This window comes from Mytilus edulis, chromosome 3, assembly GCF_963676685.1.
Source record: "Mytilus edulis chromosome 3, xbMytEdul2.2, whole genome shotgun sequence".
In the NCBI taxonomy this organism is placed as follows: Eukaryota; Metazoa; Mollusca; class Bivalvia; order Mytilida; family Mytilidae; genus Mytilus; species Mytilus edulis.
The window spans coordinates 7,405,011-7,477,099 of record NC_092346.1 but is presented as its reverse complement, the minus strand read 5'-3'; the positions used below and the strand labels follow the sequence as shown (position 1 = coordinate 7,477,099).

The 72,089-nt window shown below is 32.4% G+C and overlaps 4 protein-coding genes and 1 long non-coding RNA gene across 5 annotated transcripts; 3 read left to right on the top strand and 2 right to left on the bottom strand.

Moving 5' to 3' along the window:
• Window positions 1–19,100: 19,100 nt before the first annotated feature.
• Window positions 19,101–20,631, bottom strand: LOC139515702 (orexin receptor type 2-like). Its single transcript, XM_071305357.1, has one exon. The coding sequence runs from the start codon at window positions 20,541–20,543 to the stop codon at window positions 19,401–19,403; it is 1,143 nt and encodes a 380-aa protein (XP_071161458.1). The 5' UTR covers window positions 20,544–20,631; the 3' UTR covers window positions 19,101–19,400.
• A 5,573-nt stretch (window positions 20,632–26,204) lies between these two features.
• LOC139515701 (uncharacterized) lies at window positions 26,205–29,222 on the top strand. The gene is made up of 3 exons (XM_071305356.1): window positions 26,205–26,545; window positions 27,301–27,462; window positions 28,684–29,222. Exons 1-3 carry the CDS (start codon window positions 26,368–26,370, stop codon window positions 28,842–28,844), a joined length of 501 nt encoding a protein of 166 aa, XP_071161457.1. The 5' UTR covers window positions 26,205–26,367; the 3' UTR covers window positions 28,845–29,222.
• Window positions 29,223–31,347: 2,125 nt separating this feature from the next.
• LOC139515700 (uncharacterized) lies at window positions 31,348–36,986 on the top strand. Its single transcript, XM_071305355.1, has 3 exons — window positions 31,348–31,612; window positions 34,052–34,228; window positions 36,378–36,986. The coding sequence occupies exons 1-3, from the start codon at window positions 31,432–31,434 to the stop codon at window positions 36,632–36,634; spliced, it is 615 nt and encodes a 204-aa protein (XP_071161456.1). The 5' UTR covers window positions 31,348–31,431; the 3' UTR covers window positions 36,635–36,986.
• A 19,545-nt stretch (window positions 36,987–56,531) lies between these two features.
• On the bottom strand, window positions 56,532–57,315 carry LOC139515699 (uncharacterized). The gene is made up of 2 exons (XR_011662828.1): window positions 57,210–57,315; window positions 56,532–56,810 (listed from the first exon to the last, which is right to left on the bottom strand). It is a non-coding gene; the product is annotated as an uncharacterized lncRNA (long non-coding RNA).
• Window positions 57,316–58,112: 797 nt separating this feature from the next.
• On the top strand, window positions 58,113–67,286 carry LOC139515698 (uncharacterized). Its single transcript, XM_071305353.1, has 3 exons — window positions 58,113–58,418; window positions 66,213–66,371; window positions 66,871–67,286. The coding sequence occupies exons 1-3, from the start codon at window positions 58,235–58,237 to the stop codon at window positions 67,059–67,061; spliced, it is 534 nt and encodes a 177-aa protein (XP_071161454.1). The 5' UTR covers window positions 58,113–58,234; the 3' UTR covers window positions 67,062–67,286.
• Window positions 67,287–72,089: the final 4,803 nt, after the last annotated feature.

Here is a 72,089-nt window from a genome sequence, read left to right as displayed (position 1 = left end):
TGAATTTTTATGCTTAAAAAAGGGGGGATTTTCCAATTTTGGGACAATAACTAACACTTTCACAAAATTTTATGCAACTTTGATAAATTGTTTATATCTATTGACATAAGCTCCCATTTCATTTTTATAAATTTTAGATTTTAAGTTTTCTTAAGTAATGAATTTTTATACTTAAAAAAAGGGGGATTTTATGAAACTTTGGTGAATATATTAATGTAACATTCCTTTTGATTTGTATATATATTTCTAGTTGATCATATAAATTCATTTAAAGCATAAAAGACAAGTTAAAAGAGCAACGGGCGTATCATGCGCTTAAGCGCAGCCCTTTATTTTTTAATGAAACATAAGAGGCGAAATCGCAGTTAGCATGTAATGTTATTTGGACCCCATATGCTTCTTCTGCTTCTTCTGATCATTATAACGATTTTTATATTTCTTATATTGTTTGAATATTATTTTATTCAACTGTAAAAATATCTACGCTGAAAAGAGGTGCGAAAGATACCAGAGGGACAGTCAAACTCGTATATATTATTTTTTATTAACTACACATTAAAATATTATTTAAATGAATTGTAATTTCAAATTAAACTATTTTTCAATATGGAACACGCTGAAAAGAGGTGCGAAAGATACCAGAGTAACAGTCAAACTCATATATATAATGTTTTATTAACAGCACGTTAAGATATTATTTAAATGAATTGTAATTTCAAATTAAACTATTTTTCATTATGGGACCAGGATAAAAGGTGACAGAATATATCTTCAATGCATCTAAATATATCGCATTAGTTTATTTTCTCCACCTGTGTTTGTATACTATTGTAGACTGGTTAATAACGAAGTTATACCAGATGAGTTATTATCTTTGGTGAATTTTATTAACAAAAGAATCGCTAGCATTTTTCTCGATCACTTTTTGCAAAATATGTTCTTTATCTTTTCACGGAAAGCATTATCGAATGCACCATACATAAATGGATTACAAAAATGATTTACCATGTACATCCTACGCAAGGTTAGACAAATATGGAATGCAGTAGGAGGAAGATCATTCCAAAATGCAGGATTATTCGTTTCAATGACTATAAATATACATGTTGGCAAGTAGGCAAGAAATGCAACGATAATAATAGCCATGAACATAAAAGATATTCTAAAAGTCGATTTTCTTGTAGCGGTTTGAGTGAAATGTTTTTCTTGGGGTTCATTAATTCGATTAGAGGTTTCAATGGTAATGTCCGTATCACTTGTTGCTGTCTGGAAATTCACTTGGACTCTGGGAGCATATGTTTGTCCTATTGTTTCCAATGTAGCAACACTAACGTTATCTCTCCCTACTTTTACAACTTTCATCTTTTTCAATTGCTTCATTATTGCTATTGTGATAACGATATATAGCACAGTTATTGTCAGGAGATTGGCAATGGTGACACAAAATCCAACTCCTTGGAAAATCTTAAATCCTTTCAGCTGGTCTGTGGAACCAGGGAGTTGGTTACACTCGTGTCCACTGATATTCCCAGGAGAATGATACCTGCTTTCTACAATTCCATAGTAAAACAACACGGGCATGTACAAAAAAATAGACGCAATGGCGCAAATTAAAACTGACAAACGTTTCCATAGTACGTTCATTTGTGGACCAAAAGGCTTGCCTATTTTCAAGTATCGCTGCACTGCAATGACATTCAAAAGAAAAAGTGAAGTACACGTTGTAACGTAACTTGAATATAAAAGCAGTTTACAGGCTCCATGTCCGGGAAATATGACTGGCTTCGTGTTTCGAGTCCGGTTTATTGCTCCTGTCACTATTAAAGCGGTCGTATCGATCCATGCCAGTGGCACTATAAAGTACCTTCCATCTGTGTTTTTATTCAAACCAAATTGATATACAAGTATGACAGCTATATTTCCTGCTAATCCGATTGAAAGGTAAATAGCCAAAACTATGGTGTTCGGTAAAAGATACTGTGCTCTTAGTTCATTCCAATACAATAGAAAAGCTCGGTGTTTGATATCTTCAAAGGCAACATCATAATTTGTGCTAGTATTCATATTCCCGTACGAAATGTTTGGGTATAAGATGAGTTGGATATGAAATTAATGGGCGTATGAACTCATCAAGCTAACTATAATATGTCAGTCTTTCTCGAAAACCAAACTTACTTGTTACATTAATCTCAATTAATTGTTCTTGTAAGTGAAAATACTTGTTGTTTTCAATTGTAACAAACTCAAACTTGAAGATCGACACGGGACATATATAGAACACGAGGAAATTATAATTCCTTCTTTATATTTTTATATTGTGTTTTTGAGTTCCGAGAACTGTAAAATTTACCTCTTTTATGAATTAAATCTCGGAAAAAGTAATTCTAAAATTTATAAAAATTGAAAGGCAGATGATATCAATAGATATAAACAATTCACAAATGTCTCATGAAAAACGTATCCCCTTATTTAACCTGTGTACAAGGTGAAGTAACCATGTAACCGCAAGTTTCCAAAATATTCTATAGAAACCCCAAATAAAAAAAATAAAGGTGCTATGAAATATCCAAGACATATGTTAATGACACAGAACTGTTTTACTACAATAAAATGTAGGATAAATTTCATACAACTGTCAAATTCAAGGGAATATTTTGTTCGACCTATTTTCGTATACAACCGGATGTGACGTACCATGATTTGGTGGTATTACACCTACAGAAGACTTTAATGATTAATAAACAGAATTTGACTTTTTTCCTTTGTAATTCTGGTTTAATCAAATCTTGTATAACGAAAGACCACATCTACAGCGGTCTTGGACAAATCAGAACCAAGCCGCATCATGATGGAATATAGTGTGGACCAATAAATGATCAAATATTTATCTCATCTTGAATATGATACAAAAGATGATTTTAGAAAGATAAATACCACTAATAGACCTCTTTGTCTTCTTTATAAGGTCTCTTTTGGTCCTTTTATACCTCTCATTTCCTCAAAATCAAATTTCCAGGCAAAGTAATAAAAATAATGGGGCAACTTTCACTCATTTATGACAGAAATGTTATAAAAATTGAGTAATTGAAGTATTCAAGCAGAATGAATAATCCATATAAAAGGAGGTTAAAATAAGTTCTTACGTTAAAAAATAATTTTCCCCGCGTTCCAGAGAGGAACATAAAAGGCTTTTCTTTTAGTGAATAATTTCTTGTTACAGCATTACAAATTATTTAATTTACTGATAACTATATATTTATTTAAGAATTTCTTTGGAAAATTTTCTATCATAGCAGAATATAAGAAATCAGGAGAAAAAGCTCCCAAAACACTAAGTATGGCTTGTTGTGTCAACTGAATATTCATGGTAGAGTCCTATTCCAATTTTCTCATAAAATGTGTTTTGGAACTCAATCAAATCAGAATATTTCATTTTTTATAATACTTCACTTAAGAATAAAAAAAATATTACTACGAATTTGATTAATTACCTTTTGTAGTTGTTACTTTATCAGATGGTACAACAATCATACAAAAAAATCAATTCGTGTTGGCCCCAGATGACTTTAAAAATGTAGATATCATTGAAAAAGCTCCAAATTATCTCCCTTTGGTGCAAAAATGCCATTTTTGGGGCATTTAAATTGAAATATCTTTTTTAACTCATCGGTGACCTATATTTTTTATTATAATTTTTAAATAAGCTGTACTTAAACAAAACTATTATAAAATTTGAGCAATTTCTGTAATAAAGTTCTTATTTTATTTTGATATTACCTCTATTTCTCCTATAGTTCAACAGAAAAGAAGTACCTTTACAAAAGTGTATGATGCTTCTTTCGAAGGCAGATTGTGAGAGTAAATGAACGGTCACACATTTTTTTTATTACATTTTTCTATTATGTATAAGATAAAGTTCATTTATAGAAAAATATAGCGACATCCTATATTAATTAAAATATTTGATTTAGACCCTCGATCCCCTAAAATAGTAAGAAATTTTAACACATACGAGGTCAAGGATGCATGTACAGCGTCCCATAAAGCCATTGTACAACAATTTTCAAGTTTCATACAACATTTTGGAAGCAAACTTTACAAAAGAGGGTTGAAAGATACCAGAGGGACAGTCCAACTCATGAATCGAAAATAAATGAGACAAACAATAGTACACATGACACAACATAGAAAACTGAAAAATAAGCAACACGAACCCAACCTAAAACTAGGGGCGAAATCAGGTGCTCCGGAAGGGTACGCAGATCCTGCATGTGACACCCGTCGTGTTGCTCGTGTTATAACAAATCCGGTAAATAGTCTAATTCGGTAGGTCACATTCATAAAAGGGATGGGGATTGTAGTTACGACGTATGGAACATATCCAATATTATTTGTGAAACGGTTATTCCATAGCGGTCAACCAACTCGTGATGGCGTCCGTAAAATTTACGAAGGAATGATCTCAACTTCACCATTTGTAACTCTTGGTTTAATACTTCCTTGTGAGCAGCTACCCTCTATCAAGAACATCATGATAGGAAATGCAAGCACGGGAATATCGTATCAATTGGAAAATATGTACCCCGTATGCAGGTGCTGCTCGAATGTTGCTACTTAGAAATGGAAAGTTCACAATTGGAAAGCTGAAATCATCTCTTTTGTCGTAAAGTTTTGTTTTCAACCAACCCTCATTGTCAATTTCTAGATGTAAGTCAAAATATGAGGCAGACTTTAACAGTATCTGTTGTATCCTTTATCTCTAGTTCGATAGGATAAATGCGTTCAACATAGTCACCAAATTTTGAATTATTTAGTGAAAGAACATCATCTAAATAGCGGAAAATACAAACAACTGAGACTGGCAATTTTGTAACGTGAAATAATTGACTTTGAATAGAAGCCAGTTGAAAGTGTGAATTTACAGCTACTATTTGAATATCAATTTTAAAGTTCAACTATTTTATTCATTACTTGGGAATGTAATATTATTTTTCGATGATAACCCTTTTGCAAATCCCAATTTCTACAAACCGGATGACTTATGCAGGAAAATTGGTACCGTTAATATTATTAAGTTTATGCACCAAGTTTGCTTTATAATCTGGACTTCTGGATGTATTTATTTTATTTATCATATCTTTTATTTTGTTTCCTGTTTGGAAGCTTTCATATTCTCAACTTCCCGTTATTGAAGCTGTCTTTTCGTATGGAAGATGTTGTATAGATAAATTTAAAGTTCAATTTCCATGTGCGGTGAAACATGTGGCATGCAATTAATTTGGGACCTTATATAAAGAGTTATTTTGGTCTCATAAAACATTTCAAATTTTACGGATTTGCTTATTTTACTTAAATCAATTCAAACATTCTACATGGAAATTTGGTTTTGCCGAAGAATATCTTAATTTTGAAGTTTTACGAATACCTGAACACTTTCAAAATAACCAATTTATATAAAACTTTATGTGGATATAAAAAAAATCCAGAATTAAATTGTTGTACACGAGATGTGAGTTAAGTCTACAAAAAAGCATCAGTGACGCTCGAATGAAAAAAGTTAAAAGGCAAAATAAATTTCAAAGTTAAGGACTCTATTCCTTGGGTAGACAATCAGTAAATAAAAAAGGGGGGATAACTGTTATTTGAGATTAATTCAACCTTTAACTGTTATCAGAATTTTTGCATTTTTTGTTAACTGTTTTGGGTAAAAACGAGGTGTTGTTAACATGTTTACGGACCCCTATTCCCCCTTTTTTTCTAGAAAGTATACGCACTGATACTCAGGAAAATAATACTCATTTGCGTCTTCGCATTTGTTATTCTAATAGTTTAATTCGAATGTCAAACTACCTACATCAAATGTTTTGACTCCAGATTCATCGACATTTTAGCCGGAATTTTTGAGAACGCAAACCGATAGTGTGCGTTTGAAATGTGAATGAATCAAGACGTGTAGGATAGTTGGTCAACAAAGTGATACAATTTCCAAAGCCGTACCATAGATGCTATATGGTTGAACCATTAAAACAAACAAAAATAGAATTAAAATTTAATAATACAGTCGGAAACCAGGTTGAAATAGAACAAAAGAATCGAAGCTCTCTATTAGAGAAGGCGATAAATGTTTACTGTATTGTTTACTATAGTGACAAATTTTTAAAAAGTTAATAGAAACAAACAAAACTGCAATTTTCTTCTCAATTACGAGGTGTTTTATTTCAAAAACACCATTTGCATAAGTTTTCAATTTATCTAGTACATAGTTAAGCAGAACAATTAGATATCAAGTCGACGACATGGGTCTCTTTCAAGTTGGATGACAAAAATGCATAACCTCCGATTTTTTTGAAAAAATTACCACGGACGGAAAAGATATCAATCTATTAGTTCAGTAATTTTCGTGTCTGCCCTTCCATTATGTGACTGAAGAAAAAATTCCAAAAAATAGGTAACAATTGTATCGAAAAGAGAAAATCGAGTGCACCTTTTTATGTTAGGGCGTGTTTGAGTTGAGTATTTTGTCTTGATATCGTTCAAAGTAAGAATATTTCATACATCGTCTCGCTTCAGATTCTATCATTTTTATATATTAAAGCTATAGGTTGACTTTATAACACACAAAAATAACAGTACTATAAGATGAAATATATGGGTCAAGTGAAATACCTATCTAATGAGTCACAAAAACAGGGAAGGTGTGTTCGAATAGCTATTTTTTTACTGAAAGTACTTGACGACAGTCTTACAAGTTGGATGATGAAAATGCATATCTTCGAAAAAAAATTTGTGTGTGATAACTAGGGTTTATAGTCTTCAACCACTAAAAAAAATCTAGTCTGCCCTTCCACGAAATATTTAATTAGATTTTTTTTAAATGTTTATGATTTTTCGAAAATTCCACCTAACAACCGATCAGACAATAGTTTTAGGTTGAATCAATGCAGACAAGATCATTAACTGATGCTCATTAGGTAGTTGATACATTTGTCTTTTAAAATATAACTGACATATAAGGATCGTATTTGGTGCAATGTGGATAAATTTATCGGTTTCCAAGAGCAAAATTGGTAGCGCGTCATCGCTACAATGGCTTCCATTTTAACGATTGTGAAAATGAACTGGCGTAATGGGGAGATAATTTTGACGAAGTAGGATCCTGACTGAATAAACATGTTCCTGATAGTATTTTTTTTCTTAAAATTTTTATATAATATCAACATGATCAATGAACACAAGTGTCAAGTATTTACGGACGGATAATTTTTTTTATCGAAGGAACCTATTTTAAATTCTAACATTTCACTATGTATTACTATATAAGATATAAGCAAAGACTTATAAATCCATACTCAAACAGTATAAGATAATTAACAGTATGATAGTAATTAATTTTGTTATGATTATTGTAAATTGTGATTACGGTTTTTTGTGAGCTGTAAGGATTTTTAAAAAATCATGCTTTGTGAATCGAAAACACACAAGTATTTTTATTCACGACCGTTTAATTTAAATATTCAATTAATTTATCCTACTTTTCGTTTAATGGATATATTATAATACAAAAAAAAATAGATAACAATTACTTATAAACCCTTACTTAAACCTGGAACTAGTATCCTGACATAATATAATAGTCCCAGTATAAACGGTAAGAAATAATTAACGTACAAATATAATGATTATTGTTTATAAACATTTTTTTGTAGGTTGGAAGGATGTACTCAGATTTAATTACTATGTTTGATGTATCACCAGCCCAGTAGTCAGCACTTTTTTGTGCTGACATGAATTATCATTGATATGGTTATATTTATAAATTAACTGTTCACAAAATTTAGAATTTTTGAAATACTAAGGCTTTTCTACCTTAGGCATAGATTACCTTCGCTGGATTTGGCAAAACTTTTAGGAATTTTGGTCCTCAATGCTCTTCAACTTCTTACTTTATTTGGCCTTTTTAACTTTTTTGGATTCGAGCGTCACTGATGAGTCTTTTGTAGACGAAACGCGCGTCTGGCGTATATCCAAAATTTAGTCCTGGGTATCTATGACGAGTTTATTTGTATTGCAACTCTAAATATTCTGACTTTAATCTACAGAAAAATAAATACAGTATATTTGTATATTATATAAAATTGAGAATGGAAATGGGGAATGTGTCAAAGAGACGACAACCCGACCAAATAAAAAACAAAAAACAACAGCAGAGGGTCACCAACAGGTCTTCAATGTAGCGAGAAATTCCCGCACCCGGAGGCGTCCTTCAGCTGGCCCCTAAACAAATATATACTAGTCCAGTGATAATGAACGCCATACTAATTTCCAAATTGTACACAAGAAACTAAAATTAAAATAATACAAGACTAACAAAGGCCAGAGGATCCTGACTTGGGACAGGCGCAAAAATGCGGCGGGGTTAAACATGTTTGTGAGATCTCAACCTTCCCCCTATACCTCTAACCAATGTAGAAAAGTAAACGCATAACAATACGCACATAAAAATTCAGTTCAAGAGAAGTCCGAGACTGATGTCAGAAGATGTAACCAAAGAAAATAAACAAAATGACAATAATACATAAATAACAACAGACTACTAGCAGTTAACTGACATGCCAGCTCCAGACTTCAATTAAACTGACTGAAAGATTATGATTTCATCATATGAACATCAGGCACAATCCTTCCCGTTAATGGTTTAGTATCATACCATCATAACATATATGAGAAGAACATAACCCGTGTCATGCCAACAACTGTTTTTAGAATAAATGTGTTTAGTTCCGATGCAAAGACCTGATCAGTGACTCAATATCAACGCCAAAATATGCAATCTTTAATGACTTGATAACTGTATCGTAATTATATCCCTTATTAATAAGTCTATTCAAAGGTTTTGTAAGTTTCTGAGGTGAATACTGACACCTTTGTGCTTTATAAAGAATATTTCCATAAAAAATTGGATGTGAAATACCTGAACGTATTAGAAGTCTGCATGTTGAGCTATATTTACGAATGATGTCTTTATACCGATGATAAAATTTAGTAAATGTTTTGACTAGTTTGTGATATCAAAAACCCTGGTGTAATAATTTTTCAGTAATACATAAATTTCTCTCGTTAAAATCTAAAACATTGTTACATACACGAGCGAATCGTACAAGTTGAGATATATAAACACCGTAAGATGGTGACAAGGGAATATGTATATATTTCTTTGATTTCGGTTAAATTAATCAAATTAAAGATGTTTGATAATAATATCGTTTTTCTGTTTTCCGATCTAATATAAATATTAAAACCAGAATGATGAAAATACACAATAGCAGGTGGTTAAATCTTCAAACATATTATCGCAATGCACAATACCTCGTTATAATTGACCTAGATACACAGTGTACATCGGTCGTTTCAAAACAAAGTTAATATAATTACGTCGTCATTAGAAAATTGAGAATGGAAATGGGGAAAGTGTCAAAGCGACAACAACCCGACCATAGAGCAGACAACAGCCGAAGGCCTACCAATGGGTCTCCAATGTAGCGAGAAACTCCCGTTCAGTGATAAATGACGTCATACTAAACTCCAAATTATACACAAGAAACAAAAAGTATACTTGTTTAGAAATCAAAGCGCTTATATTATTTAAAACACGTATGTTTTGTGAAAAAGCCAATGGGTTCTTATATTTTATATTTAAACGATTTATTGACTGCAACTTAGTCTTTATTGTTTTACTTTCCAATTAACTTTGATTGTTACTATATGCTAAATGTGGAAGCCTAGCCATAGAGCCCAAGGGATCATATCAAAGACGAAGATATCTACTTGTATAAATAATAGAAAAATTTCGAGACGTTCCGAAAATTTTATTCTGACGTCCGGCCGAGAAATATCGAGTGGCCAATACACGTATCCAAAACTATCCAATATACAATATAAGCATGAAGGGGGTTCATGCAAAAAATAGATATATCATACTCTGATTTAACGAACAAAGTGTTCTTATTGAACACATTGGCTGCTTTCCAACAATAGGCATACAAGTGTGTGCTCTTCGGGAAAATTCAACTAAACACATATTAACTCTGCTTCAAGGATTACAATGTATAATCAAACTGATTTAATCCACTATTTTCTACTTGAGAAAATGACTGTACCAAGTCAGGAATATAACAGTTGATGGCCATTCGTTTGATGTGATTGAGGTTTCAGGTTACTGAAGTTTAGAAATTCTTTCAAAGTCTGATGCAAATATTTTCATATTTTGAAAGTAAGTAATCCTTAACAATTTTATTTACTTGCTTTTAAGGCCACTTGCATTGTTTCCGCTATTTAACAGTTCTAATGACATTGATTTTTCTGTCTTGTAACAAAATGAAAACACCAAAACAGACATAATCATGCTGGATGTGTACGGATTGATAATTTAGTCTTAGATGCTTGAATTATTTTATTGAAGGCTTTGAACTAGCTGTCAGTTAACTGCGAGTACTCTGGGATCTGTACCTAGTGTCTTTTTGTTGTTGGGATGTAAAAGTACCCGGCAACGTCCACTTGTATTTTTTTTTATTTGACGAGTTAAGCCTTTTTCAACTGATTTTTACAGTTCGTTCTTATGTTGTACTGTTATACCACTGTCCCAGGTTAGGGGGAGGGTTGGGATCCCGCCACATTCTGTATGTATATACCTGTCCCAAGTCAGGAGCCTGTAATCCAGTGGTTGTCGTTTGTTTATGTGTTACATATATGTTTTTCGTTCATTGTTTTTTTTTTACATAAATTAGGCCGGCAGTTTTCTCGTTTGAATTGTTTTACATTGTCATTTCGGTGCCTCTTATAGCATACTATGCGGTATGAGCTCTGTTCATTGATGAAGGCAAACCTGTTCAAGATGTTGCATTAATGATTCATACCCAGTGAGAAAATTACTGATAGCCCTTTGGCAATGAGGGAGCCACCGAGTACCTCCAACTCTTAATGACAATAAAAAGGTAGGCCAAGTTAGTTAAAAGTAATTTTCAGGTTTGCTCTGTTTAAGGGACTGAAACTGTAAAAAGAACATTGTGAAATATAACCCGAGTTCTTATATTTCAATCTTCATTAAAAATTTTAAAAAAATGTTAAAAGTTTAGATTATATTTCATGTTTTGTATTTTTATTGTACTGTAACCAAAGAATATCACTTCTTCTTAATTTGATACTGAATAACAGTTTATTCGTGTGTTATTGAATTCTTTTAAGGCTAATGTGATAAATTGAGTTAAAACAATCTCATATATATATCATGTTTAAATAAAAGAAATTAAACTCACAAAAACAAACATGAAATGGTTATTTATATTTGTTTTTAGAAATAATATCAATGCCAGATAAAAGCATGAATATGATTTTTCACTGATTTGTTGTAGTAACTTCGTCCCTTTTTTTTCGCACAGAGTTCTTTGTAAAATGACGATTTTGAACACATCACATAAATGAATTGTTTCACTTATTTGAAAAAACGGTGGAGCTTAAGACTTTCGTCTGCAGCAATCTTCGCAAAAACTCATAGTTGATTCTTTGTGTTCTTCGTCTACGTTATCGTACTTGTGAAGTTGACGTTACAAGCTTAAGGGGTTTACTCTTCGTATAATTAAATTATAAAATAAAATATTGCATGCAGGAAACTGACGTATGAATTTATAATTTTACAATAAAGATTATAATATAAAGACTAGACTTCAAAAACTGTTTTTGCTTTATAGTCTAAAAGTTTCATTTGCGTGAAGACCAAAATAGGATTTTCATTTAACTGTAAGATGATTTAAAATAACTAATAATGAATATTCAAACATTCTGTACGGGCGTGTTTTTTTTGTTTTTTTTCTACATGAACGTTTATAAGTTACAATGTATGCATGTATGGGCTATTGTCTTTTTCGGACGGCATACAGATTTAACAACTTTGAATATTAGTGCAAGTGCAAAACATAGACAAATTGTAAGTTACGGAGCAATTAACCTATAGACTTCAAGTGGGAAATAATTTTATGTCAGTCAGATTTTTTTTCGCTGCGAAAATTTATGTTGTTTTTTACGCTACCATTCATTTGTTTTTCTTCTTCAAAATTTAACACTTTATTTAAGTATTGGGAAAAATCTGGATTCAGAATATTTTTTTTGTCATCTACTTGGCCACACTATTTCTTTTTTCAATTTAAATTGGGGATCAGATTATTATTTTAGGGGGGCAAATAACCCCTTAAGTTGAATGGTCGTTCCCTTATACAAGGGTCATAATCACAGGGTTGATCCTTCTAAATTCTATCATTGTCACATTGTTTCCTATTGTGGTATTTTAATCAGGATGACTTTGTAAGATGACAATACGAATACTTAAAATATAGACTTAAAATAGGCGTATAGACCCTGTACAGTTTCCAATTTGTTAGAAGACCTAAGGTGGTACTCAACACTTAACTAAAATTAATTTGGCTCGTTTAATTTTCATAAAATTTTAACTAAGTATTTACTTTGACCCTTTCACAAAAATATAAAAATTTCAAAATTTTTAACCAACCATTTTATCAGAAAAATTACACTGGTTATATAGCAGTTTGACAAACACCAATTTTGATCACTGAGAAGCTTAATATTCCCTATACAACACAACGTAATTAAAACGTTAAGCTGCCTTTACAGAGTTATCTCCTTGTAGTGTTAGGTACCGCCTTAAAAGAAGGCGCATATACCCTGTACAGTTTCTAATGTGTTAGCCGGCACGACGTAAAAACGGCGAATCAAATAATGTAACTTTATTTGAACTAATATAGGACAATGCTGTTGATAAAATATACTCCATTCCAGGCTCTTTAATTTCCAAATAATTAACATTACCAATAATAAGTTTCAGGTCGACGGGTTCAAACAGAAAGATTTTGAAAGCAGATACAACTGTGCATCTTATAATCAGTATGACTTTATCAGATGACAATACCATTACGAAAAATCCAGGCTCAAATAAGGCTTACACATAGTTATATACTTTAATTCAGTCACAAACCCGGGTTTGTTTTAGTTCAATATTATTTTTTTTGTTAATGTTGCGTTATACAATCGGAACATAACACTTAATCTTTTGACAATGAGTTCTATTGTACTTTTGAATGTATTTATATTTGGAATACTTGTTATTCTCAATTGTTATGACCACAACATCCGTCTAGGTCAAAAACACCATAACTTCATTGACAAAATAATTGTAGATAAACAGAAACAAAGTTTATGGGAAGAAGAAAGTCAAACTATATACATAGGGTTTATTTTGAATGTCCTTTTTTATATTAATATCAAATTCAAATATTTATTGCCATGTAAACATTAAACTAGTGTTGTCAAATCGTACACTTTTGCCTAACCGGTTACTCGGACAATAGTTCGACCGATTAACCGGTTAACCGGTATAGTTCAGATTGGGGTTTGAAAGCCTTATCAATAGTACCCTACACATATATATAAGATGTAGTATGAGTGTCAATTTGACAACCTTTCATCCAAGTCATAAATTTACGCTTTTAAAATTTAATATTGTCCTTTTGGCATTATACGGCTTGCTTTGAGGATTCCTGGCGAAGTTTGATCTTTAATAATCAGATGCACCGTATCAACTATAGCGTCTGTACCAACTTAAGATTGAAAATTCTATATCTCGTAGGATTGAATATGTCTGAAACCGATTATTCTTTTCTTTTCTCTTGTTGTCTCCGAAAATAATGTGGAGTGTTTCAATTTGAAATGATTAATTATAAAAAAGAAGATGTGGTATGATTGCCAATGAGACAATTTTCCACAAGAGACCAGAAATTAACAACTATAAGTCACCGTACGACCTGTTTCTTTGCTTTGTTTGATTGTTTCTTTAAGCATGTTACTCGTACTATCACGTATTCATTGAGAACATTCACATTGGTTTGCATTTCACAATTTTTAGTAAGCAATTCGTTTCAAGTAAGACTACGCCTTGCACGACGGAGGTTGCACATTTAGATGTAGGTCTACACAAAAATAGATGAAAAACGAACTTATGAAGTAAATCATAAAATTTAATCGCATTACTGATTTAAAGTTACTGTTAAAAAAACATGTAAACTAATTATGTTTCTGTAAGATCCTACCCCAAGCTGAGAGACAAGTCTTTCTTCTTTTCTTCGTAAATTCCTCCGCAACGGAGCACCCGTGTCACACGGTAGTAAAATATAGTTCTTATATTTTTATATTAAAAGAGGAGTAGGTAAAGGGATATATGTACAGGCCATTATTTATCTTTATTAGTAAACAAGTTCTAATTAATTTTATGTTTTTAGGATTAACAATAACAATCAATATACTGGATAATTGATCTGTCTAATTAATTAACACGACGAATTTTTTTAAATAAAACATAACTATTTAATGATTTCTATACAAATATATCAAATCTACCAAAATTGAAAAAAGTCCGGTTAACCGGTTAGCGATTTTGGTATTCGGTATTCGGTCGTTCGAACGGTTAACCGGTTAACCGTTGACAACACTACTTTAAACATTAAGTTTGTGACATACAAAATAATAAACAATATAACTATATTTCACATATATATATATATATATATATATATATATATATATATATATATATACACACAATCATTCATTTACAGTAAATATTCCAGTGTCCCCTGTCCTCAGTTCTAATGACCTTTTGATGTAGGACCCCAATTTATTTACATGTGATGGTGTTGATGGATTGAGTATAAAAATCAACTTTTCTTCATCAGATAAATCTTTAACAGAAAAATTAAAATCCAAATTGTTAAAAAAGTTATTTCTTAGTTCCATATTTAATTTACAATCTAATATCAAGAAACAAAATTAACAACTAACTACAATCACCTTCCCTTTTCACAAATGTGACCTACCGAATTAGACTTTTACCGGGTTTGTAATATAACATGAGCAACACGATGGGTGCTGTAAGCAGACTTTGATCTGCTTACCCCTTCCGAAGCCCCTGAGATCACCCCAGTGTACGGTAAGGTTCGTGTTGCTTAGTCTTTAGTTTTCTACGTTGTGTCTGTTGTACTGATATTTTTCTGTTTGTCTTTTTCTTTTTTAGCCATGGAGTTATCTTTTCGATCCATGAGTGACTATCCCTCTGGTATCTTTCGCACGTCTTTTACATTCATATTCGTAATTATAAGAAACTTGTATATGTGTACATATATATGAAGAAGAAGGAACCATTATTCTCGGATTTTCACAGGAATATATAACAATTTTCTTTTTATAAGATCCTACATGGTTTTAAAAACTGCTTTAGATACATAAGAGGGACGAAAGATACAAGAGGGACAGTCAAACTCATAAATCGAAAATAAACTGACAACACCATGGCTAAAATTGAAAAAAAAAAGACAATAGTACACATGACACAACATAGAAAACTAAAGAATAAGCAACACGAATCTCATCAAAAGTAGGGGTGATCTCTGCTTAAGATATATTGTAGATATATCAGTTCCCAAGGTCCTAGGGTATCACAAGCCAAGTAGTCAGAAATACGATGTTGACATGAATTAGCGTTGATGTGTTCATAATTTTGAATTAAAAGTTTATCAACAGTTATCAAAAGTACCAGGATTATAATTTAGTACGCCAGACGCGCGTTTCGTCTACATAAGACTCATCAGCGACGCTCAAATCGAAATATTGATAAAGCCAAACATATACAAAGTTGAAGAGCATTGAGGATCCAATATTCCAAAAAGTTGTGCCAAATACGGCTAAGGTAATCTATGCCTGAAATAAGAAAATCCTTAGTTTTTCGAAAAATTCAAAGTTTTGTAAACAGGAAATTTATAAAAATGACCACATTATTGATATTCATGTCAACACCGAAATGTTGACTACTGGGCTGGTGATACCCTCGGGGACGAAACGTCCACAAGCAGTGGCATCGACCCAGTGGTTTAAATAGTTATCAAAAGTACCAGGAATATAATTTAGTACGCCAGACGCGCGTTTCGTCTACATAAGACTCATCAGCGACGCTCAAATCGAAATATTGATAAAGCCAAACATATACAAAGTTGAAGAGCATTAAGGATCCAATATTCCAAAAAGTTGTACCAAATACGGCTAAGGTAATCTATGCCTTATCAAATTAGTGGATAATCAAGTCCTTTTCCGTCATGGATCTTAAACTAACGAGTATGTGAAATTCCTTTGGTGGATATTTACAAAAATGTTGTGTAATTCTAATGGAAAGTGCTAAATAAAGGCACCAGTAGTATACCGCTGTTCGGAACTCGTAAATCGATTAAGAAAAAAACAAATCGGGTTACAAACTAAAACTGAGGAAAACGCATCAAATATAAGAGGAGAACAACGACAAAACATAAAATGTAGGAAGTTTGAAATCATCATGTTTTTAAAAGAATTTGGGCGAAACGTAAACGCAGGTAAGTTTAAGACCAATTGGTGGCCTTCGGCTGTTGTCTTCTCTTTGGTCGGGTTGTTGTCTCTTTGACACATTCCCCATTTCCATTCTCAATTTCAAATCTATTTATCTTTAAAATTTAACCTGTAAGGTGTTTCCCTATATTGAGAAACAGTCAATTGTCTCAGAATAAAAATTCTTTTACACCTTTATATAACACACGGAACTTAACTCGCATTTTAAAATTCAATGGCAGCCGGTCGCGAAGTTCCTTTAAATGCCGATTTCTCATTTGTCAACCAACCAAAACTTGTTGTGTCGAAAATCCTTTAAATAAACTTATTCTAAAGGGTTTCCAATTCAACACTGTAATTATATCATTGATTATTGTTTTATTAGTATTAGTATCGATTTTGTTATCAGTAAATTATCAGCAAACTAAATATTATACATATACACGTTCATGGTTCTACAATCTGTCGATACCTGCATGTATCTTGACAGTGCACAGGGTAATATTTTTCTATTGACTGTTTGTGACGATTGGATGTTAGATGTAAACTGATTGATAATTTTGTCTTAGATGCTTGATTTTCTTTATATTAGTTGTTAGTTGCTTTGAACTAACTTTCAGTAACTGCAAGTACTCTAAAAAATAAAGGCAACAGTAGTATACCGCTGTTCAAAACTCATAAATCGAAAGAAAAAAAAACAGATCCGGGTTACACACTTAAACTGAGGGAAACGCATTAAATATAAGAGGAGCTCATAAATCGAAAGAAAAAAAAACAGATCCGGGTTACACACTTAAACTGAGGGAAACACATTAAATATAAGAGGAGAACAACGACACAACATTAAAATGTAACACATACAGAAACGAACTAAGCATGAGACGAAATGCGATGAAAATAACAAATATAACATCAAAACTAAATACATGAATTTGGAATAGAAAAGTACCGTGACATGTCTTGTAATAATGTAAATTCACACTTAAATATAAAAGGAAACAAACGACACAAAAGAAACACAACGTTAAAATGTAACACACACAGAAACGAACTATAATATAACAATGGCCAGGACATTAATCTAAGAAAAGAATGGTGAGTTGAAACTGGTTTTGTGGCATGCCAAACCTCCCGCTTTATATATAACATTAAAATGACAACACAACATTACAGGACTACAATACAAATAAATAGGAGAACATATTGGACAAAAACGCACACAAATAATTGCTAACAAAAGGCACCAGGTTTAAAATTTAGTACGCCAGAAGTGCGTTTCGTACACACGAGACTTACTAGTGACGCCCAGATACAAAAAGTTCGAAAGCCAAAACAAGTACAAATTTGAAAAGCACTGAGGAAAAGTAATTATATCATTATTTTACAAATCAGTACTTGGGTCTCTTTGTTGTTGGGATATAAAAGTACCCGCCCACGTCCACTCTGTGTTTTTGTTAGATGTATTTCTAATTGTATCCTTCTGATGAGTTAAGCCTTGTTAACATATTTTTATAGTTCGTTCTTATGTTGTATTGTTACACCACTGTCCAAGGTTGAGGGGGTGTTGGGATATCTCTAACATGTTTAATCCTGCCACATTCTGCATGTATGTGCCTGTCCCAAGTCAGAAGACTGTAATGCAGTGGTTGTCGTTATTGATTTGTAACATATTTGTGTTGCAAATGTCTGGTTATGTAATGTATTTTAGTTGTTTCCTGTAATTAGTTAATACTTCAGTTTTATCATGTACATCTTTTGTATAGTAATTTTATAGATTTACTGTTTGCAAAAGTATAAATAATTCTAAATAATAGGGATGTTCTGGTAACTAACAGAAAACCCTGGCCATTTTTGGCACAACTTTTTTCGTTTTTTGGTCCTCGATGCTGTTCGACTTTTTGCTTGTTTCGGCTTTCAAACTTTTGTATCTGGGCGTCACAAGAAGATCTTGTGTGGACAAAATGCACTTCTGGCGTATTAAAGTTTTGAACTTGTTGCCTTTTGTTGGCTGTTGTTCGTGTGTTTCTTTGTTAATTGAGTTCTCCAATTTATTAATATTGTAGTCCTGTGGTGTTGAGTTGTCATTTTAATGTTATATTTCACATGGCTATAAAAGAGGGAGGTTTGGCATGTCATAAAACCAGGTTCAACCCACCATTTTTTCCTTTAAAAATGTCCTGTACCAAGTCAGGAATATGGCCATTGTTATATTATAGTTCGTTTCTGTGTGTTTTACATTTTAACGTTGCGTCGTTTGTTTTCTCTTATTTTTTAGTGTAAATTCACATTGCCAAACGACGTGTCACGGAACTTGTCTGTCCCAAATTCATGTGTTTGGTTTTGATGTTATATTTGTTATTCTCGTGGGATTTTGTCTAATGCTTGGTCCGTTTTTGTGTGTGTTACATTGTAGTGTTGTGTCGTTGTTCTCCTCTTATATTTAATGCGTTTTCCTCAGTTTTAGTTTGTTACCCCGATTTTGTTTTTTGTCCATGGATTTATAAGTTTGAACAGCGGTATACTACTGTTGCCTTTATATACCACATTTCCTTTTTTTTTATATATATATATTAAACACTAAATGGCTTCATACTGATTCCATACGTGACTATGTATAAATATCAACGCAGAAATAAACACTTTTTTTTTATTTACAACGTGTTGTCTTAGGTCTTATTTTTCGCAAACCTACATCACAAAGATAATATCTAAATGGTCTGTAACTAAAATTGTAATTTTAAATTAAAATATTTTCAATTAAGGAAACAGGATTATGAATATATCGCACTAGTTTCTTTTCTCCACTCGTACATATTTATAGTAAACTGATTGATTACAAAAGAAAAGTCGATGTAATACAAGATTAGTTTATTATCTTCGAAGATTTTTATGTACATAACAAACGGGATCTTGGCTGGCATTTTTCTTGATCACTTTTTGCAAAACATCTTCTTTATCTTTTCACGGAAAGAATAATCAAATGCACCATATATAAATGGATTACAAAAATGATTAATCATGTACATCCGACGCAAGGTAAGACAAATATGAAACGCAGTAGGAGGAAGACTTTTCCAAAACGCAGGATTATTCGTTTCAATCACTATAAATGTCCATGATGGCAAGTATGCAAGAAATGCAACGATGGAAATAGTCATAAACATGAAAGATATTCTAAAAGTCGATTTCTTTGTAGCAGTTTTAGTTGTATGTTCTTGGGTTTCATTCATTCGAGTAGAGGTGTCCATGGAAATTTCCGTATCACTTGTCGCTGACTGTAGATTAACTTGGATTTTTGGAGCATACGTTTGTCCTGTAGCGTCTGATGTGGTAACAATAACGTTATCTCTCCTCACTTTTATAAATTTCATCCTATTTAGTTGCTTTACTATTGCTATTGTTATACAAATGTATAGTACAGTTATTGTAACAACATTGCTAATTGTGACAAAAAATCCAAATCCTTGGAATATTTTCAGTCCACTCAGCTGGCTTGGAGAACCAGGTAGTTTGTTGCATTGATGTCCACTGATATTACCAAGAGAATGATTTATGGTTTCAACAATTCCATAGTAAAACAACACAGGTATGTACAACAGAACTGACACAATGGTACAAATAAGCACAGAAAAACGTTTCCATACTATATTCATTTGTGAACCAAATGGTTTGCATATTTTCAAATATCGCTGCACTGCAATGGCATTGAGAAGAAAAAGTGAAGTGCAAGTTGTAACGTAACTTAAATATATGAGTAGTTTGCAGGCGCCATGTCCAGGGAATATGACTGGCTTCATGTTTCGAGTAAGGTTAAACGCTGCTGTTACTATTAAAGCGGTCGTATCGATCCATGCCAGTGGCACTATAAAGTACCTTCCATCTGTCTTTTTATCCAAACCAAATTGGTATACAAGTATGACAGCTATATTTCCAGCTAATCCGATTGAAAGGTAAATTGCCAAAACTATAGTATTTGGTAAAAAATACTCTGATGTTAGTTCATTCCAATACAATAGAAAAGCTCGGCGTTTGATATCTTCAAAGGCATCATCATAATTTGTGCTAGTATTCATGTTTCTGGACTTTGTTGTATACGATGAGTTGGATATACAATGAACGTTTGCAACATACTTATCCAGCTAAATATAATATGTCAGTCCTTCCCGGAACCAAAACTTACTACTTCAAACTCAAGTGTACTTTTAATTGTTATTAACTGAAAGTCTAAGATCAACACGGAAATATTCAGATCACGAGGAAATTAGATAAACAAAATGTACGACACGGGATGAAACTAAATAGTGTATAAGAATTCACGCAGGCGCAAGAGTCGAGTAGAGGAGTATATCTTGCAAAATCTAAACATTGTGGAGCACAAGTTCCTGTTGTACTTGATACGTCATATGATACAGATTGTAAAAACGGTCAACGAAATCATACAGGTTTCCGTAAATTTTTCGAGGGGATGTTTAGCATTTGGCACTCTTCTGTGTATACCTTCCATGTTAGCATTAACCGCCTTCCAATGAACTGATAAGAAAAGCAAGCCCCGACATATTGTATATCAGCTGAGGTGTATAACTATAAATCATATTAAAAACGAGAGGTTAAAGGGATAATACAAACTTTGTGTCATTTTCCCTCAGATTGATTGATTTTTTGTTGGTTGCTCAACGTCCAGTTGCAAATATTTTATACATGTTCAGGACGGGAACAAATTAACAATACATACAATACATGTGTCCTATGTTAGAGACAGCACGGGATGAAGGTTGGGGAAAATTTAAACTACCTCTGAAAAATGAGGATATAGCTTGGACAGAAACTTTGCCTTGCAACAGGCCACATACGGACCCCCGAAATAGTTGTTGCGTTGCAAATATCGTTAACGTGCAGAAACCGTGGCGCTCTCTCATCACGAATCATCGCGTTTAATGTCTTCAGTCTGACAGGACATGGCTGCATACATGATACATCCCGCACAGCCTAATTGGCAAATATTTCACTGCCGGTTAGTAGAAGATCTGAAGTGATCATATCTTTTCTTCCTATAAAACGTCTGTTTGAAGTCAGAGATGTACATATTACCACTGCAACTGACAGAAAAATACGCTTTATAAACGTGTTTGTAATGTTCCTTCATAACACACATAGGAAATTGTTTAAAATTATAGAATATCTATATTTTAATTTCCGTCTGGTGGATAACAAAAAATCTTTATTCACATTTTTGTAGTTTAATCCGTTTACAGAATATTCATGGCTTTCGGTGGTATGTTTAAGATTTTAAAAAATCAATGTTTTGTTAAAGTTCAGGTTTTTTTTGTAAATATATTCGATGCACATTTCATCAAGGGTCCTCGGAATACTGAACACGTATTTAAAATACCATCACAAGTGACACAAATATTATATGTTGATACTGTTTGCCAATTCAACTGGATCAACTCCGATTAGGTTATGACAGCTATATTTCCAGCAAATTTAACAAATATTAACTCTGGTTCCCGTACTACAATGTATGAACAAACACCGGCATGTACAACAATACTCTCAAGCTAATTTTTAAATATGTCTGAAAGATGGAGCTAGAATAAGGGGGAAAAAGTGTGATATAAAATTGGATTCTTGTTCCCCCTCCTTCATAAAATGTGCCAGTAGACATTTTTCAACTAGCTATACTCGGGAATTTTCATAGCATTTTCTCGGTAACTACACATAAAGCTTTCTTCAATTTGGTATCAAGGTTTATATATATGCAACCAACACCGTGTCGTGTGAAGCGTTTTCATATTCAACACTCAAAATCTTCCTGTTTACTGACAACTGGCATATTTTCGAACATATAATTAAGTTGTAAATGTTCGTCTCAGTTTTCATTAGAGAGCAGTAACTCACATTAAATCTTCTTCTATCCTGTTTTGCTTTGGGTGGTCTTGTAGTTATAATAGTCGTTTCTATGTATGTTGCATTGGCGTTTGCTTTGTTGCACTTTAGGGTTTCTATTGTTCCATTGTTTTCCTCTTATAGTTGATGTGTTTCCCTCGCTGTTAGTTTGTAACAATGATTTGTTTTCTCTCAATCGATTTATGATTTTTGAACAGCGGTATACCACTGTTGGCTTTATTAATTCTGAAAATGGGTTGCTTTTAATTTGACATATTCTATGTTTCCATTATTTCATTATAAATGTATGGAAGAATTAGGTCTAAGACTACTTGCATCATTTACTATGGCGAAGTTGAAATCATCCCTTCGTAAATTTTACGGACGCCATCACGAGTTGGTTGACCGTTATCATGGTTATGGAATAACCGTTTCACATGTACTGCATATGATACAGGTTATTCGCCAATGACAATTTTTTGTTCAGCTTAGGTGACCGGGTTGTCTAGAGCGCTGAACACACTGAGGTAGTGTTGTATCGATATCTCAATAGCACGAGTTCGAATTCCGACGAGAGAAGAACAAAACTGTGTCCATCGATCATGACCACTCAGTCACCTAGACTGAACTAAAAATTTCAGCTTTCAGTGGACTGATGATACCATTTTTCGTCAATAAAAACACAGTACATCATATATTAAGCTTGGAGATGGAATGAAAAAAGTTTAAATGCTTAGTTTGCATTCTGGTATGTATAAAAATAATTTAAAAGCTATTTTTAGAGATGCACATTTCTTAAAGATACTGCAAATATACAAAAAATAGATGTGTTTCAGGTTAAACATGCTTTCAAGGTCTGACGCAAACATTTTCATATCTAATGAACTTGCTTATGAGGCCACTTGCATTGTTTCAGCTTTTAAACAGTATAAGTGACATCGATTTTTTTTTCCGTCTTGCAACAAAATAAAAACAGTCATTATTCATAACTAATTATAAGAATGTATTATTGAATATATCAGTTGGTCAAAGTAATCATTTGATGTAAATCACCCAAATATCAGAATTGACGAAGAGACGTCATTGATGACTTGATTTGTATTTAAGAATTGAATGCTTCTTTTTGTAACTTTATTGGGGTGTAAAAGCGTTGACAGAAGTACATTTTGTATGAAGCGCGGAAGCGCTTCATTTAAAAATGTGCGCTAGGTCAACGCTTTTACAACCCTATGAAGTTACAAAAAGAAGCATTCAATACTTATAATTACATTTTTTAGCTAGGATCATGAAAACACGAAAAATTATTTGACCAAGTGGCAACAATATCAAAGGGATATTAATATTCCTTATTTTCGAGTTTATAATGATAAAAGAAGAGGAACGTAATGGAACAAAAATTTGGATGATTTCAATGAAGTACAGATGTGAAGTTTATGAGAATTATTGTTATTACATTTTAAAGATTTATCGCAATATTCAACAACAGGTAGGTTTGAGAAGAGCTTAAATTGGTCCTGATTTTGATGTTTTTGAAGTAATGCCAAAATGATTCAAATTTAAAACAATTGTGATATTGATATTATGTCCCTTTAGTTATGATTTACATCGTAGTTATGTTGTAACGTCAATTAAGTTTATTTTTTATTTATTCATTCTTTACTTTGGCCGCCATCCCTGATCTATGAATGTTTGTGTCTGCGTTTTCAATATTAACCACGGCACATTGTGGTAACAGAATATTTTTTTTCTTAGAGGGTTCCGGCTAAGGTTTTCCAAAAGCTTTATGGTTCAAAAAATGTACAAAATCCTAAAATTTTTACATCATCAAAAGACTATAAATAATGTACTATCAGGAAAAGAAATTGTAGCCTTTTAATAATACATGATAAAGTTGAAATTCAAATCCATATTTTGCCAAAAGTAAACCTTTCCAACAAAATGTAAGATAGTTTTATTGTCAAAAAAGATTTGTTTTGAATGTATTTATTTTAGGTGTTAAAGACGTGCCAATATATTGAACCAAACTAAAGTGTAAAAAGTGCACCTTCAAGGCTATAGCATTAACCCCTTCAGCTTTTTATCTTCTACTATCATTATTGTCGAAGGCAAAATTCAAATTTTTTCAGATTACATCTGTAAAATTGTATATTCATTGATGTGCATACTAATTATTTTTGTAAAGTTCGTCCCTCTTTTAGAAGGTTGTAGTATGGATACATTCTTTTTGGTTTTTCAACACATCAATGGCAAATTGTTTTTTCTTCAACAGATGAAATGAAACAGCTATTTCAATGTTGTATTTTACTTGATTAATGAATGAAATAACAGTACACGATTTCACGTGGAACAACCATTGTTAATGTGCATTACGTTATAAAATAAATAAATATAATTAATAAAAGTATAAAATGTAATAAAAAAGTTTAATACGGGAAACGTCATTCTACGTCACAACTGAGGTTCGTTCAAGGGTAACAAAAAATAAAAGATAAAAGATAACGTAATAGGCGACATGTATATTATGATTTTTAAGTTGCTTACTATTTATCCAAAATCATAATATTTACATCTCATTAAAAGTTGTATTTTCTTTTTCAAGTCCCCGTCATAAATGCCTCTAGAAAATGAAGGTAAATTGGATAGGAACAGAACTTTTGCCTTGCAACAAGCCACCTACGACTAAACAGTTGTTGATATTGCGATTAACATAGAGAGCGTAGTACTTTCTCTATATATACAAAAGGCAATGGATTTAACGGTCTCATTTTAACTAAACGCGCCTGCGTACTTGTATAGCCAATCAAACGCACTTCGACTAGGGTTTTAAGAAGACTTGCGGGACTATATTTATAATCCCCACTCCCCCTTTGGTTTACCTTTTAATCAAGGCGTGTACACAGGATCTCTATATTTTGAATGTTTCTAATGATTTTTTTCAAAGATGATAGGAGTAAAATTGTATACGCCATATGCGGGTTTCGTTTACAAAAAAATCATCAGTGACTTAACATATCAAAAAGGAAAACAGTTTAAAAGGCCAAATAAAGTGCGAAGTTGAAAGCGCATTCAAAATTCAAAATTCCGAACGGCTTTGTTAAAAATAGCTTAGGTGATCTATTACTCAAGCAAAAAATCCTTATTTCGAAAATTAAAGTTTTTCAAACAGTTAACTTTTAATTATGACCATATAAAGATAAAAAGGTAATTGCCCAACTAACCAATCATATAATTAACAATGTATCATGTGGAATAGGATCCCAGTTACGGCAACCAGTCCGGTACCCACGAAGGTAGTTCTTAAAAAAAATATAACTTTTGTTTAAAATTGTGTAGTGTTATTATTACACTAATTCTCTAACTGAATGTAGATTTATTTGAAAGGGTAGGCTTTCTAGTTTGAATTTCTGTAAAAGTTTTGATTGATTTAAATGTAATCTGGCGTCAGTAAATAGAGTAAATTGCCTAAATTCTAGCCTATATTCTTCCCAGGAAGTAGACAGACTGACCCTGTTGTCAATAAAAACAAACTTTTGCAACTGAATGCCGGTCATGAGGCACTGAGTACCTAGACGCTTCAAAACAAATGCCTGATCAGTCTAGATTTTATGGAATTTATCCCGGTCAACTCATTTTGCAGACCCTTAGTTTTATATTGATTGTTTATTTGTTCTTGCACTGAATATGCATGAGATATCTGCCACTGGATATGAAGAAATAATCAACCAATCCGGCTGTTACACATTACACGGAATACTGTATACAAGAAATAAAAAAAAACACGCGGTTGACATTGTTCACGCGGTTGACATTGTTACAGAAACATCGATGTAGCCTAAGGCAATTTAAAACCACAAATTTGTTTACCTAAATATATCTACAAGTTTCTTTGAAAGATAATAAATATTCTCGGAAAGAAATGTATGTTGTTTTACCTGCGAAATATTTACCTTGGCGTAATTATTTTATTTCTTAATAGTAGTTATTTAATCAACGTATATATTTTAAATCATTATGTATTGTTTTAAAGATACTGCTCCTATAGTGATAACTGGATTTATTATTACAGTGTCTGCATTTGTAATACACTTGATAGGATTCGCTACACCATATTGGATAAAGGATTATGATTCCCATGACGGATTATGGCTCGTCTGTGATGACCAAAACCATCAATGTCTCAGTATGTCAGGTAAGAGTACGGTTTTACGACAAAATATGTATTACTAATTCTTCTAATATGACATGTTATATGTATATATCGTCAAACAATGTAATCATAGTATATCTACTGTTAGCTGTTTGTTTTTTTGTAATGTTTTCGTAATGTCATCCATCTTCGACCGATGAAATTGCATATCTCTCTAGTATCTAAAATAAATGTATAGAATAACGTATGTGTCTGGGTTTTTTTGGGTTTTTTTTAAAACCCGGATTACGTATACACAGGACTAGTTCTGACTACAATGCTGGTGATGAAACACTCGAGGCGGAAACCTCCATTAGTGATTGTAAGGTAAAATCATCAAAGATATCAGAGAAAAAAAAGTTTGAACGGCAGACGTGCGTTTAGTCTGCAAAAGACTCACCAGTTACGCTCGTTTAAAAAAAATCAAAGGATGAATAAAATATCAAGTTGAAGAACATCGGCATAAAACATGCGCACAACTTGTTGATTTATACTGCAGTCTTATATTGTCGCAGGTCTAATGTTTCATATACTAAATTATATTTGTTTCATCGATTTAATTTTTGTTGCTTAAACGTATCATTTTTGATCTACTTCCCTGCGGGTAATGAAACCAACAACACGTAATATTATCGAAGAGAACATATGGTTACGTTATCGTATATATCTAGGGATGAATACATGTAGTATCGGTATCATTAGTTGTTTTATTATTATATGAACACATTCCCAACATTAACTCGTTTTTTGTTTTATAGGTTTTGTTCAAGATCTCCCTGCTAAATTTAAAGCTACTCAAGCACTGGAATGTATAGCTTTCATTGCTTATGTTGCTGCTGTTGTTTGTGCTTCACTGCAGACATTTGTTATGAAGCAGAGAATGATGTACATAGTTGGAGCTCTTACTAACTTCGTGGCAGGTATGAAAAGTTAAATTAGAAGTCCGGTTCAAAAGAAACACGAGAAATGAAAAGTTGTAACAGAAAAAGCTAGATTTTTTCTTGCTTTTCTTTAATATCCTAATTGATCCTAAAAGTACTTACAACTGTGAAGGATGTACAAGTATGCAGCCGCGTCAGGTAAGAAGGAGGACGTTAAATTTGATGCCTCCCGTAGGAGAGTGTCACGCTCTTTGCACGTTAAGAACCTTGGCAACAGTTTGTTTAAGGGTCGGTATGTAGCCTGTTATAATCTAATATATCAACAATTTTCAGTGTAAGCTAAAATTTCACTGACCCTTTTCCTGGACGTCGTACATAAAAACAAGTATGTGTCCCTAGTACAAGGATGCCCCATCCGCACTATCATTTCCATATACGTGGACCTTGAAAATGGGGTAATAATTCTTAATATGGCATTAAAAGTAGAAAGATCAGATCATAGGGAACATGTGTACTAAGTTTCAAGTTGATTGGAATTCAACTTCATCAAAAACTACCTCGACCAAAAACTTTAACCTGAAGCTGGACAGACGGACGAACGGACGAACGAACAGACCAGAAAACATAATGCCCATAAATAGGACATAAAAACTACCGATTATATTTAAACTCCAGCATAATACTTGCCATTGGATAAAAAAATCAAACAATCAATCTTCTTTTGTTTATATCCCGGGGTTTATATAGTCAAATCCGTTAATTTAGATTAACGAAAATCGTTTTCCTGTTCAATCCTTATTTAGGTTAGTAATTAATTTTTATATACCACAAGAATACATCTTCATAGATGGGAGGGTCTGCTTACATTTATATCGGAAACTCATACTTAAAAGAAACGAATGTTTGACAACAGATATATTATTTGATGAATTTATTTGACAATTCTAGGCATTTTACTTTACGTGATAGAAACCGTACGGATTAATTGTAGTTTCGATTTTGTTCACTAAAGGGTATTTAAGACATACGGTATTCAAGCTAGGAAAGTCAGTGAAAAACTGACAATGCCAAGGCAAAAAAACGAAAATAGATCAAAAGACAAGAAACAAGATACAAAAAAATACAGAAAAACATACAAATGAGCAAAACAAACCTCGCAAAACACGGGGATTTTCTCAAGTGGTCCGGAATGTCAAACATATTCTGCTCCACAATTAATGTATTGGGTTACTCTTTTAATAATTTTGCTTTTTCTTACAGGAGGTTTTAGTTTGATTGGATGCATCATCTTTTCCACTATTGAAAACATAAACACAAGTGATCTACATTTCTCCTTTGCGTTTTGTATCATAGCTAGTATCGGAGGAGTGGCGGCTGGTGTGTTCTTCATCCTGGCGTGGAAATGGATACCGGCAAACTGATTAAAAATGAGGAATTTACACGGCAAAGTGAATGATCGACGTAACGAGAGTTGTACATAGTTGTGGCAAATATTGTAACAACACTTTCCATTGTTAAAATGTCGATGAATACCCTCATACTTATACATATTTCTTCAAATTTAAAGGAATTATTTACTCGAACACGATATTGGTTAAAAAACACCAAGACCAATACTTGGATTCTAGATTTGATTAAACTGCGTCAAAAATGGTTTCCAGATATTATATAATAGCGCAAAAATTCTACGGATTTGTGCATGAAGAATCAATTCAAAACATCAAAAATACAAATTTACTTCAAATGTGTATGTCTGCATTTAATTTATATTAAAATAAAGATTCTAAAGAAACTTTAAATATATTTCAACTTTAGATTATGGCACTGACTTTTCTCTATAGCCCTTTGATTGTTATTTTCATGATACATAGTCATGCAAGGCTACATTTTTCATTCTTATAGATTAATTTACCCCAAGTAAAAAGCATTTATTTAGTATATTTATGCAGTTATGCCTTCTACACAAAATACATAGTCCTTCAAAAGAGTGGCCAAAAATACCAGAGGGACATTCAAACTCATAAATTAAAATAAAATGTCAACGCAAAACACAACATAGGAAAATAAAGTTGAGGCTATACGAACCCCAACAAAAAATGGAGGTGATACCAGATGATCCGGAAGGGTAAGCAGATCCTCCTTGCCATGTGGCACTCGTCATGTTGCTCATGTTAGTACACACCAGGTAATAAGTCTAATTCAGTAGGTCACTTTCACGACAAGGGAACGGGATTGTAGTTACGACATAAGGAACATATCAGCAGGCATATGTGAAACGGATATTCCATAAAAGATAAAGAATCTTAATAAACGCACATGTATAATTCAGTTGACGTTAGTTACACGTTTAAGCTCCCATGACGAAAATTTCCCTGTGTAAATATACAGAACGCCAAAAGTTAAGCACCACCGAAATAGAACTGGCAATATTTGTTTAAATATTGCGAAAGAAATATTAATGTTTGGTGTTATGAATTACCTTTAACATACACTAAGAAAATTCTTTACGACCAAAAAGATTGAACTCCGATAAAGCAGTCAAGCAACCTCTTATCAAAGGTCATCTGTGCGTTTACAAATACACTGTTTCTCCAGGTGGTCGTGTTAGTGTTCGTACATTCGTCCGTCGACTTCATAGAAGCAACCGAAGAGCAAGTCGTGGTGTATAAAGACCTGTACTTACAGGCAGGCACTCTACCGTCAGGTTTCAATGGGAAAATGACTATCTATGCTTGAACTTTAGAAGCTGACAAAACACTCATTGGTCAGATGGGAGTCAGTTTCTTTTACTCTCAGTAGACGCCATAATACGAATTTTGCGGGGAAACAAAATGTCCTATGACCAAAACAATGTTTGCACAAGGACTGCATTCAGTGCTGGTGGTGTTCCAGTATAGGGTTGCTTCTTATACCGTTATAAGCTGGGTATGCAAATTCTGCAGAGTAGCATACACGGACAGACATACAAAGATTTTGGTGCCTTAAAACATTGTTGTCCCTCATTTTAATAATCCCCCACTTGCGTCAAAATTGCCAAGACCCCTGTACATGGACGACAACGCTAGACCACACAGGGCAAGGGTTTTAACTGAGTCCAAAGAGCATTAAGCCATTTACACTATGTTTTGGCCTTTCATGTTTCCATACATAAACCCTAACAAACATGTCTGAGATGCCATTGGCGGAAATCTCAATCGCAGTGATCCACCTTCACAATATTTTGTCGATTTAAAAGTGGCATTTGTTGTTTAATGCAACAGATTTCCTCAACTAAAGTTTTGAAGGCTTGTACCGAGAATGATACGTCGTGTTATGAAACTGTACCGGAAGAGAGGTTGTTACACATGCTATTGACTCAAATATTGACATTAAATTTGCCGAACATACCAAAGATTATGTGTAGAAAATTTTAATGATATTGGGTGATCAATTGTTGTAAAAAAAATTAAATCACAGTGAAACTTAAATTCCGTTTCTGAATTGTGTAATTTACACTATTTCTATCAACGAAAAACCTACATGCATAGAACATTCATAAGTGACCAAAATTATATTTGTGGTTTGTTTATGGTATACATTAGCTATATGATTGTTTTTCTTTTTTTGAGGAATAATTGATTTTTTAAATTTGAAAAAAAAATCGATGCAATAAAAATAGGTGGTGCTTAACTTTTGGCGGAAAAGTATTTTAAAAAAAGACAAATTTGTGTATTGAAAAATTAATATGCACAGTAAATGTACAAGGTTTGTTTTGTATCGTAATACCTATTTTTAATTAAGCGTGTATCACGGAAAACAACTAATGACAGTACTGCACATGTAAATGATATGGTTGTGAAACAACATAATTTATTCATGAAAAAATATGTAGTTAAAAGGAATTACATTTTTATGTCTTAAACTTGAAAACCACAAATTTGTGTTTTATCAGGGGAAACCCCTTGATAAATCATTCAAGATTTTAAACTGCTGTTGTTTAAATTGCTTACATGTTTAAGCTTAAGCAACATGAAATGTTGTGACGGTAATCCACTTTTAGTGATAACTGGATTCGTTATTTCAGTGTTAGCACTCATACTTCATTGTATAGGATATGAGACATCGTATTGGTTAGCATGGTTTGGGGAATATAAACTTCATATCGGACTATGGGAAAGGTGTGATCATATCAAATGTGTCAGTATGCTAGGTAATCTCTCTTTTTGCGACACACATTTGTAAATAAAAAGGAACTATAACTATTGCATGCACCTGTCCTAAGTCATGAGCTATTATTCAGTGGTTATCGTTCTGGTGGAACTTTCTGGAACAACTTAGTGTGAAACGTGTGGCACGCCATATTTTTTCTTTAAAAACTTATTAATAATAAATAAACGGAAGTATTTCATAAGGACTCAATCAGCGGTTCTGGTAAAAAATTATTATTATACTTAAAGACAAATTTTCTGAGCGACAAACTGATAGATTAATAGTTGTGATAATCTCTGATTAGCTGTCTGAGTAAATTATTTAATATGGTTATAAATTGTAGGTTACTTACTTTATTTGAAAATAATATATGTCACCATCAACTAGGCTTTAAGAAGAATAGTAGGACTTCAGATGGTATCTTTATTGTAAAGACTCTGTTCAATAAATATATAAATTATAAAAAGAAAAAGATTTATGGTTGTTTTGTAGACCTAAAAAAGGCATTCGATTCAGTGTGGAGGTTAGGTCTTTTGTACAAAATAACAAAAATTGAGAATATTGGTGTAAAATTTTACAATTTGATAAAAAATATGTATAAGAATACTGAAGCTTCAGTGAAATCAAAGGAGAATATATCTGAATATGTCTCTATTGATAGAGGAGTGAAACAAGGGGATAATATGAGTCCAAACTTATTTAATGTTTACATAAATGATCTACCATAAATATTTGATGAAAGTTGTAAACCAGTGACTCTGCAAAATATGTCAATGAACTGCCTTATGTTTGCAGATGACATTTTGTTATTATCTGAAACTCCTGAAGGTTTACAGAACTCTATAAATAAACTAAATTCTTATTGTAATAAGTGGCAGCTCACAATAAATACACAAAAAAATAAAATAATGGTCTTTCAACAGAAAAATATTTTATATAATAAAAATGATTTTTACTTAAATGGTGACAAACTAGAAAAAGTTTAAAAATATAAATATCTTGGAAATATATAATTGAAGCATCTGGGAAATTGACTTCATCACACACTGAATTGGCTAAGAAAGGTACTAAAGTTTTGTTTTCTATTTTTAAGTATCTTTCTCCTTTAGAAAATGTGTCTATAAAACTATACAAAAAATTGTTTGAATCACTAGTTAAACCTATTCTCATGTATAACTCTGAAATTTGTTATATGGATTTTTATGAAAAAATAATAAGAGCTGAAAGACGAGCACAAATTAAAGACATGAGTAAATTTGATATTCTAGCAATGATTGATAGTAGCCAAGTGGAGAAGACACATTTAAAATTTTGCAAATATGTACTGGGGCTTAGTAAACAATCTGTCAATATAGCTGCAAGAGCAGAACTAGCTCAGCATCCCATAGATGTCTTTATTAAAGTACAATCATTGAAGTACTTAGCAAGAATTTCTAGTGATGAAAATAACCCTTTATTATATGATGCTTTCTGTTTATCTAAATGGCTTAGCACTAACGGTATATTTTCATGGTTCTCATATTATGTAGAAAATATAGCCAATGTAAATAAATTAGACATAAAAAAAATACAGGATATAAACTATAAACAAGAGAAGAGTTCATTCTCAAAAAAATATTAAAAAAGAACTAAAAGATAGCTTTGAAAATATTTTCTTTGAAAAATTAAAATTAACTAATGAAACCAGTAAAATATTCTTGTACAGTAAAATAAAAACAAAATATGAAATAGATAAATACATTTCTAAAAATAGTTTTGAAAATAGAAAATTATTATGTAAAATGCGAGTAAGTGACCATTTCTTGGAAATAGAGAGGGGTAGATATAAAAGAATTCAAAGAGAAAATAGAATATGTAAACAGTGTAATATAAATGCGGTTGAAGATGAAACCCACTTTTTCTTAAAATGTAAAATTAATAAATCTTTACGTAATCAGCTTGAAAAAGATATAAATAATATATGTCCAGAATACTTTACATTGTCTGAAAGAGATAGATTACAATTAATTCTATCTTCATTTGATATTATGCAGCTTACTGTTCCGTTCATTAAAAAGTCATTTGCACTGAGGGGAGTGGACACAACACCTGCATAAATATTACTGTTTTATCATTTATATATGATGTTTAATATGTTCATTTTTCCATTGTGTATATTGTATTGTATTGTTTGTATATGCCTTCAACCCCCAGGGGTATAAATATGCATTTCATGAATGAATAAATTAAAAAGATAATTCATGTTGCATATGCAATAAGAAAGTTTTAGATGATGAATAACTACTCTTCGAGTTTATTTCCAAGTGCGTTTTTTTTTTACACTTTGAATACATACTCCCAAATAATAAAATAATCTTCAAAATAATCTTCAAAATAAATGAATCCACAGTATCTAGAACTGTATATTTTGCACTTATTATTATTACACATATATTTTCAGATATAAACATACCTATTGACTTTCGAGATCAACCTAATAAGTTTACAGCTACTCAAGTCCTGGAAAGTTTAGCTTTGGCTGCTTACATTGCAGCTGCTGTGTGTTCAACACTTCACGCATTTGTTGTGAAACAAAGATCGCTGTACTTTCTTGGGGCTATAACAAATTGCGTTGCAGGTATGAAATGTTTAACAAAATACACCCAACATCTGTACTTTCACTTAAATTCCATAATAGCACATTAACTAGACCGACATTTTGTTTTTCTTTATAAGGAGATTGACCGATGAACTAGCATTTGATCACCACAGCATTTATAAAAAAAATCATATTTTTCATTATCTTTTCCATTGAAATCAATATGACACAATCGTCGTCTGTTGTGTCGAAATGAGTTAAAGCTATCAACTTCCGATAACCTCTACAATCCGAAGACTTCATTTACACATCTACCTTTGTTCTTATTATTTATATCCAAAAAAAGGAATTTTGTGATAATTCATCGATCAACAACTGCAGGGTTCTTACCAAGACATTTACTTTGTGAATTTTGAACAGCGGTATAATACTGTTGCCTTTATTTACTCAATCATTTCAAGTTGAAGAGAAATATTCGATTGGCATTTCCTCGAACTGTTCGCTTTATTAATAACATTTACGTAAAAAGCTACATGCCTTCTGCAGTTTGATGGGGTTCGTGTTGTTTATTCTTTAGTTTTCTATGTTGTGTCATGTGTACTATTGTTTGTCTGTTTGTCTTTTTCATTTTTAGCCATGGCGTTGTCAAGTTTATTTTCGATTTATGAGTTTGACTGTACCTTTGGTATTTTTCGTCCCTCTTCTTGAATCGAACTAAAATTTCGATGTTTGTATTGCAATATAGGTCGAAACGATTTTGACTGCTTTATACCTACTGATAAAGATGTACCAAAGAATATAACGTTAATTGAGACTACACTTCAAAATCGGGGATATCGCTTCCAAGAAATGTATATTCCATAAGCAGGCACCAATGGAAAACCGTAATTAAGAGTCGAAAAATTAACAAAAGGAAAGGAAAAGTCGTGTCATTTACGTTTTTTGTACGAACCTTGTAGATATTATATTAAAACAAATTTATTTGGTCTAAAAACAAACAAAAAACGACATCGGTCATCATAAATGTTTTGAGTAAGATCGGGGGATTTGATATCCATGAGTAAAAATGGTTCAATATAATTTCTCTTGGGTGTATCCATGGCAACAATCTATATTTATTTGCAATACAATATGGCAAAATATGAAGGGTAAGGATGTCACATATTTGACAAAAATTTTGCCAAAATAAGAATTTCAATTCCTTTAAGTGATAAGTTTTCTTAACTGTTTAAATATACCTATCAAGAGATCAAATAAAAATCGTTCGTCTTTTGTCTCTTTTAGTGTGTTAATTTTTTTTTGTAAATATAACAACAATTTCTTGACCTATGGCCGTTCTGGCTATGAAAATACGTAGTTTATCAGAAAATAGCCCATAAAATATATAAACATTAATCTTGATGTTCTTAAAAACCCATTTGCAAAGCTAAATAAGTCATCATCTGTCTTTAAATGAATTTTACAACAATAATTTAATTTGAAAAATCCACAAGGGCCAAAATGCGGAACCACACTGTGTATTGATACCTGAAAAGAAACGTTTTAGCAGGTAAAAATCTGTCGGAATCGTTTATTATCAAAATAAGATGTGTGGTATACAAAGGCAACATTAGTATACCGCTGTTCGAAACTTTTAAATCGATAGAAAAAAAAACACCAAAATCCGGGTTACAAACTAAAACTGAGGGAAACGCATTAAATATAAGAGAACAACGACACAACCTTTTATGTAACACACAGAAACGAACTAAGCATTATAAAAATCCCATGAGAATAAATATAATATCAAAACTAGATACATGAATTTGGGATAGAAAAGTACCGTGACACGTCTTATAGCAAAGCGAATTCACAAGAATATTGAAACAAAGACGTGACAGGTACAGGCCATAGTCTGTCATTTAACAATGAGCTAAACCTATGCATCATAGTAAGTTATTGAATATGATAGGATTGTCAAAATGCATATTTGTCCAGCCTGTCGGCGATTTTTTTCCTGTCTATTTGCTTTTAAAATTTTGCAAGTTAATAATTTGATTTAAAGATATGCATCGCTTATATATGCTAGCAGATTCCACATATTCCTTCAGTTGTCGAGTTAACTCCTTAAAAATCATGTTTAGTTATTATACTAGCATTTTCTTTGTTAACGCTTTTCAAACCTAAAATTATATTTTTTACATTTCAGGAAGTTTAGGTTTAATTGGATGCATCATATTTTTTACTGCAGATATATTCGATGCTCATCATCTTTATTTTTCGTTTGCATTCTGTACCATAGCTGGTATCGGAGAAATTATTGCTGGGGTGTTCTTTTTCCGTGCATGGAAACCTGATGACTTATCTTTTAATGAGCAATTAAATTTGAAGAGATCATACGTTAACAATAGAAAACACAAATCACAGATAGAGCGCTTTCAATGCTATACAATAAGCATCAGATAAATATCACTTTGTCCGACAATCAACGACTGTTGTATTTTGAGAATAATAAAAAATGTCATGTCTATATCGTAGAAACACAACGTCAGTGAAACTATATAGGAAGGAACAGACATGGCGTTGTCAGTTTATTTTCGATTAATGAGTTTGACTGTCCCTCTGGTATCTTTCTTCCATCTTTTGTGATTACATCAAGGTAAATAAAAGGAAAGTAGATTACGAAAACTAGTACTAGTAATATCAGTATATTGAAAGTTCCACCAACCACACTTGCGATCTTGTAAGTGTGCACATATGGTAGAGTTAAACCAGCATGAAGTTTTTCCGATCCAGACCATATTTCATTTAAATTTTTTTTTAAAACCCACACACACCAAAAAATCAACACCGGACTGCTACGTACATGATGATCACTAATAGAAAAGGGAGAATAAAGATGACATGAACATTGTAAGGCGATCAGGATCAAATGTATTTGTTCCCACTTTGTAATCATACTTTTGTAACTAATTGAAATGAGCCCAAACAAATACATGATCATTCAGTTCTAATAGACCTGGATACAAAAATATATACGGTTATGACGTTTTCTTTAACTAGCACGAAATTTTTTTAGATATTAAGCATATTTTTGTTATAAGTTTGTTTAATCAGTGGTATCTTTTCTTCAAAAACATGTTCTTTGAATACGCTTATTAAGTACATATATTATAAATCCTTGACAAGTTTATGTTTGATTTAATGAATTTGACTTAATGAATCCTTTTAATGAAAAAAAAAGAAATATTTTCTTTCAACGTATTGACGGTTTTTATTTTTTTCACATTTTTTTGTTCAGGCTGAAAATAAACCTATATATCAAACGATTAGGTACTGCTCAATATATCTACAGTGACTAGGCTGTGATAAAATGTTACTCTACTATCCGTTCCAACCGGACATGGCTGTATATTTTTACACCCACAAGGAAAAATGTACGCCTCGCATCATAAGTACCAACCGAGAAAAGTCCAGATAACCAAATGGTTTAAAGTCCCCGTCATTATTTTGATTAATTGTTTTTAAGACACTGAAAATTGTGAAAACTGTATTATTTCTGAAGATAAGTTTTTTTTTCTATCTTTTCTTATAAAATTATAACGTCTTCGACAAAATGACGCGAAACTATGGTAATCATATTTACATCAAAATAACCATAAGGGCATCTTCGCTAGCCAAGGGTTACGATCCACTTTCCTCCTCTCCACCCTTGGCAGATTAAGTCACGCCCATTCCGAATACATTATTCTTGACCAATGGTAGCACTTGAACTCTTCAATTTGGAGGCAAAACACGGTAGCGTCTAGATTCTACACACTTGGTAAAGCAGGAAACGAAATATAAGTTGACATTCATGCATTTGTTCGAGAAACATACACAGGAACTTCTATTAGTTGATTAAAAACATTCAAATTGTCACTAAATATCGTCGTATATGTTTAGGGATGTAAAGACTTGTTGCACAATAAGCACGTACATGTAGCAATTGTTTACATACACTTTCTACATTTACACGTGATCATCTTATATGCGGTTTTTGATTGGGGGTAGCGAGGTTCGATTGCAACCAATGAAAGTCATTACCTTGTGTCTCCGAAATTCTACCTCAATCCGCCAAGGGTGGAGAGGAGGGAAGTGGATCGTAACCCTTGGATAGCGAAGATGCCATAAGGGTAAATGGCTACCTTTTGTTTAGTAGTTGGATTCATGAGGATATCCCGACTTTGGGAGTATTGAAAACTTTTGTGAATTCGTGATGCTTCAAGGTTTCACAAATGTGTATCATTAAAGACTGTATTGGCCCTAGAAATGATTTTGTAATATGCTTCTATATTATTTTTTGTTTTATCAGTGTTGACTATTAATCTTTTTAGTTGATTACTTACGAGGATAATACTCATTGTAGTTTTAAACTTGCCGAATATGTTCTCGTATTATGAGATTTCCTCATGATACATTTTTGTAAGTCTGCTGCTTTTGATTGTCTTCTATGTCGATTCATGTGGTCCGGGATAACAGTTACCGTCCTTTAATTTTGATTTAAACGAATATCATATAGTCCCTCGTATGAACAATGTGTTACTTGCCCAATTTTTTTATACCCCTTCCAAATTCATGTTTTATGCGAAAAAATAGAAAGTAGGGGGATAAAATTACATTGTAAAAAAATTGATTCATGAGTTTTAAAGTAAAAAGTTAAATCACAAAAATACTGAACTCCGAGTCAAATTCAAAACGGAACGTACTAAATCAAATGGCAAAATCAAATGAAAAAACACATCAACGAATGAAGTGAAGTAGTGATTTGGTCAAGCTGAAAAAAGAATTACAAATTAGCATTTTGGAAGTTGTCAATAGCTTTCAAAACCCCTTAACATAAAATTATCCATATTTTGAGTAAGAGCTGATGAATTTTACTTTACTTTTGATATAATTTGTCCCAAAAGTAGTACAACACACTGTAAAAATATTATTGAGAAAGCCAAGGGGATTTTTTTTAAATTACCATTTATTTCCTCAAAGAAATGCACTACAAAATAACTGTGTTCTCGGACCATGGGATTTGAAAATCAATAAGGACACTGCTTTTGATTTTATTTACGTCATGGTACAATTCCCTACAACAGATAAACTACGGACTATGTAGTGTTGTCTTTAGTCTGTGCAAACTTGTCTGCAGCCATAACATTCATACCACTTAATTATCAAAAAAGAAAAATTACTCGTGACATTTTTTGTGTACAAATTTGCACAAGTGGTCATTGTAATTTCGTTTTATGTTTTATTAAGTTGCAATTTTTTTAAGACTGAATAAAGAAAATCCGTCACGGCACTTGAAACATCCGATTATGTAAAGAAAAAGAAGCAGCAGTTTCAGTACGGGGACTAAATGTTAAAATTGACAGGGATATAACATTTTTGGGTGGGGTTTTTTCTGTTCCGATTGATAAAACAATTTTTAATTCTATTTTAACAACTATTTATTGAAAACAAACAAACAGACTGTGCTTTCGTCAATTTTGGGCTACAATATTGCACAGTTATAGTCTTTTACAGTAAGGTTTTTGACGCAAATATATTGTCTTTAGTTAAGTTTTTTCCTTGAAAATTATATAAAACCATTTAATTTGACATTCCATCTTGTAAATATAGTATATTGTGAGCATACTGGTATTATTTCTAACAATAATCTACTTCATACTTTCAAGTATTCATAATGTCAGTATGATCCAGGAATTTCGATAACTGCGTAGTGATACACTTGTTGAATATAAGTGTTCTGCATCCTATATGCTCCTGTAATTGACAACATTACGTAGCAAACCTTTGAAGCTTTTTAAGTTGGCCAAAAATTTAAACTCTCCAGAAAAAGGCAATGCAAAAGGCATAACATATACAAAAGAAGATGTGGTATGATTGTCAATGAGACAACTCTCGACAAGAGACAAAATGCCACAGAAATGTCAGTTTCTCAAGAACAAAGAGTTGTTTAAAACTATTTTTAGCCCAAGAGTATTTATCAAAAAGTTCTAATCCGAAGAGAACTTTCTAAAAATGAAAAAGAAATGTCATTAACTATGGCTGCAAATGTAGAAAAACAACATATTGGAAAACGAAAAAAGAGTAAGATATTCGTACTCTTTCGAGTCAAAATCTATGTGTCGGGAATGATTTAAAGTAAGTGCATTGGCTAACGACATTTTCTAAACCTGAAATCACATCTTGATGAAAAGGAAAAGTTCCAAAGGATCATGGGGATGCGGGAAATGTCTCCCATCAATACTATGTATTGTTATTACAGGTCATAATTTCCGTCAGTAAAGTTTTCGTAATATTATATAGTTTGGAGTGACTGAAAAAAGCAAGTCAACTAAGTTTTGATTGTTCCGTGTTGCTAGCAGATTTGATGGTTTTAAGGTTCTAATATAAAGCCCTTAACAAAATCGTTTTGAGTGTAAAAAGGGATTAAAGGTACCAGTGGAACAGTCAAACTCGTAGATCGAAAATAAATTGACAACGCCATGGTTAAAAAAAAAAAAGACAAACAGACAAATAATAGTGCATTACAAATAATGTAAATTATATTGCATCAACTGCTTGATAAGTGAGTAAGGTATTAACAATTAACTTGGAAACTCAACACATATCGCAACGACACTTAACTAAACAGGGAATCTTGAAAAATCATAGATCTGTTATATGTTCCTTTGGAATTTCGACAAAAAATGAAGAAGTGGATTTTCCATCAATGTATTGGATACCTAAATTTCATAAATGTCCTTAAACCAACGGTATATTGTTGGATCTTCCAACTCCTCCACGAAACGTCTTTACAAATTATTACATCATCAAAGCGTTATTGTGAAAATACCTGTACCTATTCAAGAGATGGCGTGAATCAGACGATTAAACAATTCAAAGAGTTCTTTTAGATTACATACATTTTTTAAGACTTTCATCTTGCAATGATATTATTTATAGTATAACTAATCGCAGTATTAGAATATCAAAAATAAGACAACGTGTGACCAAACGACGCATGGATTAAACGAGTGCGCAGCACGATTTTAATTCATAGTGGCGTTCGGTCACAAGTTGTATTATTTTTTATATTCAAAGTTTTGGCGTGTGAATATATGTATATTACACACAACTGTCAAAATGACAAATTCCGATTGTCACCTCGAGAAGGTTGATGCATATTTTGCAGTTATTGTGAATCGAAGAGTTGTTTTTTATGCATCTAGGATATTAATTGTTGCTGTGTGACATATTTAACCAATAAGTTTTAAGTGTCGATGCGGATATCTTCAGTTGGAAGTCTCAATAACATTAACGGTACAAATTTTCCTGCACCAGATGCGCATTTCGACAATACATGTCTCTTCAGTGATGCTCGTAACCAAAATATTTGAAATCCGAAGCTTAAATAAAAGATGAAGAGCTATTGTCTAAAAGGTCCAAAAAGTATAGCCAAATCCGTGAAAGGAATCAGAGCTTTGCATGAGGGAGATACATTCCTTAATTTATAATAATTTCTAACATTTTATAACAGCAAATTTAAATAACACAAAAAATCCGTATTTTCATGCCAGTACCGAAGTACTGGCTACTGGGCTGGTGATACCCTCGGGGACTAACAGTCCACCAGCAGAGGTATCGGCCTCAATTGAGCGTACACAAAGTCTTTCTGGTGACCGTGAATTACCTGTGTGTCAGCCGTTGATTGAATAGGAAAAATTGGAAAACACATGTATGACATTTATGTCACTATAGTGTGACAAGTGTTTTGAAACACATTTATATGGAGTTGAGTCTGTGGCAAGCATGGAGGCATTAGTCTCTTCAGTTGAATTAAGGTAAGTTCTTTATTATTCACGAAATACAAATAGTCGTTTTTTTTTATGTTATTCATACCAAGAGTTTACCAAAAAAGATATACATGTGTACCTGGGTAGCATCAAACATTTTATTCATGTGCCTGTCCTAATTGCCTGGTTGGCATACTAATTCAATGTAGTTTGTTTACATCTGTATGTTGAAGTCTAAACATGTACATGTATGAATGTTGCCCTGTAAATATCTACTTTTTATTTACTTATTTTTTTCTGATTTAAATACTGCCTTGACACTGACATTTACCCGAAACAAAATCTGCTGTTTTTATATTTAATAAGATGAACATTGAGTTTCATTATTTGTCACAGATCATGTTTTTGATTTATATGGCAATAAAGTATTTTGATTATTATCTTACCAAACATTGGTGTTTTATTAACATTGAGCCAAGTCACCCAAATCAAAATAAAATTAAAAATACACTCTTATGATACATTACACATTGTCATTTTCTAAATGTATAATTTGTCATTGTTTGAAGTGGTGTAAACTGTTAAACCTGTGTATTAAATATTGAAATTTTCATTAGAAAGACAGTCATAAACAGAATGTCAACTATTAATCAGAGTCAGAATCATCACTGAAGGTTAAGGGAGTAATTCCTTTGAATTTCTTCTGTGGTGTCTGTTCTGGAAGAGAATCAGTTTCATGTTGTCTTTTCTCAATTTCAGAGTAACTAAAAAAGTTAAATGTTCCACCATTGATGTAGTTGTTCCCTTGACAGTAAGAGGACATTCTATTATCTGAGGTCTGAGTGGACACTGGTGCAATTGTTTGACTGCAAGATGGGTGTGATACTGTGCTTGTAGTTGGTGCTACAATGGCATTTTCATGAGCTGTTGTTTGTAGTATTGGCCTATATTGAATTTTCCAGTAGTATCATTAAGGACATCTGAAATCTGCCTTTGTTGGCCCTCATTTAGCCTGGAGTAACTGTTGACACTTGCAACATTTTTATGGCCACTTATTTGCATTATTTAGGCATTTTCTTTGTCTTGAAGTTTTTGACTAAGATGTTGTCTTTCACTATGATTTGTTAGCTTCCTTTCACCAAGGACTGTTGAACAAGCATTCGCCATTTTTAGAGTTGGGCTATATGTAGTATTACTTGATGACTCTTTAAACCATGCATGATAATATTGCTTATTGACAACATGATTAATGGCAAGGAAAAAAAGGTGAGTCATCTTTGTTGGTCTTTTACTTTGGAAAATGCGGAATGCATTAACAGGACAGCGGTTTTTATCAGGATTGGCCAAAGCTTTTGTTTTGATTTGTTTCATGTTGTTAGGATCATTTCCTTGTCTTGTTTTGGTTTGACGTTGAATGTGTAGACAGAGATATTCCCCACCTTGGGAGTCTACTCCAATACAAAAATCTCCAAAGTTTAGATCCTTTTGCTCTTTACCACCACGCATCCGAATAACAAGAGTTAGAGTTAGAGTTAAATGTAACAAATTAGTCAAAGGTACAGGAGCATGTGTACTTAATAAATCAAGTTAATCAATGTCTGAGTCAGTCAACTCATCTGAAGCATTTGGCTTGTTTCCATACCCTAAACGTTTTAACTGTTTTTGTTTGGCCTGAAGAACTATTCTACATTTTTTCAAATTCAGGACCCTTTGTAATACTGTTGGAGATACCTATCTACACTACACATGAAGCCTTTCAGTGTTGATGGTTCATATTGGTTACCATCCTTATTTTCACAGCCAAGAGATAGGTGCAAAGTTTTTGATTTAGATGTTCTGCAGACATTTTTTCTACGTCATCTGTTTCACCAGACTCCTCTAAATATTTTTTAAAGAGCTTCATGTCAGACACTGTTTTTCTTTTTGTATTGTCATTTACGGATTTTTTTGTGTTATTAAATTTGCTGTTACAAAATATTAAAAAAAAATATAAATTAAGGAATGTATCTCCCTCATGCAAAGCTCTGATTCCTTTCACGGATTTGGCTATACTTTTTGGAACTTTTGGATTATAGCACTTCATGTTTTATATAAGCTTTGGATTTTACATATTTTGGCCACGAGCATCACAGAAGAGACATGTATTGTCGAAATGCGCATCTGGTGCAGACAAATTGGTACCGTTAATGTTATTACTACCACTGGGTCGATGCTTCTGCTGGTGGACTGTTAGTCCCCGAGGGTAGCACAAGCCCAGTAGCCAGTAGTCCGGTACTGGCATGAAAATACGGATTTTTTTGTGTTATTAAATTTGCTGTTACAAAATATTAAAAAAAAATTATAAATTAAGGAATGTATCTCCCTCATGCAAAGCTCTGATTCCTTTCACGGAATTGGCTATACTTTTTGGAACTTTTGGATTATAGCTCTTCATCTTTTATATAAGCTTTGGATTTTACATATTTTGGCCACGAGCATCACTGAAGAGACATGTATTGTCGAAATGCGCATCTGGTGCAGACAAATTGGTACCGTTAATGTTATTGTGGTGGCTTCAAGAAAATTGTCGATTTCTTCATAATAACATTAACGGTACCAATTTTTCTGCACCAGATGCGCTTTTCGACAATATATGTCTCTTCAGTGATGCTCGTGGCCAAAATATTTGAAAGTTTATATAAAAGATGAAGGAAGAGCTATAATCCAAAAGTTCCTAAAAGTATATCCAAAATCGTGAAAGGAATCAGAGCTTTGCATGAGGGAGATACATTCCTTAATTTATAATAATTTCTTACATTTTGTAACAGCAAATTTTAATTACACAAAAAATCCGTACTTATGTCTTGAAATCTCGAATCTTATTTTGTATTTGCCTGTTGTGACTGAGCCTCTTCTACATTTCCCGTGAAATTCTAGCTATCATATTAAAGTCTGGTAATTCCACTGCTTTTAACTCGAAATCATTTTGTTCACGAATTTGGCCTACTATGGCAGCAGTATAGGAATCAAGATAATTAGCGTTTTGGAATCTTCAGAAAAAGCAGACGATTTTATTTTTTATATATATAGAAAAGGAGGTTGAAAGGAAGCTAACTATCATACCATTTATTATGCCGTATTTTAATTGTTAATTGCATGTTTGTGGTGTTTTTCTCGCTTTAAAAGACGATCATGACTGTAAAATACTTGTTATTTACCAAAAGAGGACATACTTTCGTTGAAAAGATATTTATTTAACTTAAAATGTACATTAAATTGTCCCAACAATTGTTGTGATTACAATCTTTTGTGTATTCACACCATAAGAAGCCGTATTAATATGTATTTGCTCCGAATTCGGTACAACACATAACGGGACCATTCGATGTAAATAGCACACTATTTATACGTATTTATATCGACATCTATAATGATATTATTTATTTTAATATAACTCAAGCTATTAAGCTAGTGAAGCACTACAAAGGAAACGGTTGTTGTTTTTATCGTACATTTATTATTTATACACAGTAGTGCTTCTTACATTGCATCTTGTGTCTGTGTGTGAAAAAGTAGTTCCGGTAAATGCACGGAAAGTCTCGAGAGTGAAAATAAACGAGTTATTTCACATGTGAGATATCGGAATTTATCACAATGGGAAATTCATATAAATCACCATCATCTATATAATAAAACATTTTACAATTTCTACTTTTTCCCTAGTATTCCTCATTTTAAACTAAAAGACAAATAGAAAGAATTGGTCCTGCTTTGTTCCACGACAAACGTAGATACAAATATCTTGTCTTAGGGAGGGATAAATCCTACTTTGTAAAAAAATAAGTCGGATTCAAACAACTAATTCTCTGAATCCGAAATTGCAAGATGCGGTATTTCTTGATTGACAACATATGTGTTGCGTTTGGGGGAAGTGGTTTTTTTCTTTCAAAAAACAATTGGCATTTCCATGGGAACAAACTGTCCATCTAATTGCCAACAAGTACCCTTTTTATATAAGGCTGACCTCATATAAGAATTTTTGAGAAATAACAAAAATAAATGTGCATTATTATTTCACTTTTCTTACCGCTATATAGATGATGTTCTTTCACGATATATTTCAAAATGATATATTTCAAAATTTGGTGTACAAGTCAGAAATATGACAGCTGATTTTCTTTCGTTTGAGCTTTTGATTTTACTATTTGACAAGGTAATTTTCCTGGGGAATTGGTATTTTTTATATCAAACTTTTTATGACTATATGATATCTATTATAAATAAGTTAGCAATTTTAATTTAATTCTTAACGCTCTTTCACTTTTGAACTACAGATGCTCGATCGATGCAATCTTTCCTCTCTCAAAGAGGCTGTATCGACGTACAGATGTTGCTTTGTTTTAGGAAATAACAGAAATTGTTGATAGATCAACATCCAAATATTATTATGAAGAAAAAAGAAAATGCTGGAGTGGGAATGGACGGATTGGAAAGCATATTTTTCTTGCCATGTTTAATTATTATAAGGAACACTATCAACATTTTCGATTTTCCTTCTATCATCCTTCGTTAAGAAAAACAACAATGAGGAAGAAACTAGAATTAAATTGTTGAAATCAAATGTGAAAGAATTTTCTATTGAGATTCGTCTTCAAGTTTACCATAGGCCGGGTCCAGTTCCGAAAGACTGGTATATTTTCGAAACACATTTCGTCGATACGTAACCGATTTAAAATCTTATTCTTTGTCAACTGCTTGAATGTAGTAGTATTTTTTCTCATGGACCTGTTTTCAGTTTGAAAATACTGATTTTTACAGACATGCGAAATTTAATGACTGCATTATATGAACGTTGCAGAACACAAATCTGTTTTACAGGCTCACATGTAAGGGTTGTTGAACAGTTCTTTAGCAAATTTAAAATAAATTGAATACTTTAAATCAGAGAAAATTTCTTAAAAGTATTCCATTTTACATAAGTTTAGTTAAGTGAAGACTATTTATTTTTTCTTGAATAGTCGCTATATTTATTTATTTTCTCTCACAAAAATGCAATTAAAAAAACACAAAAAACTGCAAATAAGATTCCAGTTTAATTTTTCTCAAACCGTGAAACAATTTACAAAGAAACGTAAACGTTCCTAAATGACATAGTTATCTGAGACAACGTGGTGCCAAGGCTTGACAAAGAATGGGACTGCCGAGAAACATAATTGGAAAGTCCCTATTATATATCTTTAACCTTATAGTCCATTCCTTATTCCTTATTTCCACCTTATTCGTATTCCTTATTTCCACCTTATTCTTATTCCTTATTTCCACCTTATTCTTATTCCTTATAATGTCATTTCCTTATATATCAATATAATATCCTTATTAACATTATTGCTTTCAAAGTATATCGGATGCTGGCCTTGGGAAAGCGTGTTCATAATTCCATTATAAGAAGCATAATATATTTGTAGATGTTGTGTCGCTATTTTCGACACATGGTCGAATTCAGTGGCTATGCAAAGTGTTATTGGACACTGAGTTCGACCACCGCCACAAATGCGGTAGCGACACAACACACCCGCCCTGACCGTACGTTTCAATTACCATACATGTATCTATTTAAAATTACCCTATAATGAAATATAAAAAAAAAAATTACACAAATCAGATTAATTAACGCCGTCGGATGTGCACATTCCGGGATTATTATATCATGATATTTCAGGCTATTTGATGTAACACCCTCTCAATTGTTTACATAGCCAAGCGGCAAAGTTGTTCATTCTTGTGGCTGCTATATTCATTACATGTTGGTTTTTACCATATATCCGGTTCGATATGAAACTGAATCCGTTATTCCTACATGTATTAAAACCTTACACACATAAAAACTCGTACTTGTCACTGGACTTCCTCCAGCCTTTTACCTTTGGTCTTTGCAGTAAATAATTTAACCAATAAATTGGACAATCTTTTAGTTTAGTTTCTGTTATTTCTATACATGTATCATGACCATATTGATCCGTGTTTTAGAATGGGATAACAATATTAGCAATTTGCAACGTGATTTTTCTTTACGGATAACAGTTAGCTGTCCTATAAACCCTTTAAATTTGTCGAGTGACATATAAGCAATACATATAGTTACATGCAACAAAAGTGCCTTACGAAGCACACAGCTCCCCACAAAGACACCATTGACAATATTTACCACCATGTGTCTATCTGATATATGTATTATAAATAGAAAAATAGCTGCCGTTAAAAACTTTAGTGTGATATAACTTTTCGAAAAACTAAGGCATAGATTACCTTAGCCGTATTTGGCACAACTTTTTGGAATTTTGGATCCTCAATGCTCTTCAACTTTGTACATGTTTGGCTTTATAAATATTTTGATATGAGCGTCACTGATGAGTCTTATGTAGACGAAACGCCTGTCTGGCGTACTAAATTATAACCCTGGTACCTTTGATAACTATATATATGCTTAACTACCCGCAACATTAATATATGCTTGCTTACCTCTAATATACAACATATATATAAGCCTGAATGTGTGTATATCTAGACTTTTAAATCTGAGTACAATATAGAACTAACTTTTATAACGCAAAAATATATCATTGCTTATTAACAGAACATATCCATTCGTAACATCTTCGGAATGCATAGTTTTTTAGGCTTGCTCCACTAGGCTCTCACATGAATGAAGACATTTAAAACGTAAACTCTATCCAATAAATTTAACAGCCAGAATAGTTCAATGCTTTTATCACCGAATCTGCATCCTGGACAAAGTATGGGTTATCCGTGTATATAATATGTACATTTCTGTAAATAAATTTTGTGTATGTGCAACGTTCTGGTGGAGGATTTCTTTAGAATTTGGAATACCTTGTTGATATGTTAACATTTTAAAAACTAATCCGTTAAGGGAACACAGCTAGCTGTGCGTGCTCCAACGCCGGAGGGATCTGCATAAGGAAGAAGAAGAAGGTGGCCAAATGATATCATAATTATACAATTTACGGAACGCTTCGAAAGCCATTAAACCTGCAAGATATGTCTCTTTTGTGTTCAATGAAACTGAAGAATGAACTAGTTTGTTAATTTTAACATCGATATCAGCCTCAGAAAAATCTCGTGATATTTAGTGTTGGTATTGAATCTGCCGCTGGATATATGCTTCTGAATCTTTCCTACTGTTTACAAAGATTGTATCTGAGTTGATCCGTCCTTCGATAAAGCCTGCTTTAAATTGCATATTATACACCATTGTTTGCAATACGAACAGTCGAACCAACTGCATAACTTGTGTCGATTTTGAAGACGTTTTATTTAAAATAGCAACCAAAGAACAGTTATCTGTGTGAAACAGGATTTGTTTGTCCCTCAATTCGAACGCAAGTAATATAACTATGGTCAATAGTATTGGTACAAGTTCTATAAAAAAAATAATATCATATCTTTCAAAAATTACCCATTCGTAAACCAGCCTCATTTTGAGGGACCCTACAATTTATGGCAGGATGGGGACCATTGCATCTCAAACATTTGTGAATGTATCGACATTGTGGTAACATACATGCACCTTTGTTATTGAACTCGTAACATTTCCTGTTAGTGTTAACCATATTAAGCCCATAACTGGGTACATTTGGCTGCACTGTATGAATATATAACAGCCAAAGTTCCTGGTCAACTGTAGCCCATGACATAGCTAGAATTTCTGGCTTTCTTTAGACGAAACTGTTGATCACAGACCTTACAACCTAGCCCAATTGAACGACTTGCACCTTACTTAACCGAATACATATATTTTAAAATATTTTGTGTATCTTCTAAATGCACACCAACATAAATACTTGTGTAAATAAGGAAAGCATCTATCCATGTGTTAATATTAGTAATCTTTTTACTAGGTTAGTTTGGATAACCAGCTGTCCATTTGTATCTAAAGTTTTTTTTTTTTGATTGCTCTGTGCTTGAATTTGTAAACAAAATACCTAAATCTACATATTAACCATTAATTATTTCGTCCTGATTTTTTGTGAAACATTTAAGAGAGGAACGAAAGATACCAGAGGGACAGTAAAACTCATAAATCGAAAATAAACTGACAACGCCATGGCTAAAAATGAAAAGGACAAACAGACAAACAATAGTACACATGACACAACATAGAAAACTAAGGAATAAACAACACGAACCCCACCAAAAACTAGGGGTGATCTCAGGTGCTCCGGATGGGTAAACAGATCATGCTCCACATGTGGCACCCGTCATGTTGCTTATGAGATAACAAATCCGGTAAATAGTCTACGTCGGTAGGTCACATTTATTAAACCTAGATTATCATTTACACTAATTACCGTCAAAATATTAGAACTTTGTGTTATATCTGTATTCGATTGTTGCCTTTCATTGACTGAATCATGAGATGTAACAGTAGCTGGAGAGTGAATAAACGCATCGACAGTCTGAACAACGGTAGTCATCTGAGCTGAAGCTTGCGTGGAAGTATGCTGTCAAACAACATTGCTAGATCTGTTTCCCAACTGTGTCGGTACGTCCCTCTGCTGTCCCCTTTGGTAATTAACCTTGTCGGACTGCTGACTACCACTAACAGATGCTTGCTTCCTATGCTGTGCTGAGGAGCGTAAACTTGGCTGCGTAGGGACTTTTATAGGATCTCTGTGACATACGCACTGTTTTTCCCATTTCTGTAAGATGTTTGGTTTTTAAAACTGAAAAAATACTGCAACAATATTATTGATACGACCCTTGAATTTTTTTAATTTTTTTTCTTTAAACTTCATACATTTATTCATTATTGGTTTCACTTTAAATTTCTTGCTGTGTAGCTGATGGAAACATTTCATACGATAGTTTAAAAATCGCAGACGTCTTTTAAACTATGTGTGCAGTTTTTTTCTAAAATTATGAGTTCGTTAATATTTCTATTTTCTGGAAACGAAATTCATTATTTCCACTGAATTAAATCAACAATTAAAATTAAAAATTTACAATGAAATGTTTAAGTAATTCTAAACAGAAGAAACAACAAAATATTTCAAATCATTAACACTAATTACTGGATCAAGACCATGTGCTTTTTCTATCTTTCAAACTTTCCAAACCTTTTCAATAAAATTACAATTTTTTAAAAGACATCCATTTAATATACAAAATCAAAGAATTAAAATTCAATTTTCAACTAAATTTGTTGTAATTTGAATATCTTTTAAAACAACATTTGTTAATTCATACGGACCCAATTTTCTACGTCTTCTCTCTGCTGTATCGTGGTAAAAAAAGAATGACGTCACAGTTATCAACGTTAAAATAATCAACGTCACTCATAATACATTAAATCCACCACGTGTGCAAAGCGAGACAACTCCCAAAAAGTTAGCACACTTTCCTCCGATAACCGGATTTTTTCTTCATAGGAATAAATCTTATTATTTTCATACAAATTAAACATGAATATGCAAATACAGTACATATATTACCAAAGTCTTTTGTATAAATCTCCATTTAACATTTTTCTGCGTCTACCTTATCTTTTTCACTTTTTCTGTAGCTGTTATTCAGGAACAGCTTATGTAGCATAGTTATTTACCTGATCTTATAGATTTTTGTATTTGTTTAAAAATCAGAGTAATCCAATAAAATTGAAAGTACTCCGCATTTTATACATGCATGTCCTCAAAGATCATCTTCCACTCAGTGGCGAATCCAGAAATGGTCACAAGTGGGGAGTGGGGGCGGGGCACTGACTGCATAAGAAGGGGTCCGCTCTTGTCATGCTTCAGTGATTCCCTATATAATCTATAATCAACCAAATTTTTTTCCAGGAAAGACGGGATAGGACCCCTTTAAACCAGACTCCCCCACCTCTTTTCTTGTGATAAAGACATTTCTAAGGCCGTAGGGGTTTCAGGTGAAAAAAATGATGCTACTATATGTATAATTTTATTGCATATTTGGAAAGATCTAGGAAAAGGAATCAAGAAAAACTTTACTTGCAGGAAATATTCTAAAAATTGACTGACCTACAGTTATTTCAATTTTCCAAATTGCTAGCAAATTGTAACCAATATCTCTTATAGTACTATATACAAAGGCGGTACCAAATTTCTGAAAATATTGACAAATTTAGGGGGTTATTGTCAAATATCTATTGAAATATCAATAGAAGAGTATATAAACTATATATTTTCTGAAAGCTATTTACAATCCACACAATTTGTAGTAATAATTATTAAAAAAATCCAAGATGGCCGCCAACAAAATGGCGTCCAAGATGGCCACCGTTTCTCGAAATAACATGATCTTATGGTTTTATTTCATTTTGAAGTTATTTTAAATGAGTGTAGATGGTTGCAAATGATAAATTAATTTGTTTATACATTGTATTGCCTCTTTTAACCAGATATTGCATGAATATATGGTAATTCAGTCCCTTTTTATAGTAGTTTCTGTAATTTTTCAGCTAAATTTCGGAACTCAAAATTTGTTGCCACTGACAAATACTATAAGCTGCATTCCTTATTGAAAATGTTGAAGACCCAACAAAACACTTTAAGTACAATTTGAAATTACAACTGTCTAGTATACATAGCAGGAAAGCTTACCTATCCCAGCATATTATTTCATAGCTAGTCTCAGAAGAATTCATGTTTGTCAATTTAAATGTTATGCATTTTTGTCGAGATTTTGTTAGTGTCTTTTTATTCCCCGGTTTTATTTGGAAATCTTATCCATTATAGCGGTTTGTATTGTCTGAATTTCAATCAATGGTGTTTGTTTTCTAGGATTTTGTTATAATCTTGTTCTTAAGACATCAGCAGAATCAGTAATCATGAAAAGAGAAATAAAATCAATTTATAGTCTAATTTTACTTTATTTTACGATAATAAGCAGTATTAGACACAGAGACGAAAACAAACAAATGCAATAACAGAATATAATAAAGATACACAAATAAGCAATTTATCTACAAATCAGCTATAATCAAGTCACCATTTGACATGTCAACCAACAAAGGACAGAGATGAAACAAACAAACGCAATAACAGAATATGATAATGATACACAAATAAACAATCTACAAATCAGCTATAATCAAGTCACCATTTGACATGTCAAACCAACAAAGGAAACTGCCATTCATCGTTTTCATCAATGTCATATTTTACAAGATACTCTGTTTTTTTACCATTTAATTTATGTATTGATAAAACTTTACCAGAACACCATGAAATTTCATTTGAACCCTCCTCTTTGCATTTTTGCTGAAAAGTTTTTCCAACAAGAAGCTCTGGGGTTTCAATGAATTTGGGTAAAAAATAACTTTGCTGACTAACAGTTATTATTTTTCTTTCCATATTCAACTTATATGCTAAAGCTTGCTTTGCCTTGCTAATATTATCATTAACTTCATTTAAAGATAAATATTGAAGTTTATTTTCAACAGGAGCTACATTTTCATTTTGTTTATTTAATTCAATAACTTCATTCAAATTGCTTTCAAGTTGTTGAATTGAATATTGTTTCCCTTTACATGACTGTTGATATAACTCCTTAGGCCCTTTGCTTTTAATGACATGTTTTCTAAATTGAACAATACATTATATGTGGGTTTATCTTCTATTTGAACCTTATAGCACTCTATTTGTTGTTGGGTTACCCACATACCACCAAGCTCATTTAACTGACCAGTTAATTTGACTTTTTGTGTGTACTCTTTGTTTTCTTTAATTGCCTTTTTTTCTTTCTTTGCTCTTAAAATTTCAAGTTTTTTATTGAAAAGTATTTGTTGTCGTGTTTTAAATGACTGAACCATATTTGGGGCACTAACCCTAGCATCATCTATTATCTTGTTCCTATCAGTGTCTGATAGTTTTAAAAGCCAATTTGAAGTTTTGTTGTTGGACCACATAATTATTGATTCATATGCTACAGTTGTAGCAGAAGGTTTTAGCCTTACAAACATGTCAAGTTGGGCAAAATCTCTCTCCGAGCATGTATTTGTTGTAGGTACAGAAATACCATGGATTTGATCCCTAAAAGATGGTTCAAAAAATTTCCCACCAGGCAATTGTTCTTTAGCTTGCCTTTCTAGAATTAGAAGCATACCACCTGTACAAAGCTCTAATGCCATCTGTGTATACATCTCAGATACAGGATCATCAGTATCCTTCAACAATGAATCAAAAATAGAATCTCGATGCACCTCCACACCTTCAAATACCAATTCACCAGCTAAGAGTGGAGATGCATCAACAGACAATTCCTGAAGTTTTTTTTGCAAGTGGCAAAGAGTTGGGTGTAAATCTAAGATATCTTTTGATGTTTCAATAATTCTCCAAAAAGGACCTGTAATTAATTTGTCAATTATTCCCAGTGCCCTTATGCCACTTGCAAAAGCTTTTTCTCTGACATCAAAAGTGATGCTTTTTAATAAATCATTTGGATCTGCCCAGCTTTCCATAAAATCAATGATATCATTTAAATGATGATAAGTAGCCCCAGCAGCATAAAACAAGTGGTTAAACCTATGACCTCTAAAAGTAATTAGCTTGTTATCAATATCTCTTTCTTTCAGATGAGTGCGAAAGTGCTGGCCAACACCAGACTTTTCACACCCATGAAGAGAAGACGAGAAGCACCACTCTCCTTCCACTCAAATGCAAATGGGTTTTTTCCATTACAAACATTGCTTTCAAAAACCTGTAAACATTTGTCAACCTCACTAGCCATGTTTACAAATATGTGCATTTTACAAAAGAAAGATGACATCTTGGCCATTTCAGTCTGAGTATTAATATCAAGGTTTTCCCAGTTTTCAACTATGTCTGGTAAAAGACTCTCTTTAAATTCCTTTAACTTCTGATTAAAAAGAGGATTAGCTGCCCCTTGATCAAACATAGTTGAAACAATGCTACATGTTAAACGTGAGACAATCTCAGGCTCATTTTGTGCTGCCTGTCCCAAGTCAGAAATTATGTTTTTAAATGAGGACATGATTGATGCAGCATCGCCACTTCCAACTTCATTTAGGCCTAATGAAAAAGTTTTTTTATCAGGTGTTGTAATTTGGAATGACTGAAAATGCTTATGATGTTTGGAAGTGGCATCTTGATGTAAGCAGTTGCCTTTATGTCCTTGACCCATGTCATTTAAATCAGGCAAATCATACTCATAATTAAGCATAGCTTCTGCTACCTGTTTTTGTGCAACCCTTTTTGCCTCAATTAAAAGTCTGCTTTTCACACCAGCACTTGGCAATCTTGACAGTTGCTTACCAGTCAAATTTTTTAAAAGTATGCTAATTACATTATTAACTTTCTTTTGACTTACTCCACACTCAGTGAGTAAAGTCATGATAGTTTCCCTTACTTCATTTGAGAATTTACCATCATAAAATGATTCTATTTTATCATCTGCCAAAATGCTATTTAAATCTTCCAATTCTAATATTCTATCTTGTTTGGCAGCTATATCAGCTTTTAAATTTTGTATTTCAAAAAGATGTTCTTCTCTTATTTGATCAAATTTAGAAGAATGCTGTTGTTTTGACATTCTACAGACTTTTACCAACAGACTTCTCTTATCTTTCTTTAATCTATCTAAATCAGATTCATTTTTCTCACATGTCTTGTTTAGTGATTTTATTTCTACTTTTTGTTGGCCTAGTTCATTTTGTTTCTCATCAATTATTCCCTCTAACTTTTCAATTTTTTGATCCCTTCTTCTAATTTTTCTACTTATATTTCTTGGCCCAAAACTTGCCAATTGCTCATTCATATCTTGCAATTTTTTTCCCAAGATTTACATTCCCTTTTTAGATGCAATGTCTCTTTACATTTTTCTCCTGCTATATCTAAAAGTCTTAACAATATATGACTCTTAGTCTCAAAATGTTCAATTTGCAACTATAAATTGTCTAAATTAAAATCAGTTTCTTTGAGTTGTCTCTTTAATTTCACATTTTCACCAACAGCTCTGTTTCTTTCTTTCTCTATTTCTTTCACTCTTTTTCTTTCATTCTCTTGTAGGTATTCAAATGAAGATGTGACAGGCTTTTTAACAGGAAAATAAAAGTCTTGTTCAAGAAAACTATTTAATTTGGCTTTATTGTTCTTCCTTAAAGTCTTAACTTTCTCAACAACTCTGTTTACTTTTGTTCGTAGTACAACTTGATCATACAAATCCCAATTAACATTCGGAAACTTCTCTTTCCCTAACACAACCCCTTGTTGAAATACATTTTTTTTGAAACAGCTCTGTTATGTCTTTATTCAATATTTGAGCTGTATTTATTTCACCTGAAAATTAAAATTAATTTATATATTATTAAAATCACCAACAAGACGTCATGCAAAAACAATTTACTACAAGTGTCGCCACCTCAGATGCATTAACAAGTAATTAAGCATTTTTAAATAAACTAATCACTTTTGTTTTTATTTTAAAAGATTTGATAAATAATTCAAATGTGTCATGATAGCATCTGTGATGTGACAGCAGGAGCAAATGTAAATCAAAATAACTAAAACAATTCAGAATTCTTGAACATTTTTATACATGTACCAATACTGGCTACCATCAGACGGTTATCTTGTTTGCATTTGAGAAAAAAGAATTGCAGGCAGTACTGTCCAGCAGCAGCATGTGTATACATCTCTCTTCATCTATCTCGCACGGGTTTCAAACGTCCAGCATTTGTAGATTTGAAGTTATTAAGGGTCATATCCAGCAGGAATCAACAGTATATTATACATTATGCATGTTCATGTACCAGACATGGTCAATAATAAATATATAAAAACTGACCAGCAGTCCTGAAAAGAGAAAAAAAAGGAACCACAAAGCAACGTGCTCATTGACAAAGATAATAATTTTAATCTAGTAATAATGTTATCATGACTTTCTTGTCAATTTCTCATTTTGTTTACTATTTATATCACAAAAACTGGAATTAATTGAATGTAAAAAAAACAGTGAATAAGTTTTCAATTTAAAATTCATATTATCATGACATATAAGATTGCATTCCAATTTGAAATTTGACATAATTTTGTTATGATTTATCATTTAAAAATGAACAAAACTCTTGTTTAAAAGTTGACCCCCCTTTTTTATTTCAACAAACAAATCCCTTTATACATATTTAATTCATAAATATATATTTAGGCATTATCAAAGACTTGACTATATGTATACAATAATGTTAAACTAACCTAATATAGTTTCTGTTGAATCGCCAACGGCATCGTTTATTGTGCTGTTGTTTACGTCCTACAAAATAAAATGAATTCGACGTAAACAAAAGATTAGCGAAAGGTCACAGTGTTAACATTTGAAATCCGCGGCTTATAAAACATTATTCATTCATACTATTATTGTTTCTTTATTTAAACACACCTCAAAAGTTCAAAAATCGATGATAAATTTATATATAAGTTCAACTTACCATGATAAATTCATAATTTTCCAGAAAAAACAATTGCCGACTTGACATTGACCTCTTTCACCTTGGATTATCAAGTACCAAAATAATCGTCAGACAATCCGCTTTCCGTTGATTGGTCATTCAGAAAGGGTTTCCTCTTGATGACGCGAATATCAGCCAATGAAAACGAATGCCGCTTTTAGATTCCGCTAAAAATAAGTACCACGTTTTCAAACAGTGCCGGAGACAACACATTTGGTACTCCACGTAAACTATTAATAGTTTATTTATTCTTTGGAGTATTTTTATCAAATCTTCACCAAAAGAAAGGTAAACATTACCTACAAATACATTTAAAAGGAATAATAATCAATTAAAATTAGAAATCACTTTTAAAAGGGATTAAAATTTGTATTTTTTTCTGTCAAAATGTCTATCGATTACCGATAAAGATCACGTGACTTGAAACCCCTACAGTAAGGGATGCTAGTGATCTGTGATCTATGTTTAAAATAATCTAGATCATCAAAGCTTAAGTTCTTAATAAATCAAGCATTTGTTTGCATCGTAATAACTATTTTTAGAAAATCACATGTTGTTTTATCACGGACAACAATTGATGACAGTATTGCACATGTTTAATGATTCACGTCAATTTGGTAATACAACATAAATTCATGAAAATATGCTATTTAAAATAGGATACATATTTTTTTTAAACCACACATTTGTGTTTTATCAAGGAAAACCCATTGACAAATTGATGTTAAATCGCTGTCGTTTATTTTCCTCGCATGTTTGGACTAAAGCAACATGAAGGGTTGTAATAGTACTCCTCCTTTAGTGATAGCTGGATTCATAATTACAGTGTTATCATTTGTTCTTCATTTGATAGGATATGTAACATCGTATTGGTTAGCATGGTTTGGGGAAAACGTAACTCATATTGGACTTTGGGAAAGGTGTGACCATTACAATAAATGTGTCAGTATGTCAGGTATTTTACAATAGATTATAACAAGAATCTCTCAAGAGCCTGAATTGCTCACCTGGTATTTTTTGCTTAAAATCTTTCCCCAATGATAATTTTGCTTTTCAATATATATTAATGAGTGTCTTAAAAATTCCATTTAGATGTTCTTTTAATCTGTCATATTTACTTCAAAAGCGAAAAAAAGCATTTTACACGGTATAAAAAATAAAATTGAGAATGGAAATGTTCAATTTTAGTCATAGTGGCTCTGTTTCTTGACGTACAAGGAAATAACATACACATTTTTTACTAGATATTCTGACACTCATTGAGCCTAAGTTTTGCTGATATTGTTTCAGCAGTTTTAAAGCAAGCAAACTAAATGAACAAATTCAGAAAAATTATCTTTAAAGAGCAGTAACTCCTTAAGGGGTCGATTGACAATTTTGGTCATACAAAACTTTTTTGTTGATCTTACTTTGCTGAACACTTTTGCTGTTTACAGTTTATCTTTATCATTAATAATATTCAAGATAACTAAAAACTTCAAAATTTCCTGAAAATTACCAATTTAGTGGCAGCAACCCAACAATGGGTAGTTAGATTTATCTGAAATTTCATGGCTGATAAAACTTGTTCTTATGAACAATTTTACGTCAGATCAGATTTGCTCTAGATGCTTAAGTGTTTGAGGTATAAGCCAAAAACTGCATTTTATCTTATATTCTATTTTCGCCATGGCGGCCATGTTATTTTTACGAAATAGAAAGTAAAACACAAACTTTATTCTAGATACCATAAGGATCATTCAGCTTAAGTTTGGTTGGAATTGGTTAAGTAGTTTCAGAGTAGAAGATTTTTTTGAGTCAGAAAACATGATAAACAAATTGTGAAAAATTGTCCTAAAATGCAATAACTGCTTAAAGGGTCAATTGACAATTTTGCTAATATCAACTTATTTGTAGATCTTACTTTGCTGATCATTTTTGCTGTTTACAGTTTATTTTTATCATTTAGAATAATTATCTTTATCATTAATAATATTCAAGATAACCAAATACTGCAAAATTTACCTTATTAACAATTTTACCTACATCAGATTTGCTCTAAATGCTTTAATTAGTGTTTGAGATATAAGCCAAAAACTGCATTTTACCCGTCAGTTTAGTCTTACCTTATATTCTATTTAAGCCATGGCGGCCATGATTTTTTACGAGACAGAAAATAAAACACAAACTTTATTCTAGATACCCTAAGGATTATTCAGCTTATGTTTGGTTGGATTGGTTTACAGGAGAAGATTTTATTAAGTTAAAAAAAAACATGATAAACAAAATGTGAAAAATTGTACTTCAAATGCAATAACACCTCAAGGGGTCAATTGACAATTTTGGTCATATCACCTTTTTTGTAGATCTTACTTTGATGATAATTTTTGCTGTTTATTGTTATCATAAATAATATTCAAAATTTCCTTAAAATTACAAATTTAGTAACAGCAACCAAAGAATGGGTTATCAGATTCATTTTTTGCTCTAAAGACTTTGGTTTATTTTAGATATAAGTCAAAAGGCATCTACCCCTAAGTTCTATTTAAGCCATGGTGGCCAGTTTGTATTGACAAAACAGAAAATAAAACATGAACTTTATTCTAGATTCAGCTTAACTTGGTAGGAATTGGTCAGAAGTTTGAGAGAAAATGTTTGAAATATACACATGGAAAAACGTATTGCAACACCTTGATTTTTTATAAATTGAAAAATCAGCCTCTTATTTTGGATGGAATATGATAAAATATTTGTAACATAATATTGGCAGATCGTTTATGATAACATTGGCATTTAAACAAACAAAAAATGTATGGAAAAAAAAAGTTTTTTCGAGCCACAATTTTAATAATAAAATGAAGTGTTTTTTGTACAAAAAAAATGCATTTTACAACTTTTACTGTAGTCGACCTTTACAATGTCAGACATTTCAAAATTAATCTTAAGATTATTTGTTCACATCATGGTTGATCTTTATACGCCAAAGAATTAGTACTTTGTGGACATCCTCCATTCAAACGGATAACCGCCTCTTAACGTCTTCTGATTCCTGCCATAAATCGACTAAATTGTTGCTAAGGTAGCAGCAACCATTTATGATGAAGGCATTGTTTATTTCATGACGTGTTTGAACTGGGGTGTCCTTTCGTGCACTTTACGCCCAATAGTGTCCCATAAATGCTCGATATGGTTCAAATCCGGGCTATGATCGGGCCAAGGAAGATGAACCTAATTCTATTTTAACAATGGATCTTCCTTCACGATGCTAATTTCCAACTTTGACGAGCTTTGCACTACATTTGATACGGGCAACTGTGTGTCTCTTCGTAGGCAAAGGTCCCCGAAATGGTCTTATCGCACGATAACCAGTAGCGATGAGTCGATCGCGAACAGTTCTTGTTTAAAGGCTCCTGTATGGCCACCACTCTCTTTTTATGGTTGTATTGTATGCAATAGATTCCCTTCTGACCAACCTTCATTATGCTTGATTTTCCCTAGCAGATTGTATAGGAGGTCTTCTCGATCTCGGAAGGTCTTTAACATCGTTTTTTGCTTGATTTTTATTCTCAAAACGACTTATAGTGGAATGGTGATGACCAACAATACGTGCAATTGGTACAGCGACATACCTGCTTTTCCCATGCTGATAATCTGCCATCTTGCTGCAGTTAAGAGTTGTTGAGGACCCATTACAAGGTGTCAATCACATAACTTTATAAACTTGGTTATTTAAAGTGTTGAAAACAATGAGGATAAAAACATCTGTTTTGTTGTTTACGGGTACAGTAGCTGCATGTGCAGATAAGAACTTATCGAGTCGATATTTATTGTTTTTTAATTTCAATTTCAATTTGGTGTTGCAATACTTTTTTCCATGTGTATAGTTTACACCAGACGGGCACCAAGTGATTGCGAAAGCTCGCCGTTTCGAAGGAACGTTGAGCTACAAATACAGATCCTTTGTCAAATTTAACTTACAACGATTAGATAACACCTCGGTCTACTTTCTGTTTATGTAATATTTCAGGATTTGACACATGATCTGTTTATTTTTATCAAGTTAAGTAATCTTGTTTTTTGCGACAAAAGCTGGTTCTTATTTAATCTTTTTAATTGCTAGAGGTGCTCAACGCTTTATGTAAACATCTTTTACAATGACGCATACATCATTTGTATTTTAGAAACCCGCCACGAAGGTATAAAATATATAAATATAATGAATAAACAAAGTTAATTGCATATATTTTTAAACCTTTTAATACATTAATAATGACTGTTTAGTGTCTTCAAATATCAGCTGTATTTGTACGAGGCTAAGAAACAGGTGTAATGCGAGCTATAGCGGGCTATGGTCGATGCCACTCCTGGTGGAGATTTATTTCCCCGAGGGTATCACCAGCCCAGTAGTCAGCACTTCTATGTTGACTTGAGTTTTCATTGATATGTTCATAATGATAAATTAACTGTTATTCTAATATGACGTGCTTCTTTCGCTTTGTGAACAAAACCATGCTCTAAATCCAATAAAAGTTGTTTGCACATGCGTATATTGACTACTGCAGAATAATGAATTTTATTAAATTGGCATGCATTTGTTAGTCTTGTATGATTTTTAATTTTAGTTTTCTTGTGTATTATTCGGAGTTTAGTATGACGTCCATTATCACTGAACTAGTATACATATGTTTAAGGGGCCAGCTGAAGGACGCCTCCGGGTGCGGGAGTTTCTCGCTACATTGAAGACCCATTGGTGGCCTTCGGCTGTTGTCTGCTCTATGGTCGGATTGTTGTCGCTTTAACACATTCCCCATTTCCTTTCTCAATTTTATTTAATATATTTCATTAACTTAAAACACTTTTATACTTTTAAATGATGCACATGTTGTTACTTATTCATTCATTATGATTGTAATGTGTTGCATTCCGAAATTGACATGTTTGACCTAGATACGAGATCCGTTCATTTTGGCTTTTCAAACTCCTCCCTCTGAAAAATCACAGTGCCAGTCGTTTGCTTCTTTACAAACAAACATTGGAGGTTCATGGAATAGCCTACACAAACGATCTACACTTATACACATCGGACATAGAAATTACCTAATTGTCCTAATCAGAATCAAAATAATTGATGCAAACTATAATTTATTGTAGTTTTAACTATCGCTCGGGCAAAAATAATCACGAATATAATGCCTACCCATGTTAAAACTACAATAAATAAAATAGAGAATGGAAATGGGGAATATGCCAAAGAGACAACAACCCGACCATAGAAAAAAACAACAGCAGAAGGTCACCAACAGGTCTTCAATGTAGCGAGAAATTCCCGCACCCGGAGTATAGCTTGCATCAATTATTTCTTACACAAAACTTTGAATTTTTGAAATACTAAGGCTTTTCTACCTCAAGAATAGATTACCTTAGCTGTATTTGGCAAAACTTTCAGGAATTTTTGGTCCTTAATGCTCCCAACTTCGTACTTTATTTGGACTTTTAAACATTTTTTGATTCGAGCGTCACTGATGAGTCTTTTGTAGATGAAACGTGCGTCTGGCGTTAGTGTAAAATTTTAGTCCTTGTATCTATGATGAGTTTATTTACTTCTGTATCGAGCCGATTACGAAGTAGATACATCATTTTGTTATAGAATTTTGCGGAGAATAAAAAGAATGTTTACAAATAATACGTTGTATTCTATTAAAAGTATTTTTTCTAAGCAAAATGCCGAAATACATTTAAAGTATGGCAGTGCCGTGTAAAAATTCTTGTTAACTAAACAAAAACAAAAAATTCAGTCTCATTGTAATATATTAATTACAATTAATTCCAAACTTAGTACGTCCGTAAATAAAGGTAAAATATGTCCGATCAACCTATTTTTAGACATCAAAAGTTAATACGATAGTTTTAATGACATTTTCATCTACGTCACACAATATTGTTAGGCACTATAGCACTGGTTATTGTAATACTTAAAACTGATTTATCTCAGATATTTATGGTGGCCGGTTAAATAAAGGCAACAGTAGTATACCGCTGTTCAAACTCATAAATCCATGGACAAAAAACAAAATCGGGGTAACAAACTAGAACTGAGGGAAACGCACCAAACATAAGAGGTGAACAACGACACAACACTACAATGTACCACACACAGACACGGACCAAGCATCAGACAAAATCCCACGAGAATAACAAATATAACATCACGTTAAGGCCATTTCGCGTTTTCGTCTTTCATATTCTATAGGGCGAAAACGCGAAGTCGAGCTTTAAGTTTTCGACTTCGCGATTTCGCCTTTTTACGATATACATGTTATTATAACATAATATTGTAAACATAATTGGAGACAAAACTACATAGTATAAGTCATTCAAATGATTGTCATATAAATTTCATATATGTGACGTATTTTAAATATTTTTATCAATTATACAATTTTTTTACATTCTTTGTTGACAATTACTGAACAAATTTAAAAACAGATGTTATTTTATAAAATGCCTTTGAATATACAATTTGCTGGAAGTTATAGTTTGGACATTTTAAAATAAATTAAATTAATCATTATTATCGCCATGGTTACTTAAAATGCATAATCTTTCATTTGATGCTCTTGTTGTGAATCTAAAAAATTTAATATTTAAATTAGCTTGTGTGAAAAAAAGTTTAAAATTTAATACATTGTAGAGATAAGACTTTTGTCAACTAAAACTTGGGACGGTTTCGCGAAGCTATCATAAGACCTGTTATAAGAAACTTGAATATCTTATGACATGTCTTATGATCCTCTTAGGACTATCCAAGACCTCGCCTCAAAACTGTCGTAGGTTGATCTTAGCAAAGATATCCTAAACCTGTCGCATGGTCTTTTAATTTAAACAAAAAGTAACCTGGATTTATGGAAAATTCATGTAAATGTAGAATGTGTTTCCCATATATTACTAAACGCATTGATTAATATTTCAAATTTTCAAAGATGGAAATTTGTTCATCTACAGGAGACACCAAGGGATAAGGGATATACTGTTGAATGCGGTAGACAATAACAACAATCCTCTCCGTGTCAGAACCAAATTAACAAAACAAATAGAGAAACTAAATCTGGTCAATTAACAAATATATTTTAAAATGTCAAAAATATGATTTCAAGCAAATTGTATACTCAAAGGCATTTTATACAAATGCATCTGTTTTTAAATTTGTTCAATAATAATAATAATAATAATAATAATAATATTAAATAATAATACCTTTATTTTATAAAGGTAACTCATTTGGATTAAACCAATTTTAAATAAGGCAGCAACCATTTGATTTTCTGGGGGCTATGGATTTTTTTGGAAAAAAAAGTTTGTTTCCAGTTTTTGGAGAAAAAAAATTTGTTTTTGACCCTGAGAAAAAAATTGTTTGTTTCACCCTCAGCTGCCACTATATGTAATGCTAAAATTGAAAGAAAAAATTGTTTTCGACTTGTCGCCAAAAAAATAGATTGTCTTTCGCCGAAGGCAAAAAAAAAGTTCGTCCAGAAAAAAATTCCATAGCTCCCCCAAGAAAATCAAATGGTTGCTGCCTAAGGCTCTCTAAATACAATATCAACTACATGACTAAAACATAAATAATCTACTAGTTTACACATGTAAACAATAGATGTATATAAACAAAATATTATTACAACAAAAACCGCCTATAGTTTACATTGCGGCTTAACTTATAAATTTGACACTTTAAAAAAAAGATAATGCGTAAACAAATACAGAGTTGTATAAGTCTAGTTTCTCGTACTCTGGACCAAAAGTGTGAAATGCTCTTCCTAATAGACCACTTTCGAGTTCATCCGTCACCGGAAAAAACTCGTCAATTATACGCGCCTTTATGACGTCATTTACCAGATAGAGGGGGTCGCCTGTATCCCTGCACTATTTACGTTCATCAAGCGTCTTAGTGATCGTCATTGTGAAGGATAAACTAGAAATAATGGTTGTTCTGTAGGTACTTAATGACAATTCCCTTATGACAGCAATGCTGATTGTCAATTTTGAGAATTCAATTTGCCGAATAATTCGTACAATATAGAATTATAGTTTTCCAACCACTCGCTCAACATTGGAATGGAAGTGACGACGCCCCTAAACGCACAAATGACGTTCACTAAAACCATACTTTTTGACGGAAATGCATCGAACTCGAAAGTTGTCTATTCAATCAAAAAATCAAATACAGTATCACAATTTAAACATAAATACAGATATATGTACTTTTAACATTACCATCATATTTGTACTGTAACGCCATATCATAATTGTTTATTGTATTTGAAATTGTATATAATCTTTATTTATCATTATAATTGATGCATTGTTTAATTTTAATGTAGTTATTATTGTATTAAGAGAGCCTTATTGAAAATTGGTGTAATCCAAATGAGTTACTCTCTCTAAATAAGATATTATTATTATTATTATTAAACAAAGAATGTAAAAGAATTGTCTAATTTATGAAATATTTAAAGTAAACCACAGATATGAAATTTATATGACAATCATTTGAATGACTTATACTTTGTAGTCTTGTCTCCAATTACATTTAAAATGTTATATTACAATAACATGTATATCGTAAAAACGCGAAAAGGCGAAATCGTGAAAACGCGAAGTCGAAAACGCGACTTCGCGCTTTCGCGTTTTCGCCCTATAGAATATGAAAGGGTAAAACGCGAAATGGCCTTAACCAGCCACAATAGATATTAAAATACCTTATGTTTTTTAGCCATTCGAGATCATTCTGTCACGTTAACAGCTACTCAAATCCTGGAAAGTTTAGCTTTGGTTGCTTACGTTGCCGCTGTTGTGTGTGCAACACTACATTCATTTGTTGTGAAACAAAGATCACTGTTCATAGTTGGAGCTACTACAAACTGCGTTGCAGGTATTTTAATCAAAATATAATTTGCTATTGTTATTTACCGGTCAATTGCAAAAAACAATTGTTTTACATTTTTGATTTCGGGGCTTTTTATAGCAGACTATGATGTGTAGGCTTTGCTCATTGGTGAAGGTCGTACGTTGACCTATATCTGTTAATTTCTGTGTCATCTGGTCTCTCGTGCAGATGGCACGGTAGTATATGCATTGTTGAATTAAGGTTGCTCTTTTGTGTATCCTACCTATGTTTCTGAACAGTGTGATTGAACAAAAAATACAGTATCAACTTAACATACTTTCCCAAACTGAGGGATGATCAGGTGTAGAAAAATATAAATAACTTTACATACAGGTAAAAATGATTTTTTTTTATATGCTAGCAAATTCCACTTATTCAATTGATATGACCAATTCACTCGTTAAATAGTGTATTTACTTATTATTGTAACTCTCAATTTTTTGTTACGCTTTCAATACCTAAACATATTACTTTTTCTTTACAGGAAGTTTAGGTTTGATTGGATGCATCCTCTTCTGCACTATTAGAACCGTTGCTTTAGATCACCTAAATTTCTCGTTTGCATTCTGTGTTGTAGCTGGTATCGGAGCAATTATTTCTGGGGTGCTCTTTATCCGTGCATGGAAACCTGGCGACTTGTCTCTTTACGAGCAATTTAGTTTGAAGACACCTTGAACTATCTGTCAACTGAAATAAAGAGGGTCATATGTATTTAAATTTAGGATGACTTGAGGCGAAACATTCTGTTGTCCGCAGTATGATTTGCATAGATACTCCATTATACAATATATATATATATATATTTGAGTTTATTAATCTATATTAATGCTATAAAAAAATAATCCCTAGGTAATGGTATGAAAAAACAACTATTCTGGAAATAAAAGTGATGCTAAGAAATTTATGTTTAGAAATCCAAAATTATTGAGATTAACCCAATATTTTATATCTTTAGTTTTCTAAGTAGCCTTATCAAGACTATTGGTTTTGTCTTTTTGTCGTTTTTTTTTTAATCTGATGTTAACGTTATTCAGTTTTTCTTTGTCTCTTTCTTTAATTTATATTTGAAACTTATGACGTGACGATATTGTGTTATTGTTCTATGATAATTTTTGTATTCTAATCTTTCAAATTTGCTAATGCTTTGCCTTTATACCCTGTTGTGGCTCTCTTTTTTTTTAGAAAAAAATACACAATTAACATATAGACAAGCGTCAAGAAAGAAATTTAACTTCTAATTAACCTTCTGCAGAGGATAACCTAAATAACTATAGACTACATTATTTTCATACTTTGAACGACATTATTGTATAACTCTACCTGTGTTTAAAACAAAACTTTACGACAAAAGAGATGATTTCAGCTTTCCATTTGTGAACTTTCCATTTCTAAGTAGCAACATCCCAGCAGCACCTACATACGGGGTATATATCTCCCAATTGATACGATATTCCCTTGCTTGCATTTCCTATCATGATTTTCTTGATAGAGGGTTGCTGCTCACAAGGAAGCTATTAAACCAAGAGTTTCAAATGGTGAAGTTGAAATCATCCCTTCGTAAATTTTACGGATGCCATCACGAGTTGGTTGACCGTTATGGAATAACCGTTTCACAAATGATATCGGATATATTCCTTACTTGTAGATGCTTGTCTTTCATTTTGATAATGTGCTTTGATTATATGCCTTTTGGTGTTACTTCGAAAACTTGTGTGTTGCTCGTTTTTTTATTTTTGCTACGTGCTTTGTCTATATGCCTTTTTATGTTTCTTCGTTACATACATGACGTGGCTCCGTACTTATATTTCCCGTCATTGTGTTATTGTACTATGGTAAACTTGTGTATTCTTGTCTCTATTTTTTACAAATATGCTTGATCTGTATGCCATTTTGTGTTTCTTTGTTACATGTTTGTATGTTTTCTATTAGTGATTAGAATTATAGCATAATGTTGACTGCTGTATATTTTTGACATTTTTACCTGTTATGTCTGTTTGTTTTGTTTCCGCATCGTTGTCAATATAATGGAGTTTGATACGACTGTCACATAAGTGAGAGGTTCAGCTAGTTTTACAACAATGTTCAATTCACCTTTTTCTACATAAGAAAATGCCTGTTCCAGTTCAGAAATATGGCAGTTGTTATCCATTCGTTTGATGTGTTTTAGCTTTTGATTTTGCCATTTGATTAGCGACTTTCCGTTTTAAGTTTTCCTCGGAGTTTAGTATTTTTGAGAGTTTACTTTTTAACAGAAACAAAACCATTTGATAAAAACAATATTACACGTTTAAAAGTTGAGATAAATTTATTTACAAATTATCTCAAAGGGACTTTAAAACTCATTTGTCGAGATAAACTGAGATCATCGTGGCATAATAAATAACTCCACAAAAACATCAGATAAAGGTTAACTGATTAACACAAACCCCACCAAAAATGTATAAAATGACCGATGGTTGTTTAGTCGGATGTTAAATGGTGTTTCTAGAAACACCATTTAACATCCGACTAAATAACCATCTTAAAAACAGAAACACCATTTAACATCCGACTAAATAACCATCGGTCATTGTATACAAAAGAAAGGAACTGCCCAATTACAAGACACCTTTTAAGAGCAGGACATGATTTGGAAAACGTCACATTTCAAATCATTGAGAAAAATGAAAATTGGGATACACAAGGAAGACAAAAAAGAGAGAGATTTTGGATGCCCCAGTTACGAACTCTTGAATCTGATGGACTCAATGAGAGAGACGAAAAAAGATTTAAAAGCAAATCAAAACCATAATTATCTTGAAATCATAGAAAATAATTTATAGAAATTCATACAATTAATAGAACATCTGTCAAGGTGTTAAACTTTTATTCCAACTTCATGTAGTTGTAGCTACAAACATATTTTATGCAACATCAATCAATATGTTACACTTTTTCTCAACTCTTGTATCTAATTTGTTTAGCGAAATATTGCGTATTTCTACTTAAAATCTAATAGAACTTTTAATGTATTAATTAGCGTGTTTAAGTTATATTCTTAGACATTTATATAATTTTAATTCAGTAACTGTATCAGTTTATTTTCACAAACTGATCCACGCTTAAATAGATTGAATGTTGATTGTTGCTATTTTCAGACATTATATATATATATATATACACATATAAATAAAATTAAATTTCAAAATGCTCTTAAAGTCCTTTAATTCTCTACATTTTTCTCCAACCGGTTTCACATCTTTGTGATAATCTATGGATGAATGTAACAAACGGTAACGTAACGTCACGATAATAAGTCTGTAACAATGCATTAAAGGGACGTAACCCTTACAAAATTGACGTCTTAACTGTTTAGGCTTGGTTTGTACTTTTGTATTAACATATTTTCTTTATCAATTCTCATTTCTTCGGTGAATTGGTCGTCACATTGGTAAAATGGGAAACATAGTATTTGGGTGATTTGTTGCTAGCGCTTAAATCCAGGTGTTCACTTACGTTAATCATCCTTATTTCTTTATGTCGGATTTGTTGACGGTGAACAGTAAATCTTTTCCGTAAAGTGTTTCTTGTTTGTCCAATATAATCTTTTTTACACCCATTACATTTCATGACATAAATTAAATTGCTCGATGCACACGTAAACGAGTTTTTAATAGTGAAAATCTCTCCTGATTTAAATTCATATGACTGTCCTTCCATGATATTTTGAAAAATACCGCAATTTGAACGTCCGCATTTTTTTTTACAGAAGGAATTGTATCATCTTTGCTTACTTTCGCGCTGGTGAGTAATTTCTTCAAGGATTTTGACTGTCTTTTACTCTTAATAATTTTCTGTGTAGCAAGGGCTCTTTTCATTCTTTGATCTTTCATTAAAGTTGGTACATTTTGATATATTATGGTATACGCCTCTGTATTTCTTGGGTTATACGATGAGACGTATGGTAAAATTTGATTCGTATCAATTACTGTGTTTTTCGGTCTTCTTAGTTCTTGAATATTTATAGCTTTTGCACATTTTATTCCATTATTAATCAAAGTTTTTGGATATTGTCTCTCTAATAGTATCTCGTTAAGTTCTTCGAGTCTTATTTCTCAATTCAATACTGGAGACAATAGTACATATTCTTCTCGCCAAAATGAACGGTATGTTTGTTCTTGTGTGTTTTGGGTGACAAGAATTGAAAAGTAAGTATTGTTTAGAGTCTGTCGGTTTAAAGTAAATATCGGTTTCAATTTCTGTATTTTTTTTTTTATTATCAAGATATCTAGAAATGGTAATTGTTTATCGCTAAATTCCATAGTGAAGTGAATACTTTTGTTGATATCATTGATTAAATTTCTAAATTCATTTAATTTTTCTAAACTAGAAGTCCACAATATAAAACAGTCATCTAAGTAACGTTTCCAATTATCTAAAATATATTTATGGAATTGGGAACCGAACTGTAATTTTGATCGTTCGTACATTTGAGTTTCCAAATACGCCATTACTAAATTTGCATAGGTTGGGGCAACTTTTGTTACCATGGCTATACCAGATATCTGTCTGTAAGATTCCCCGTTGAAATTGAAGTAGTTATTTTGAAGAATAAATTTAATTCCTTCAATAATGCATTTCTTCTCTATCCGATCAGATACTTCGGATGGAAATTTTTCAAGCCAAAATTCAATAGCTGTTAATCCATATTCATGTGGTATGGTGGTATACAGGTTAACTACATCAAAAGAAACCATAATGCTGTCTTTGCAAACTGTTCTGGGAAGATGGTTCAACATATCTAAGCCATCTCGAACAAAGCTTGGTATATGTTTAAGTATTGGTTTCAAAAGAATATCTAGAAAATTACCATGTTTTTGGTAAGCATAGGACCATGTTTATTGGTAAGCACAAGACCATGATTAATAGTAAGCATAGGACCATGTTTGTTGGTAAATAAAGCCAACAGTAGTATACCGCTGTTCAAAACTCATCAATCCATGGACAAAAAACAAAATCGGGGCAACAAACCAAAACCGAGGGAAACGCACTAAATATAAGAGGAGAACAACGACATAACACCGAAACGTAACACACACAGAAACGGACCAAGCATCAGACAAAACACCACGAGAATAACAAATATAACATGAAAACCAAATACATGAATTTGGGATAGACAAGTACTGTGCCACGTCTTATCTCAATTTCTCAAAAATAAGAGAAAACACAAACGACTCAAAGTTAAAATGCAACACACACAGAAACGAACAATAATATAACAATGGCCATCTTCCTGACTTGGTACAGGACACTTTTAAAGGGGAATAAAAGTGGTGGGTTGAACCTGGTTTTGTGGCATGCCAACCCTCGCACTTTAATGGCAAAGGTAAATATAACATTGAAATGACAACATAATATTACAGGACTACAATACAAATTAATAGAACATATTAGACAAAGAAAAACATGATTAATAGATAACAAAAAGCATCAGGTTTAAAATTCAATACGCCAAAAGCAGAGTACCATGTTTAATGGTAAGCAGAGGACCATGTTTATTGGTAAGCTCAGGACCACCATTTTTACAATTTTACATCCTGGTTTCAATATGAGTAAAGGAATTGTTCACAAGAAATAAATTCGTTATCTTGATGTAATCAGGGTGTACAGAATTTTACACCGTTGCGCCTCAGGGTGTATGAATTTTCAACAACGGTGTAA

Excerpts from the sequence above, each read along its gene's own strand:
- LOC139515698 (XM_071305353.1), top strand. The coding sequence starts at position 58,235 with ATGAAGGGTTGTAATAGTACTCCTCCTTTAGTGATAGCTGGATTCATA. Across the intron at positions 58,419-66,212 it reads TAAATGTGTCAGTATGTCAG|CCATTCGAGATCATTCTGTC; the intron begins GTATTTTACAAT and ends TATGTTTTTTAG. Across the intron at positions 66,372-66,870 it reads TACTACAAACTGCGTTGCAG|GAAGTTTAGGTTTGATTGGA; the intron begins GTATTTTAATCA and ends TTTTCTTTACAG.
- LOC139515702 (XM_071305357.1), bottom strand. The coding sequence starts at position 20,543 with ATGAATACTAGCACAAATTATGATGATGCCTTTGAAGATATCAAACGC.
- LOC139515701 (XM_071305356.1), top strand. The coding sequence starts at position 26,368 with ATGTATTGTTTTAAAGATACTGCTCCTATAGTGATAACTGGATTTATT. Across the intron at positions 26,546-27,300 it reads TCAATGTCTCAGTATGTCAG|GTTTTGTTCAAGATCTCCCT; the intron begins GTAAGAGTACGG and ends TTTGTTTTATAG. Across the intron at positions 27,463-28,683 it reads TCTTACTAACTTCGTGGCAG|GAGGTTTTAGTTTGATTGGA; the intron begins GTATGAAAAGTT and ends TTTTTCTTACAG.
- LOC139515700 (XM_071305355.1), top strand. The coding sequence starts at position 31,432 with ATGAAATGTTGTGACGGTAATCCACTTTTAGTGATAACTGGATTCGTT. Across the intron at positions 31,613-34,051 it reads CAAATGTGTCAGTATGCTAG|ATATAAACATACCTATTGAC; the intron begins GTAATCTCTCTT and ends ATATATTTTCAG. Across the intron at positions 34,229-36,377 it reads TATAACAAATTGCGTTGCAG|GAAGTTTAGGTTTAATTGGA; the intron begins GTATGAAATGTT and ends TTTACATTTCAG.